The sequence below is a fragment of the Podarcis raffonei genome, chromosome 11, assembly GCF_027172205.1.
Source record: "Podarcis raffonei isolate rPodRaf1 chromosome 11, rPodRaf1.pri, whole genome shotgun sequence".
Classification (NCBI taxonomy): Eukaryota; Metazoa; Chordata; class Lepidosauria; order Squamata; family Lacertidae; genus Podarcis; species Podarcis raffonei.
In genome coordinates, this window is record NC_070612.1 from 60,603,378 (window position 1) to 60,675,466 (window position 72,089).

A 72,089-nucleotide genomic window follows, 5' to 3' on the forward strand; every position below is an offset into this window, starting at 1 on the left:
ACAAATATATGTTATCGTGGGGCAGGGGGACTGTGACTCTTAAAAAAAAAATCCTAATTCCAATTTCAACATGAAATATCCTATACAACGCCCCCCCTTAAACCCACAATGTAAATGATTACCTGGTTCCTTAGAAAAAAGCAATTTATGGGTGTAAGAGAAAATAAATGTGATGCCAGAATTGTTTTACACAATTGGCAAGTGAGATACAAAAGGAGTCTCCTGATCAGTGGGGCTGTACAGCAGGCTTCCTTTGGCTTCCTGGGCAACCCAATGGACATGAGGAATGGAGACAAGGGGCAACACATGGCAGTGATGAATTATGAAGCTGCTGAGAGGACAATTGGGCTGCTGATGAGCAGTGAGCAGTTATTTGAACTTGCTGACAACTGGCATTAATGTAATGGCAGGAATGATCCTACACTGGAGGTGCAGAGGCACCTGTTCCCCAGCAATCCTCTCATCACTAGGCCCCTGCTTTTTCAGACCATGCTGGGCAGCTTCTTTAAATGTTTGGGCCATTGCTTTTTTACTTAGGGCCAGCTGTGAATTTAGAATAGATGAACGAAGGATATAGAGCTCGGTGTACATAGGACTCAGCTACATTAGTCAAAAAAACAACATTTTGAATTCATTATAAACATGCAAGACCAGATCGCACCAGAGATTTAAAAAAATTCAATATGATTTTTACATAGCATTTTTTCTTTTGTTATAATGATTTAATTTCTGACTTATTTATAGCGGGTTTTTCCCTGTGTGTAGATCCACCCATAGGGACTTCACAGCTCTAAAGCTGGCAAACTGTAATGATCTCTGGCAGGCGAACAAGCCCCAATAAGAAGTAATGACTCTCCGGCAGTTTTATGTATGCTTCTTTTATGTACGGCTTCTCACCTGCTCGCATTTACAATAGTTGGTCCATCTGAATCTTCGCCCTCCCACAGCAGGAAGGACGCCAAACTCCTGCCTTTCCCCTCTTGCCCTTCCATTGCCATCTGATCTTATCCAGTCGCGTAGAATGTGGACTGAGAGCCTGGCCTGCCCCATCTCCACCTCCACTCAACACAAACTCAGACCTCTGCTTATCCGCTGATTGCCTAGCAATGCTCTGGCTGCCTTCCAACTCTTCCTCTCCTTGAGTCGAACTGCCCTTTCTCTCTTTTTTTAAAAAGATATTTATTGAGATTTTCCACCTTAATACATTAAAAAATCAAAAAAGAAAAAACAAAAAAGTTAAAAACACATAAAGTTTACAATCCGTATTTTCAATAACATATTTCCCTGACTTCCCCACACCTCCCCTTCTTATATTCCAATTCAAATTGTTAGTTCAACAAGTTCTTATCCCCAATTTTTGACCTTTTTATATTTAATTCATTTTAGAAAAACCAATTTTAACTTATAAACATCAATATTTGTACATCAGTGCTCATTCTTAAAACTTTTTTCTATAGTCGACCCAAATTCCCTTCCACGAATTCCCCAATTTTCATACTAATAACAAAACAAAATAAAAAAACAGATTATAATTGTACACCCTTTGGATTCCCAGACCCCACCCCACCCCTTTCCCGGTTTCGATCCCCAACAAATGTCCATCAGTCCCCGAACTGCCCTTTCTCGACTCTGTCAACCAGCTTTCATCTGCAGAGTAGGTCCCTTATTCACTTAGTTCAATCTCTGTGTCTAACTTTCCCCCTGTGCTCTGGGGGGCCACATTCCTGACACAAACTGTCTAGTGTGAAACCATATGAAAAATATCTGGTCTCTTCACATGAATTCTCTACATTAGGACCAAAAAGAAGTTCTACCTTGTTCAGACGATGAGCTTTGATTAGAAAATAAAATCCATGAACACTTGACTCAACCTGGTCATAGTTGCTTCTGCATTAGGCCTCTTAATAACAGTTAAGCATTGCTGTTCCACGCAAAAAAATCAAATACCGGTAGCTATAGTTGCACAGGACTTGCTAACATAAGCAACATTTTCCCCTTTAAAAACAATAATGCCTGTGTACATGGTAAAGGGGGGGGGTACCTGCTGAAATAACAAGTATGGCTAGTGTACAAGTCCCCGTTACGGAAGGGGGTGTGGAAGGGTAGAGTGAGGAAGAAAAAAATAATTTTGCCATTTCTATCATCTCTGCCACTCCTATTCCCACACCGCTAACATACCACTGAAGTAAGGGAGGAGGGTGTTTGGGTCACCGGGGTAGGGATGGCACAGGAGATGGGCGAAAGAAAAACTAGTCATTATTCTTCTGCTTGGAATTATTTGCTGCTGTTGTTATACAATATCCAACTTTGTTGTTGTTTAGTCGTTTAGTCGTGTCCGACTCTTCGTGACCCCATGGACCAGAGCACGCCAGGCACTCCTGTCTTCCACTGCCTCCCGCAGTTTGGTCAAACTCATGCTGGTAGCTTCAAGAACACTATCCAACCATCTTGTCCTCTGTCGTCCCCTTCTCCTTGTGCCCTCCATCTTTCCCAGCATCAGGGTCTTTTCCAGGGAGTCTTCTCTTCTCATGAGCTGGCCAAAGTATTGGAGTCTCAGCTTCAGGATCTGTCCTTCCAGAGAGCACTCAGGGCTGATTTCCTTCAGAATGGATAGGTTTGATCTTCTTGCAGTCCATGGGACTCTCAAGAGTCTCCTCCAGCACCAGAATTCAAAAGCATCAATTCTTCGGCACAAGGATACATACTGAGTCAGGTTCACTGGTCTATCTAGCTCAGTATTTTCTACAGAAATTGGCAGTGGCTCTCCAAGATTTCAGATGGAGGCAGTCTTTTCCAACCTTACCTGGAGATGCTGTGTATTGAACCTGGGACCATTTGCATGGAAAGCAGATGCTCTATCATGGAGCTCTTGCCCTTTGCCAAGTGGACAGAGGTGGTGGTGGGCAGTTCCAAATGTCTGTCACTTCCTATAGAAAATTAAAACCATTTGCAAGGAGTGGGTTGTTGGCCGGTTTCCAAGGAGACTGAAATCACTGACCCCAATTCAGAGAGACTTTACACATGTGCAATAGACTGTGCATGTGGGAGATTTTGTTTTCTTTGGCTGAACAGCAGCTGCCTTGCATGGCATGCCAAGCTGCTTTTAATGAGATGCTGTTGCTTTACAGGGATAAACAAAAGTTTCATTGTAAATATTGGCTTCCACTTTGTGTTTATCTGGAATTAAGCCACTGTATATAGCTACTCCTTATATATAACAATTCTAATAACTAGAAATGCATGAGCTCCCACCTGCTCACTCTAGACTCGGCTTAGAAAATAAGCCAAATTGCACTTTTTAAAGTTCAGCGAATATTTGTAGCCAATGTGATATCTGGAAGTCACCGACATAATTGCCCAGTGTCCCCCAAACCCTTCCCTTTCAACTAGTGCTATACCAAAATTTTGTATTGCCAAGTTTTCTCTCAGCTTCTTTGCTAAAAATTCAGCAACTAATATAAAAAGTAATGGATACAATGAACAGCATTGTTTTGTTCCCATGTTTAAATTAATGACACATATGTCTATATTATTGAATCATACGTGTGCTGTTCTTGATGCATAAATTGTTTTTAATATTGGTGAGAATTTAGTGCCAAAATAAAGATAAGGTTGAATTTAATAACAATTGCGCTATCAAAAGCTTTCTATAAGCCTTCAGTACCAGTTATAAGAAAGAAAGAAAGAAAGAAAGAAAGAAGAAAGAAAGAAAGAAAGAAAGAAAGAAAGAAAGAAAGAAAGAAAGAAAGAAATTCAGGACAAAATTTGATCAGTCTGTACATGAACAATATAAAATAGAGGATCTGCTTTGGTCCAATATATTCAAACATACAGCTTGAACCTCAACCTATTGTTATAGGTATTCCCTTGATGGCTTCCAGAATTCAGATTTTCAGAAACCCAATACAATTTGTTTATATACTATTATGGACATCCATGGAAAAAGGTGAATATTTATTTATATATACAGTGGTACCTCTGGTTACGTATTTAATTCGTTCCGGAGGTCCGTTCTTAACCTGAAACTGTTCTTAACCTGAAGCACCACTTTAGCTAATGGGGCCTCCTGCTGCTGCTGCGCCACCAGAGCATGATTTCTGTTCTCATCCTGAAGCAATGTTCTTAACCTGAGGTAATATTTCTGGGTTAGCGGAGTCTGTAACCTGAAGCGTATGCAACCTGAAGTGTATGTAACCCGAGGTACCGCTATATACCACCCTTCATTATAAGATCTCAGGGTGGTTCACAGAAAACAAGTAAATAAGTAAAGCAAAACAGCAAAACAATAGTCCTCTTCCTCCAGGCACATTTAAAAGGCTGTAGAATATTAATCAGCCCAAGGCCTGGTTGAAGAGGAACTTTTTTGCCTGGTGCCTAAAAATATAAAATGAAGACACCAGGCGAACCTCCCTGAAGAGAGAATTCTGCAAACGGGGAGCCACAACAGATATCAAGCAATGGAATAGTGTTACTTTGTCATTTTCTAGCAAAATATAAGCAATTTAAATGATGCTTCTCCTGGAAAACACATCCTTTTAATAACTTTTAATAACAAAGCAGACAAGTATTCATCGGTGCAAACAGTTTCAGAGTACATGGTTGGCATTACTAGATATATTTAGTTTGATCTTTTTTATTTTCCCTCCAGATACACCATGGCTATATTTGTATTCTCTATCAATGCTGCCATTTTTTCCTGTGTTGTGTTATTTTTGTGTTTGTAACTCTTCCCATGGGATTTTTTCAGATCAGGAAGTGTAGGCATCTGAGGAGCGTGCAGAGTGCTGGAGTAATGTTGACTGAAACAAACAAAGCCAACCACCGCAGTTGCTTACTTCACAACAGTATAAACGCCACCCTGACTGAAATTCTTAAGAAATTCTGAGGACAAGGCAGAAAAATAAATTCCTCCCAAGAGCTGGAGAACAGATTTCAGCACACCTGTACTTTCAACCAGAGTCCCCATGCTGCAGCAACATCGGTGAGGATTCTCTAGACACAGCAAGAGGGAGCAAGGGTGATCCTATCTTTTTCTCCTTCTCATCTTTCCCCTGCCTGATGTGCTTAATACAATGGACAAGAGAGGAAAGGCCTACAGGTGAAACTTGGAAAATTAGAACATCGTGGAAAAATTCATTTATTTCAGTAATTCAACTTAAAAGGTGAAACTAATATATGAGATAGACTCATGACATGCAAAGCGAGATATGTCAAGCCTATATTTGTTATAATTGTGATGATTATGGGGTAGAACTGATAAAAACCCCAAATTAACAATCTCAGAAAATTGGAATATTAAATGTAATCAGAAAAACAAGGATTGCAAATAGAGCAATATTGGACCTCTGAGAATAATTTTCCATGATATTCTAATTTTCCAAGTTTCACCTGTAGTTTTCCAAATGCCAGTGGAATTTTTCTGTCAGTGCAGCTATTTTGACCCTATTTAAGGGTAGTGTAAGATGTACTCTTTGGACAGAGGATGGTGACCAAAGTATTAGGCATGAGAAAAGCCCCAAATGCTCCAGAGCCTGGGCTTTAGAGCTGTTTTGCAAGACTGGAATAGAACTATGCCAGACTCTGGGGAACCGTAATAAATGTAAAACATGGACTGGACTCCTCAACATTGCAGGTGGCTACTATTATACTGCGGCAGCCAGTTTCCCCCCTCCAGAATGCCCCAGAGCGGTGTATCCTAAAGGGAAATGGCAGCTACCAGGAAGCTACAGGTGAGAGGATATCGTTTGTTATCTGTTTGAAAAGTTGGGTTTTTTAGTGAAAAAAATGATTTTTCTTCTGAAAAAGTAACAGCTACTGAAATATCTGAAGACTCCACTCACACTGAAATAGTCTCTCAAACTCACCCCTGTAAGGTAAAGGTAAAGGTACCCCTGCCCGTACGGGCCAGTCTTGACAGACTCTAGGGTTGTGCACCCATCTCACTCAAGAGGCCGGGGGCCAGCGCTGTCCGGAGACACTTCCGGGTCACGTGGCCAGCGTGACGAAGCTGCTCTGGCGAGCCAGAGCCGCACATGGAAACACACCCCTGTAAAGGGGGCCACAAATTTGCCAGGCACTTTCAGATCACACCTAGAAGTCAAACTTCCTCTCATTTATTTTTGCACGTTTTCAAATCGTAAGACGCACATTTTCCAATGAAAGTTGCATGGTATTTTCAGAACCATTGGGCTTGTCATAAAGGAATAGTCTAGGTATGTTTGCATAAGAAGAAAGAACACAAAGAAACTGTGGCGTGATGCCAGGAAAAGAAGCTGCTTCTTCTTTGCTCTTCATCCTTTCTTTTGCAAAGCTAAAGCTGTGATCCTACTGATAAGTGGATGGAAACTTCACTGAGCTGGTGATGATTGAAGCGTTCTGTGAATCTGCAGCCTTTTGAACAAAGAACAATTCTGCAGGCACCTTGAAGGCAGAGTCCAGAGCCTTTGCAGTACACAAAGTGGAAACTAGCAGAACAACAAAACAAACCTAAAAAAATCTAGACAAATTCAGTCCTAGACAGGAGCTGTTTCTTTTTTGAAAAAGAAGAAGTCCTGAGGCAGTATGCTTTAAGAGTGTGAGATGTCATTCTTTGGTGGTACCAAGAAGCATCTATTAATCCCCGGAGGATGGTGTTTTTGTGCAAGTGAATGTATCAAAAAGCAAAAGCAGAGAATCAGGCAGGCAGTGACTGAGTGACTAATGATGCAAAACAACTCTCAAAAATAAAATGATATGGGGGGAAGAAGTCATTTTTTTTTTCTGACCAGGAGATTAAAATGTATTTAGTGGTAGACAGCAAAGGCAAAACGATCAAATGAAATCATTTGGGTAAGTGATTTGGATCCTTTATTTGGTAGAAAGCAAATATTTTCTAAGCATAGGCCCATGGCTTGCTCTGCAACCACTTTTTTTGGCTCTCCCATCCTTTATATATACAGTGGTACCTCAGGTTAAGAGCTTAATTCATTCCGGAGGTCCGTTCTTAACCTGAAACTGTTCTTAACCTGAGGTACCACTTTAGCAAATGGGTTCTCCCGCTGCCACCGCGCCAATGCCGCGTGATTTCTGTTCTCATTCTGAAGCACAGTTCTTAACCCAAGGTACTATTTCTGGGTTAGTGGAGTCTGTACCCTGAAGCATCTGTAACCTGAAGGGTCTGTAACCCGAGGTACCACTGTACTGGAGAGGCAGGTTAACACCCCCCTGGTGGCCAATTCCTGCTCATGATTCCATGATTAGGCAAGAGGGCAGGATCATTACCTAGGCAGCAAGCTCAGCCCTGTGACTTCCTTTGCTTCCTGGAAAACAGTTTCTTGGACTTCCCACATTGGATCCCTGCGTGCAGGGGAATGCCAGCCCACAATGGCACCCACCAGAGAGGGTGTGTGGCCTTTCTAAAAATAGAGATTCTTACTTATTTTGTTCACTTGCCTCTTTTCTTATGCTTATTCATTTAATTATTTGGTGGTCGGAAGCTGTTTTCAAAGGCCAGTTGTGGAGGAAGTACAGTGGTACCTCGGGTTAAGTGCCGTATTTTTTCGCCCTATAGGATGCACCGGCCCATAGGACGCACCTAGTTTTTTTGGGGGGGAAATAAAGAAAAAAAATTATTCCCCCCCCAGCCGCGGCTTCAGTGCGCCCCACGCTCCAGGCAGCAGACTGCTATCCGCAGCCTAGGGAGCCCTGCGGGAACTCCCCCGGGCTCCCCAGGCTTGCAGATAGCTTCCTGAAGCCTGGAGAGCGAGAGGGGTCGGTGCGCACCGCCCCCTCTCGCTCTCCAAGCTTCAGCGAAAGCCTGCATTCGCCCCATAGGATGCACACAGATTTCCCCTTCATTTTTGGAGGGGGAAAACTGCGTCTTATAGGGCGAAAATACGGTACTTAATTTGTTCCGGAGGTCCGTTCCTAACCTGAAACTGTTCTTAACCTGAAGCACCACTTTAGCTAATGGGGCCTCCTGCTGCTGCCGCACCGCTGGAGCACAATTTCTGTTCTCACTCTGAAGCAAAGTTCTTAACCTGAAGCACTATTTCTGGGTTAGCAGAGTCTGTAAGCTGAAGCGTATGTAACCTGAAGCATATGTAACCTGAGGACAAACTGTAGTGACAGGCTGAAGTTCCTTCTACCAACATAAAATAATTAATAAACTAGATAACTCCATTTTGCAATCACTGCAAGGAGGCTGAAAACACAGGTTTTCCTGTGTTGACTGATCCTCACCTAACTAGTCCTTTAAAAGGGGGTTGCCATCCTTTTGCAGCCAACAGGGCCCAATTCGAATTTTGAGAAAGGGCTGTGAGTGCCAGACACAAAATTGCTACAGTTGCTGTGTAGTGTAACACAAAATGTCAGACATGGGGGTGTAACATAACAGGATATGGCTACCATGGGGATAAGGAATAACACAAAATGGCTGCCACACCCAAAACAGAAGGAAAAGAGACCAGACCAAAACAATGGTGCGGGCCATAGCTTGTCAACCTTCCCCTTTTTTTGCGGGAAATTCCCTTATTCCAGCGCTGTTTCCCGCTGCTTCCCGCTGCTATCCCGGATTGTTAGATATCCCATAGACTGTCCCCAGGACAGGTGAGGCTGCTGATCCCTTATTTTCGAGGCTGCTGATCCCTTATTTTCAAATCTGAAAGCTGACAGCTGTGGTGCACGCATGGTCCCAAACTAGTTGTCCCATTGGGGGAAAGGAACCTATATCAGCCACTCTCTCACACTCTTTACACCTATCCTCTCTTCAGAACATATGGGTGAGGGCAGTGGCGTAGCGTGGGTTGTCAGCACCCGGGGCAAGGCAAGTAATTTGCACCCCCTAACCCGTGGATTTTAGTAGGGGCAGAGAGCTGCGAGCGCGAGCGCGCCCCCCCCCAGATGTTGCGCCCGGTGCAGCCGGCCCCCCCTGCACCCCCCACGCTACGCCACTGGGTGAGGTGGCTCCAGTCCTGTCATTTAGTGAAAAGTGGACATGATTAAAGTGGGATGATATCATCATCATCATGCTCTTCCTCAATATAATTAAAAGCATTCTAAAAAGAGTTTAAAGTAATGACATGCTCAACCAATGATTTCAGAGCTGCCACGAACAGTGTATTTGAGTGAACAGGGATGTTTTAAAGTTCCCTGAATGCTAATAATGTGGGAAACAGATGCAGGAGGGGAATTCCACAATTGTGGAACCCCCACAGAGAAGGCCCTGCTATGGGTCAGTCAACTGGGCAACTACCAGTCACAGCACCAGCACGGCCTCTGCTGCTGTTCATAGGGTCTGAGAAAATGAAAAAAAATATGCTGAGAGAAATATTTCAGTAACCAATAACAGTGGGGTTATGCAACCATTTACATTACTGTATGGTTATCAGATAGTATCTCAAATACCAGACCCTCCCAGTGTCCCTATTTTTCAGGGACGTCCCTGATTTAGAGAAGCCATCCCAGCTTCTGAGTTGATCCTGGAATGTCTCACTTTTCCTTAGGACACCCCTAGTTTCATTGGAGAATTGTTGGAGGGTATGGAATTATCTGACCCCTGAGCCGTCTGAAGGCAATGCTGTATAGGGAAGGTTTTTTAAATGTTTGATGTTTTATGATGTTTTTATCTATTTTGGAAGCTACCTAGAGTGGCTGGAGCAACCCAATAAGATGTGTGGGGAATAAATAGTAAAATTATAATTATGGAATGGGACATCCCTATTTTCATTGGAGAAATGTTGGAGGGTATGAAATACAATAACTTCTTCTCTTGAAACTGTAAAGACTATAAAGTCTTCAGGCAAGAGTTTAACCTAACATACCATGGGGGTTTTTTTGGTATTGCCTAGACAACTAATTAGTGTACAAAAGGAAAATCTTATTCTTCTATGTGGTCTTGGCCTTTACATTTACAACATGTAAAGCACAGTTGGTTCCCAAATGAAATATAAAATGAGAAGAACTTGAATGGATTATTGAAGAATTCCACCATGACAAGCTAAAATGTGGAAGGGTCCTACTGGTAAATAATATACAGTAGTTGGCAGACACAGAACATGGGGAATTAGAATTTTGAAGAAATCAATCAGACCAGTGAAGGGGATAAAAACCAATGTGAAACAAGGAAAATCTAATTAGATTTTAAAATCATGACAAACTTTAAAAAATAAGCTGTGTGAGCATCGGAGCGTGGCTGGTAAAGAATGTCCAGGAGTCCAGGGGGAAAAAGAGACAACCTCATTTAGAATTTGGCAGGAAGATGACCTCTGGCTGTGAACAGCCAGGGCTAGTTCCAATGAAAAGAGCAATGGTCAGCCAAACTGTTCAAACTGAGTGGCACAGAGAAGGAAAAGCATTATCAGGTTCACAAAATGGCCTTAGGGAGAAAACTGGGCAAAGTACCTTATTGGAAATCATTCTGTGCCAGCTGTAGCCTGGAATAGCAAGGAAGGGTTGTGCACTTGTGAACATTGTTGTTGGGATGACAAGTAGACATTTGAGCAGCATCTAAGACAATACCACACCTAAACCCATCTGAAGACACTTGCTGGTTGAAGCCAATGAGCAGAATTGTCAGGTAACAATCCTTGCGTTCCATCATACCTCTCCTCCCTTTCGACTGTTGCCCATAGACTGGCCTTCACCAAAGCGAGGTTTAACGTTTTTCCCTCTAATGTCCTGAGACATAGGTTCTCAAAGGGCCAAGCCCCCGCCGTGTGCGAATGTGATAAGGTGACGCCGGAGTCGCTCCAGCACATTATGTTCACTTGCCCCTTGTTTAATGTGCCACGGGCAAATTTGTTGGGATCGATCATACAGAAACTAGAGGGTACCCCACCAAAATTCCACCTTGCCCAAATCTTGCAGGACAAGGATACCCACACAACCCCGAAGGTGGCTAGGTTCCTAGTTGCTGTCCTTTCCCAAAAGCGACGCCAAGGAGCTCTACAAGCTAATTAAGGCGTAGCATGCCTTTCCATTTTATAGTATTTTATTGTTATAGTGGTGTTTTAGCGATCGTTTTTTTTCTCCTTACGGCACAAACTGTTATTTATGTGTTGTTTTTACCTGTATGGGCCTATGGCCGTAATAAATGATATTCTATTCTAATCCTTGGAGGACTCTACTTTTGACTGAGGTGTAGAATGCAGGCTGGCCAGCTTTTATGCCCGGAGAGCAGACCAGAGTGAAGACTGCAGTCTCCAGGTCCATTCCCAAGGACCCCCCAGGTCCCCCCAGATTGGCTGGAATTCAAAATGGATCCACTGGGAACCCGTGATGCTCTGCGGTGGACAGGGGAGCAGCCAACAGCTACAGACAACATGGCAAGGCTCCCTGCAAGAGTATTTTGTTAACACCCCACGGAGAAGGCTTTCTGCACGAGAACAAACACTCTCTCTACACACAAGCATCCTTCATTGTAAGATTGGTCCCCTTAGTAGACAGAAACAAGAATTCCCTGTTCAAGTGGGGTTCAATATAGTCCCTTTGTGGTCAAATGCACCCAAGTTACTACCAGTATCGATGTCCATTTTTAAGAAACATATCATTCATATATATATATATATATATATATATATATATATATATATATATGCGCAGATCCTCTAGTCCAGATTGTGAGTGGTTTCACACCAGCTTGATTTCAGTAATGCTACAGCCTCTGATGTTTCCAAGCCATTCAATGGGCCTGTGAATACCCAACTTAAATGAGTGGTGGTTGTGCCAGTGTTTGTATGTGAGAGAGTTGCGTTCTGCAACCAGTATAAGGTGTGCTGTATTTGAGTCAATCTCTGAAAAAGTGCTCCTAGATACAGTACATGCAGTGACCTTGGTGAAAATGAGTTATTTACACTATGTGCTATACAATATATATTTACATCAGTATAATGTATCAGCAAAACAGTAACTTTCAAACTGGTTACAACCAAGGTTATTGGAAATGCACAGCAGCTGTTGTAACCTCAAAGTCTTGAACATATTTTTCTTTATGTACACATTACGGGCTAATTGTCCTCCAAATTCCATTTTCATAAACAAATGCATTATTGAGTTTTATGGGAGCACATAAACAAGCATACAACAAATCCAGGCTCTTTTTATGTTCTATTCATGCTATTTCCAAAATTGGAGAAGCCACATTAAAAAGAAGAAGCCATAACAGAATTTACTACAGAAGAAGAACATGCATATGTCAAAACTTTAACAGCTTCAACAAACCTTTATAAACAGTAGCCTCATAAAAGAAATACTTACATTGCTTTAATTATGGCCATCCAGGCAAACACTTAACTATTGTATGACAGAATGTGCATGTCACATGGGCATGATGTTTACAAAGCCAGTGAATAACTGAGGGCATTTTCTGACATCCTTCAGACTCAGTTTGGAGGCTTCTCCTGAACTGCTGTTCCTATGTTAGCTTGAACAAAATGTTTCCTCCAGTGCCTGCTTAGTATACCAGGTGATGAATAGCAATTACTGGACTTCCGACGAGGCAAGATGGCGAGCGCCACGGCCACACCGATCTCCTAGGAACCGCCAGCACCAACCAAGCTGCTTGGCTGGTCCCTGCGCCACCATCACCGCCACCACCATGATCAATGGGGAGCCCAGGGAGCCCAAAACAACAAGCAAAGAGGCTGTATGGAGCCCCCCCAACGGTCTCGATCCCACCAGGACCAAGAGTGCCCCAATGAAGTTCTAAGGCCTGGAGGCCTCCAAAGCTAAACAAATAACAAAGCATGGTTGCAAAGGGTTCCTGTGAAGCCATTGGCAAATGCTTGATTTCAATTTGGGGATCTTTGAATTCATCTAGTCCAACCCTCTGCTCAATGAAGGATGCAATTACAGCATCCCTGAAATACACACACACACACACACACACACACACACACGCATACTTTTATTTGTATGTTGCCTTTCCATAATTCAAACCATGCTCAAGGCAGCTTAAAAGATGGAAAAAATGCACAATTACAAATATAACGAAAGTAGTCATACAATAAATAAAACACCAAAAAGGGCACAACCAAATGGAAAAATTTCCACATAAATAGTAAAATCTAAAATCATGATACAAAATATTATCAGCAACAGCAACAACCTTCCCAACAACCCTCCATAAACAATACTCCAGCCCAATAGTCTGCTTAGCAGCCTTCAGCTTTTATAGCTGGAGCCAATCATGTTCCCTCTCTTCCAGGCCAGGTGGAAAAAGACCTGCAAGGCAGGGAGTGGGTCTTCCAGGTCTCACAGCCAAGATAATCATTCAGCACCCGTTTAAACCCTTTCAGAAAAGGAGAAGCCCCCCCCCCACTATCCAAGGCAGTCGGTTCCACTGTTGAACAGCTCTTACCATCAATAAGTAAGCCAAAATCTGTTTCTTTATCATTTCCAACAATAGGTTATAGTCCTGTCCTCTTCAGTTGCTTCAAGTATTTCTAGCCAATCCAGGAGTTCTATGTTATGCTATATGAGTCACAGCAGTATGGAGATGACAACCCTGGGGTGCTGTTTCAAGCAAGCTCTATGTAGTGAATATAATACAGAGACACCCACCCACCCCCAATAGAATTTCTATGCTGAAAAAAGCATCAAAACATCTGGAGATAAGTGTGCTTGCTTGCCTACCCATCATTTAAATTAACTGCATTTAAAATTCCAGCCAATTGTTACAGGGTGAAATATTCTAGTGGATTTGATAGCTGACTGGGAATAGATACTAGCAGTGACATTTATGAGGAGTCATACTTATTATTTGTTCCATCAAGAAGTCAAACATACAGCAACACCAATTCTGTCTGGAAAGCAGGATATTTCATTCCAAGTGCAAATTAGATCTACAAGAGTTTAGAAAAGCCTGTCTATTATCCCACCACAGGACACAAGTAAGACTCATTGAGCAAAAGCTTTTGAAGCCAGTGGGAATTAACTTGTGCTTGGTGGGGGACAATCTATCCTTGATGAGCCAGTCTCTCTTCCTCGTTTTTCTTTATGAGTCCAAGCCCATCTTTTATTATGGTAACCACACAATAGTCCAAACAGAGATTAGAGTTTTAGTGCACTCAGAACTGTAGGAAATTGGGAATGTGTATTACAAACCTCTGTCAAGTTTAGATGTTGAATCCCTGAGTGCATGAGAGTACATCAACAATCAAGGGACCGTGAGGCCAAAAAGCTTTATTTTCCTCCTCTAGGCCCCAACTCCATAGTATGTTGGTGAACAATTGGGGAGGCAGAGTGAAAAATTCTTTGCTGAGAGAGAGTACATTTAATAGCTGTTCATACATATGCATTAAATGAGAGTACAGTTTGCGTACACAGATAGTTGAACGGTCCACTTCTACAGTTATTTATATGCATTGTTCAACAAGAGTACAGTCTATGTTCACACATCAACAAGTGTACACTGTTTCACACAAACATTTGGACCTTTTTTTAAAAAAAAGGCAATCATTAGCATTTCTAAGCTGTGCGCATAATGCCATGCACCTGAAGTTCATCAAGGTGGGTACTAGTCTAAGTTCCATCAGAAGAGAGTTCCATAGGTTTGGGCCCCAAACACTGAATGTATGTGTAGAGATCGCTTGTACCTGTGTTCAGCGTGTGAAAAAAGCGAGCAATGAAGATGGAATATATCCAAGGCATATTTGTCAGAATCTTGGCCTTTAGAATCCTAATTTAAAAGCCAGCCTGAAGGATGTTGATGAATCTGAAAAACATTAGCTTAGCAAATTTCCCAGCACCTTGCTGGAGATGTCTGAATTTTTTTAAAACTGTTGTTAATGCTGTAATTTATTTTGCTGTATCCACTGTTGGACCCTTAGGTGAAGGTTGGGAAATAAATCTAATAACGAAAACACCCTAAACTTAGATTTAGAAAGGAAGTATTTGAAGAGAGGTGAGATGCCTGTCAGGGAACTGCCATCGCAGCCAGGAGTGGAGGAAGGGCTCCCAAGCGATGCCGGAGAAGGTCCCAGCAGGAAAAGAGGGGACTCAGAGAGCGGGGAAGGAAATCAGCGTTACACCAGGGAGAAAGGCGGGCAGAGGCGGGCTTCGGAGAGATGGCTCCAGGACTCTTCGCCAGAGACCAGCGGGGAGAGCACAGGTCCTCCACTGCCCACACCCACCCTGCGCAGAAGACTTCCGCGCAGGGAGGCTAGGCGGAGACTATCCATCAAGGAACTTTTATGTTGGAAGAAGTTCAGGAAACACCCACTGACGGATTCTGCCAGTGACTGAGACAGACGCGGATTCAGGACTGTCCAGCCAAGGGAAGGTTTATCCAGGCAATCTCGCCGAGAGTGGCGGCAACTTACGCACGAGCAACCCCCCAATTCCCATTACAATGCCCTTTAAAATTGACAAGAATGCCCTGAATATGTTAGGTCTGTATTAGTCCTTGCCTGGCACTTCAAATCAGGTTTGATATATGGAGAAAGACTGGCAGCTTTCAGGTTTGCTTTTCATCTCAGCTCTGGCTAGTGAAACATCGGCAGGATATTCACAAGCTTTTCCAAGACAGTCTGCCTTCCAGGGGCTTGTTCAGCAGAGTTCAAATCTCTGGCAAACAACTTGCTATGTCTCTGGTGCACCTAATGCAAAATACATTGGGGTGATTTTATATTTTTTTACATTGTAGCTGTGAGAGTGATGGGCCCAGTGGCACCACAGACTTTTAAATATTCATCCGTTCTCGTAAATATTAAATATGGAAAACAGAAAAGCAGGCCTCAATGTGCAGCTAGAGAAGAACAAAAGTAGATGTAAAGAGAAATAAATTAAGTACACGGCCAAGATGACTGACAAAGGTATTAAGACATGGTGAAAAGCTAGGGTGAGAATCCAAAAATGAAGACAACTCATCTTTCAAAAATATGTCTATTGAATAAGCCACAAAAGGGGCAGTTCAGGAAATCCATAGAAGACTATGAAAAAAACATACTGGGGATGGAATCAAAGAAAAACTCTGAGAGGGATTGAATTCTGGGATTTCCCAGATGTTTGTAGTGTTGTTTTTGGCACAGTTCTTTGCTCATTCTTCTAATGAAGTAATGCTTTAAACACCAGGCTATTTGACTGGGAAAGAGATCAATATTATTATTTTTCTTAACCAATCAAATACCAATACTAATCAGGATCAGCCCCCAAAACTGGTTACTTCTTGAAATGACACCCACCTAATACAGGCAATCTGGGCTGTACCCGCAGGTCCCCCTGCATCAGGAACAGCACACACAGCTTCTGACAGATGGGGATCAGAATCAGATGTGCATCCACAGCCAAATGCAATCTAGTGGAAGCTATTCTATTAGCTTTGCATGGTGCAGATGGAGATGCACCTTCCATCTGTCTTGCAATGTGGAACACACATCCCAATGATCAACCTGGGAGCATTGCATGTGGTCCTTTCCTGAACCTTGTTTCCTAAGTCCACCTCTGGACTGAAATCATAGAACAGAAGCAGCAGTGCCTGTATACTTTTAGAAAACAGAAATCCACCCCTTTCCTGGGTATCTTAAAACATTTATCTATCAAGAACCAGAATGTAATTTGCTTTCAATTAGTGTGGCTTCAGTTGTTTTTGTTCCAGGAAAAATACACCAGTTCACATCACCTAATAAACTTAACTGGGGCATCAGTACACTGGGGGAAAAAGTGGAAGAGACTTGTCCAAATGTAGAAGGCCATCTGGTCTGCTAACTTTTCATATGGAGAGGTCCCTGTCTAATCACTCTCAAGTGAGTTAGCTTTTGCCATCTTGCCACTGAATTGTTATCTAGACAGCTAGAGGAAAGAAAATATGTCTGGCACATTCAAGAATTGGCAAAACTGAGGCATTCATTATTTCTCTTCATGTTTAGATCTCATCCAAATGAGCCTTGTTTGACTTTCCCTAGAGCTAATTTTCCTTAATCCAAGTGGAAAATATATCAGAACATATGGGAAAAGCACATTGCTTCCATGGTAAAGTAGAGTTCATTATATTTTGTAATGAGGCCAAAAAAACAAACAAGGAATACTTTGCCCAAAATGAACTTGTCAGAGTGTGTGGAGAGAATGGAAGTTCAATAGAAATCACTGCTATAATAAATGAACAATATTGTGTGTCGCTCCATCAAACCCCTAATAAACTTGATTGTTTGAACAGGCAAAAGGACTCGTATATTTCTTTGGTAGTGGCAGTACCAGTACCCATTGGGCTAGGCCACAAATGCAACATTTGCTCAGACTTCAAAGGTCTACATGATATCAGTGGGTTTGGGAAGAACTGAAATAGTACATATTTCATAAACTGGCAGGCCCCTGTCAAGTTCCTCTCCCACCTTCATAATCTCTCTTATTAAAGCCTGTGGCCCTCCAGAATACAGTGGTACCTCAGGTTACATACACTTCAGGTTACATATGCTTCAGGTTACAGACTCCACTAACCCAGAAATAGTACCTTGGGTTAAGAACTTTGCTTCAGGATGAGAACAGAAATCGTGCTCTGACGGCGTGGCGGCAGCAGGAGGCCCCATTAGCTAAAGTGGTGCTTCAGGTTAAGAACAGTTTCAGGTTAAGTACGGACCTCTGGAACGAATTAAGTACTTAACCCGAGGTGCCACTGTATGGGGGTATATGCACAGGGAACAAATTCTAAGCACTCCCTATACCTGTTCTGGGGGTTCCCCTGATCATCTAAAGCAGATTTCGGGTAGGACAGGAAGGAGAGGTAAATGTCCCACTGTGGGAACATACTTGGTTCCATGCACATGTCAAGTGTTCCATCAGAGCAAGGACTCTCCCAATCCTGCAGTGGAGGGAGGGAAGCCCATGGCACAGAAGGCCTTGTGCAGACTTCCATTGGTGGGACTCATTAGTAGAATCCCACTGTCAGGGATTGGGCAAATGAGGAGGGGGAAGAGGAAGGGAGTATGGATCCAGGATCGTGGTGGTTTGAGATGGGACACACCCCGGAAGAAGAAAGGAGCTGGGAAATAATGGGTGATGAAGAACAGGAGCGAGATGGCAGGTGCACCAGCCCTGAACAGAGACAGGAGTCAGATGTGGTAGGAACAGCACAGCAGCCAAGTGACATGATGTCTCTGGAGAGTATGCTAGAACCCCCTCCTTCTCCTAGAACCAGGCGTGCCCTTCATGTCTCGGAACAGAAAGCCAAACAGAGACAGAGGGAATTCCTTAGCAGCCACCATAGACAGCGGGAGACATCTGAGGGCTAGGAAGTATCTGATTGCACTAGGCTACTAGCCAGTGAGCTGCTGATGCCACAATCCTGACACCCACCTATTGTTTATTTTCAAAAATTTCTTTATCACCAACATCCAGAACAATCATCATGGTGGTGAACACCCTAAAATTATATCCATAAAACAAATATGGATGGATTTTATTAGAGAGCCAGTGTGGTGTAGTGGTTAAGAGCGGTAGTCACGTAATCTGGGGAACTGGGTTCGCATCTCCGCTCCTCCACATGCAGCTGCTGGCTGACCTTGGGCCAGTCACACTTCTCTGAAGTCTCTCAGCCCCACTCACCTCACAGAGTGTTTGTTGTGGGGGAGGAAGGGAAAGGAGATTGTTAGCCGCTTTGAGACTCCTTAGGGTAGTGATAAAGCGGGATATCAAATCCAAACTCTTCTTCTTCTAGGGGCTCCACTACCTGGGAAATAAACAAGATGAGCTTGAGCTCTTGGTACAGCAAACTAAATATGACATAATAGGCATCACTGAAACCTGGTGGGATAAGTCCCACGATTGGAATGTAATAATGGAGGGATACAATCTATTTCAGAGAAACAGACCAGACAAGAAAGGAGGAGGAGTGGCGTTATATGTCAGGGATGTGTATACCTGTGAAGAGATCCAAGATTTAGAACCTCAAAGCCAAAGTGAGAGCATTTGGGTCAAAATTAAGGGAGAGAAGAATAACAGTGACCTCATTGTGGGAGTTTACTATAGATCCCCAAGCCAAACGGAGGACATAGATGATGCCTTCCTGGAACAGATGGCCAAGCATGCAAAAGGAAGGGAGATAGTAGTAATGGGGGACTTCAATTACCCGGATATTTGTTGGATGTCAAACTCAGCCAAGAGCATAAGGTCAAACAGATTCCTCACTGGCCTTGCAGACAACTTCATTGTCCAGAAAGTGGGAGAAGCAACAAGAGGAACAGCCATTTTAGATCTGGTCCTAACCAATGTTGATGACCTGGTTAGTGGGATAGAAGTGGAAGGATCATTAGGCGCGAGTGATCATGCTCTTCTGAAGTTTACTATACAGCAGAAAGGAGCAGCCAAGCATACTAGGACTCAATTTCTCGACTTTAAGAAAGCCGACTTCATAAAACTTAGGGAAGTGCTGGGTGAGATCCCATGGACAGTAATACTAAAAGGAAAGGGAGTTCATGATGGCTGGGAGTTTGTTAAGAGGGAGATAGTAAAAGCACAACTTCAGGCAATACCAATGAGACGGAAACATGGAAGGTGCCTAAAGAAGCCAGGGTGGCTATCTAAAAAACTTTGAACTGAGTTAAGATTAAAAAAGCATGTGTACAAAAAATGGAAAAGGGGGGAAACCACCAAAGAGGAATTCAAACAAATAGCCAGCACGTGTAGACACAAAGTCAGAAAAGCTAAAGCACAGAATGAACTCAGGCTTGCTAGAGAGGTTAAAAGCAACAAAAAAGGCTTTTATGGGTATGTTCGTAGCAAAAGGAAGAACAAAGAAACAGTGGGGTCACTCAGAGGAGAAGATGGTGAAATGCAAACAGGGGACACAGAAAGGGCTGAACTCCTCAATGCCTTCTTTGCCTCAGTCTTCTCCGATAAAGAAAACAATGCCCGACCTGAAGAATTTGGAGCAAATGATTCAGCAGAGGAAACACGGCCCAGAATAACTAAGGAGATAGTACAAGAATACTTGGCTAGTCTAGATGTATTCAAGTCTCCAGGGCCAGATGAACTGCATCCAAGAGTATTAAAAGAACTGGCAGATGTGATCTCAGAACCACTGGCAGTCATCTTTGAGAATTCCTGGAGAACAGACGAAGTCCCGGCAGACTGGAGGAGGGCAAATGTTGTCCCTATTTTCAAAAAGGGGAAAAGAGAGGACCCAAATAATTACCGCCCAGTCAGTCTGACATCAATACCAGGGAAGATTCTGGAGCAGATCATTAAGCAAACAGTCTGTGAGCACCTAGAAAGGAATGCTGTGATCACCAATAGTCAGCATGGATTTCTGAAAAATAAGTCATGTCAGACTAACCTGATCTCGTTTTTTGACAGAATTACAAGCCTGGTAGATGAAGGGAACGCAGTGGATGTAGCCTACCTTGATTTCAGCAAGGCATTTGACAAGGTGCCCCATGATATTCTTGTAAAGAAGCTGGTAAAATGCGGTCTTGACTATGCTACCACTCAGTGGATTTGTAACTGGCTGACTGACCGAACCCAAAGGGTGCTCATCAATGGTTCCTCTTCATCCTGGAGAAGAGTGACTAGTGGGGTGCCACAGGGTTCTGTCTTGGGCCCGGTCTTATTCAATATCTTTATCAATGACTTGGATGATGGACTCAAGGGCATCCTGATCAAATTTGCAGATGACACCAAACTGGGAGGGGTGGCTAACACCCCAGAGGACAGGATCACACTTCAAAACGACCTTGACAAATTAGAGAACTGGGCCAAAACAAACAAGATGAATTTTAACAGGGAGAAATGTAAAGTATTGCACTTGGGCAAAAAAAATGAGAGGCACAAATACAAGATGGGTGACACCTGGCTTGAGAGCACTACATGTGAAAAGGATCTAGGAGTCTTGGTTGACCACAAACTTGACATGAGCCAACAGTGTGACGCGGCAGCTAAAAAAGCCAATGCAATTCTGGGCTGCATCAATAGGAGTATAGCATCTAGATCAAGGGAAGTAATAGTGCCACTGTATTCTGCTCTGGTCAGACCTCACCTGGAGTACTGTGTCCAGTTCTGGGCACCACAGTTCAAGAAGGACACTGACAAATTGGAACGTGTCCAGAGGAGGGCAACCAAAATGGTCAAAGGCCTGGAAACGATGCCTTATGAGGAACGGCTAAGGGAGCTGGGCATGTTTAGCCTGGAGAAGAGGAGGTTAAGGGGTGATATGATAGCCATGTTCAAATATATAAAAGGATGTCACATAGAGGAGGGAGAAAGGTTGTTTTCTGCTGCTCCAGAGAAGCGGACACGGAGCAATGGATCCAAACTACAAGAAAGAAGATTCCACCTAAACATTAGGAAGAACTTCCTGTCAGTAAGAGCTGTTTGACAGTGGAATTTGCTGCCAAGGAGTGTGGTGGAGTCTCCTTCTTTGGAGGTCTTTAAGCAGAGGCTTGACAACCATATGTCAGGAGTGCCCTGATGGTGTTTCCTGCTTGGCAGGGGGTTGGACTCGATGGCCCTTGTGGTCTCTTCCAACTCTATGATTCTATGATTCTATGAGTCTATGACCTCCCTCCTATAATTAGAGCCCAAGTGCTGGGTAGTATTCAACCAAATGCCAACACTTTAAAATCTACTAAAATATCCAAAGGAGAGAGACTGTTACCCATTAACTCATTCTGACCTTGAGACCATATATAAACATTTCCTCTTTCATGTGAAATATATAAACATTTCCTCTTTAATGGGAATTTAAATCAGAAGTTAGCTGTATCAATCCTGTGTGTCACATTTAATTTACCTTGGGCCAAATTTGAGAAGAGTAGCAAAGGGGCCTGTGCCACTGCATTAAAATTAATGGGGAGGGGGGATGGTTACATTTTTAAAGAAGAAAAATCTTTAAAATTATGCTATAGTGACTGGATGGTTTCAGGGTCTTCAAAATGGCTAGACAGATGTTCAAAGCACAGTTGAATACATATAGGCAGAGACCACATAATTTTGAGAAGATGATTCTGTTTCTCTTTATTAAGTACCCATTATGATTGCTTTTTATTTGCGACTGTTTATATGCAGCAATATTTTTTTCCTATAATGTCCCTAAATTTTAAATATACTGTGCGTATGCACTGTTTTCCATTATGAAAATAGCAAACACCAGTTCCATGGCAATGAAGTCATGTTGTTAACCCTAAAAATTCCTTTGACAAATTTTGAGGATTTTGACAAGTTTTTGGGGTTCCTCCCCCCTTTTGCAAATTTGTATGTGAGGGGAGAATTTGATCCTTTTACATGGATTTGAATGTCTTGTGATATTTTATGCATTGTGACTGGCTGCTATTTTTATTGATTATAGTTTAGTAGTTCTTTATTGTAATTGTTAAGTGTAAACTGTTTATTATTTCATGATATTAAATTTTACTGTTTACTTTTATATTCTAATGGATTATTGAATATTGCTTTATTTAATATAAGTTGTTTATTTTAAAGTTATTGCGACTTTTTGTGTTGGATCAGATTGTTATTAGGTGTCTATCTTTGCTGTCTATTTTGTTATTTGTTCAGCATGTAAGCTGCCTTGTGCATAGTAATATAGAAAGGTATTATAAAAATTAAAAGTGAAATGAAATCTTGAGATTTTTCTTAATAACATGACATACTTTCATCTTATTGATCTATTGCCATTTCAAGCTAAGTTTGAACATCAGATATTTCAAGCCAAATGGAAATATCACCCAATCTGTGTTGCACTCCTGGGGACCTTTTCTTGAGTATGCACTCATCTGTAAGATTTCAGCTTGTGTCTTTCATGCTATCCTAAAGGACTGGCAGTGACAGGATGCGGGGAAGCCTTAGGTAGGAGAGAAACTAAACTACAGTCAGTGAGCCCATGAAACTGCTTGAGAATTTCTCCTTCCCACTGGAGAAATTCTGTGAAATGGTCCACCCAGTTTTCTGCTTGCAAATAGGGTGAATAATTTTGTCATTTGTACACAGATCTATGCTGACTGTATCAGATAGGTATTACAGATATGTAAAGGAAAAGGTATTACAGGTATGATACATATAGGTATGATTGCCTCCAGATATTGCTGGAGAAGTACAACTCCCATCATGCTTGGCCAATGCTGGCTGGGACAAGTGGCAGTTTAAGTCCGGTATCATGTGGGGAGTTAGTTTCCCCACTCCTGATATAAGCTCAGGACTCAAAGCCCTCTCCTGACACAGGAAGGAACAGGAACTTTCAGGCCTGAAAGCACAAGAAATCAGCTTATCTTCCTAGACATTTGCCACATTCACTCCTTGAAGGTGAGAGCAAGCCTGGTATGTTAAAGTTGTAAATCCAATGCACATAAAATGCTGTGTTTGAATGCATTGCATTTGGAATGCTGTAAAGAGAAGTTTACCTTAAGCCAGGCTTCCTCAACCTCAGCCCTCCAGATGTTTTGAGACTACAATTCCCATCATCCCTGACCACTGGTCCTGCTAGCTAGGGTTCATGGGAGTTGCGTGGTTAGTCCCCTCCCCCCAAGTGAAATGAAGACACAGGACACATTATTTAAGGTTAATGGGCATAAAAAGGCCACAACTTTATTGATTACAGGAATTGGAAGGTATTGGCCTTAGGCATTGGCTCCTATCGACTACCCGGCATGGGGACCGGGAAGGGTTATCCACCAGCCGTGGGAGTCCTGTTGAAGTACGCCAACTAGGATCCCATGGGTGTCACCACTCGGGGGCGTGCCGGAGACCCTCACCTCCCTAGGTTTCGGACAGGGCAACACCCCCCGGAGTCCTCTACCGGACTACCCTTTTCATTGGGAGAAGGTGATGGCGCTTCCTTCCCCCTTCATTTGCATAACAATTAACCCCTGCCAATGCCTAACCGCCAATACCGAAGAAGTTGTGACGTTTGCTACGAGGTAGGCGAAAAAACCAAAAGGCTGGAAGTGCGCCAAGTTGGAAAAATTCCTACCAGGCCCCTTGCGGCGACCAACCGGAGTCCACAGCAAGGTCAATGCTAGCTAAGCCTAAAGGGTGGGTGGGATGGGAAAACCGGGCAGCTGGAAGAGGCAAAGAGGGCGGTCCCCGGGCATGCCGGCCTTAAATGGGTTAGGCCACGCCTCCCCTGCCCGCCGATTGGTGGGCCGGGTCGCAGACATGCCCAGGGATTCCCTCTTCTCGCAGGGGCTAAAACCAGCCCCCGCATGTGTGGGAGGGGGGCCCACAACTCCCCCTCCTCTCGAGTTCGGAAGTGGCTTTGTAGGCCAAAAACATCTGGAGGGCCGAGGTTGAGGAAGCCTGCCTTAAGTGAATTCCTGAAAATATCCCACAAGGCAGCGGAGGTTTAGGATCAGAGTTTTTCTTCTAAAGTGGCTACAAATGTTGACAAGCCCCACCTGCTCCTCACTTCCTTCTACAGCACGTGCAGAAACCACCATCTTGACCCTCAAGCACTCTTTTGATCTCATCCGTTCAATCTGCCAGAGCCTGTCTTCACAGGTGGGATAAGTCCCTAACTTACCTAGGGATTGAGACCTATCGGCCCCCCTCACCTGTTTTACCCAACCAGTTGAAGCTGTTTCCCGGGTGTGGCCACCTTTGCATGTCGACAGTTTCTAGGAGCCACAGGTGAGAGCTGAGTGCAGGGTGGGGACCAAGGGCGAACAAACTACCCCAGAAGGAGCAGATGCCCCCCAACAGAGGTAGTACCCCTCCCCTAGCACCCCATATACCCCAGGAAGATAATGGTGGGGCCATATTTTTAATAAGTGTTTTAAAGTCTTTGATCAATTAAACAGTTTGATTAATTACCTCAGTGTTATAGCCCTGCTTGCTCAAATTGTTTTCCAAAACCCATCTATTTTGCTGTTCTGATTTATTTCAGGCATACCCAACTTTGATCACTACACGAAGGCCATGACCAACGAATTCCAGAGGGAAAAACTGAAGCTCTTATAATCTCTGCTAGATCATGTGTTTATTTCTTTGTACAAAACATCTGGCATTTTAGAACAAACTGGCCAGAATTACAAACAAAAATCTAACAATAAAATGACAGCTCCAGCAGGTTAGCAGCATTAAAGCGAGGAATGACCTGGGGTGATCCACAACATCAAGCTTGCTTATTAGTACAGCTGGTCACAAAGAACAGTCAAAGTCCTGTATTCAGCTAGTCTGTTTGTTTGTGTTATCAGTAGGTGCCCTGATACACCAAGAAGCCATCTTCAATCGCAATTTTTGGCATATGTTTGCTGATAGTTGTGTCACAACTAAAACAAAAGCTGAAAGGGGTTGTACATGGATAAAGAGTGTGCATTTTTCCAGAGTAATTAGAGCATGGCAACGTGCACTGTGCAGCAATTGTCTTCACATGTGTCCAGGATTATGTCTATAACATTTCTAGTAGGCTGGCGTTGTTTCACATATCTAGGGGATATTTCAAATATGCCACCAATGAACTGGCTCTCTTTAAAAGTATTTCGCTATTGGCAGAAAGTTTGTTGGACTACATGAGCCACTAGCCTGAGAAGATGAAGAAGCAAGGCTAGACTTTTAATACTTTGCCATCATCCCTAATTCCCTGTTACGTGAATGTTCACCACGACTCTGTTGGAAGCTGTATAATATTTCTGTACTATCTCAATCCTGTATTTTTGCTTATACAAACTAGCATTCCAGTCCAGGTCATTTTAACCAGCTGGGAAGTATAAGAACTGAAAAGCACAACCATATTGACTTAATTACTATTATTGATTGAAGTTAAGGAAGGTTAATAAAAAGATTGGTACATTATACTGTACCATTTTAAAACATTTTACTTAGCAAACGGGGGGAGCCATAGTGTAGTAATTAATTCTTCTTTGAAGTCCATAGTGAGCTTTATTCCAAACTGCAATAATGTCTGTATTGGATTCTTTAGACAGTCTCTGTGTGTCTTATTTAAGGTTATGCGAGCAGCAGAGCCAGGGATCCAAGTTTTGTTTAGTCTTTTTTCATGAAAGCTGGGATGAAAGGAAACAGTAAGTAATGCTGTTGACATGCATGTACTTCAGTTCTTTGTGGATTCTCATGTAAAGATCTCTTATCCACTTTTGGATTTTTGGAGACAAATTAAGTTCATTTACAGATTTTCCAATTACATCGACCTTCATTCAGGCAGAATGTGGCCAACAAATTCTTTGGAAAAACCAACACATTTTGGTAGGTAACTAATCAGCTGAACATTAGCTGCTTTTCCAAAATCCTACCGAAAAGACCTTTGCAGGCTCAGACCTCTATCTATGTACATAAAGTTGCGTGTGTAGGTCCCCAGGCCACCCCTCAAATAACTTCACACATAACTCGTAATTTTAGTTTTGCTTTTTGGGCACTATTTTGGCCACAATTTTATTAAAATACAAAATCAGTGAGTGGTTGTTTAGACATTGGTTATGACTATCTGTCCCCCCGCCTGGGACAGAACTGACATCCCGAGGTCCGATCGGTAGCCAGTAGAAGGGAAAGTCAAACTTGGGGGTCATTTGAGCTAAGTGTCGGACCCACGCCGCTCACCCCAGCAGCTCCCCGAAAGCTTGCCGGCCCTGGTCCCATGACAGGGATTGGACGAAATCGTGGCAAGCCCCAGGATTCCTTTAATGGAATTCCCTTCAGCGCAATAGGAGGGGCAGGTACAGCCTATCCTGACCCCTCCACCACCAGCATATTATAACCAATGCCTAACCACAACCTTACAAGTTGTGATGAATTGCTGAGTAGTAGGCAAAAACCAAATGGCACAGCCAATCACCAAATGGCAAAATTCCTACTAGGCCCCTGCTCCAAAGCAGGCGACCCCATGACAGGCAAAGCAAGATCAACCGGAAAAGAGGGCGGGCAGGCAGGTGATCCGATGCACTCTGCAAAGAGAAAGAGAAACCAGAGTGCACCAATATTTAAAGACTATGGTCCCATGCACCCAATTTGCAACATACAATTTGCCCCAGCAACCCGGTTATCCAGTCACAATGCCAGGCAACAACTATTAACCTGCCTGGCAACAAGAGGCCTGGCCCGGTGGCCCACACCGCAACACATGCTCTCATTTATTGGAGAACACGCTTTCTTTATATCTTAGCACTGGATGCCTGTTTCTGTGTTGTATGTGGGAGACAAAGACAGGGCCTTTTTCATGGTAGCATCTAAACTGTAGAATTGACTTTCTTGGAAAGTTCCAAGAGCAAAGAGGAAATGAAGACAACTTCGGGAATCCACTGACTAACAGTTTTATTGTGAGGATCACTTTTTGTTTGATCCTAAACATTGCTGATTAGCTGCTGAAGTACTAATGTGGGGTTAGGACTGTTCACAGAGTCTCTCAATTTTACAGCTACCTTTTCTGTATGACTGCTCTCCGTAAATCTTGCACAAGTTAACAAAGTTTACTTGGTGGTCTTGCCAGTTCCTGCCCAACTTACAGAAAGCTCTCTCTCGAGTTTATTTCTATGTCCTATTCCTATGGTTTATGGACCTTTTCTGATTCTTTCACAAATTGTCTTCCTCTCCTTTCCAGCTCCGGCTTAAACCTCCTCTTTTGCTTATTACATTGTTCTTTTTATGTGGATGTTAAGTGAAAAAGGAATTCTGCATATGTATCCAGCAAAGACAGAACTTCCCTGTTGCAACTTAGCATCTCTGCACATCTTGCAAAGTTCACTATTGGAGACTTCAAGCTTTATTAAGTTCATTCATATGGAGGCCATGATGCTAAATACATCTTATTTACTGCTATGCCTATTAGACTTGGTAACAATCACTTCATAGAGGAAAGCCATGTATGAAGCTAATATTCTTGGGAATGTTTGTTACCAAGGTAACAAATAAAAATTCTAGCTATCAGGGAGTACTTTGCTTTCAATGAAGAACGGAATCCTTTTCAATTATTGGGTAGGACAGAAAAGTAGTAAACAAGGTTATAAATCTCTGAAATTCATATCATGGTAATAGTGCATTAAGCAGGCAACTGGTATCCCCTCTACACAGCGAAATAGAAGTAGGATAACTTCCTGCTTTACCATTGTGTAACAATTATTAACACAACAGGAGAAGGAAATGGGCTTCTTGATACAACTTCCTTTGCTAATTGCAAATTTACTAGATTGGCTGAGGCACACAGATCTCCTATCGTGCTCAAAATTGACATTAAAGTGCTAATAATTGACAAATGATAATTGATGAAAAGAAAGACTCTCAAAGGGTTATTTCTGTTATGTGAAGTTTTATTTATTTTCCGTTTAGGTAATAGCATTGAGTCAAAAGGGAGAAGTCTGATCACATTTAAATGAAGTTTTATATCCAGTTATTATAAATATTGAGCATCAACTGAGCTAGTCCCCAATGTATTAGTCCATGTGTGAACAAACTCATACATGTATTAAAATATGTTACACCACTTCCCAACTTTTAGAAGCAATGCAGCATGCATGGTTTAGACAAACCATGAAAACAAGGCATGATATTTCTTTTTAAAAGATTAAAACAGAGCAAATAAAAAATAGAACAAATATTAAAAAAAGGTAAAGGTACCCCTGCCCATACGGACCAGTCGTGTCCGACTCTAGGGTTGTGCGCCCATCTCACTTAAGAGGCCGGGGGCCAGCGCTGTCCGGAGACACTTCCGGGTCACGTGGCCAGCGTGACAAAGCTGCTCTGGCGAGCCAGCACCAGCGCAGCACACGGAAACGCCGTTTACCTTCCCGCTATAAAGCGGTACCTATTTATCTACTTGCACTTAGGGGTGCTTTCGAAGTGCTTTCGAAGTGCTAGGTGGGCAGGAGCTGGGACTGAAAGACGGGAGCTCACCCTGCCGCGGGGATTCGAACCGCCGACCATGCGATCGGCAAGTCCTAGGCACTGAGGTTTTACCCACAGCGCCACCCGCGTCCCCTAGAACAAATATTATATAGATTAAATAGAACAAAGTATATAGATTCAAAAAGAATCTGAAGAAGAGAACCTTTAGATCCAACCCAATAAACCTACCAGTTTCATACACAAACCAACATTTTCATCAGATGCATTAAAATAGCAGACTTAATAAAAAGCTATTTAAAACCTTGGTGAGCAATGACATGGATGACCCCAGTGAAGTCAGCCTCAAGGGGGCAAAAGGGAATGGATCCTTTCAGGGGTAGGACAAAGGCAACACCTTATTTCCCTTGGGTGCTATTCAACCAAGTTTTACTCACAATAAAGGTAAAGGTAAAGGGACCGCTGACCATTAGGTCCAGTCACGACCAACTCTGGGGTTGCGGCGCATATCTCGCTTTATTGGCCGAGGGAGCCAGCGTACAGCTTCCGGGTCATGTGGCCAGCAGGACTAAGCGGCTTCTGGCGAACCAGAGCAGTGCACGGAAACGCCATTTACCTCCCTGCTGGAGTGGTACCTATTTATCTACTTGCACTTTGACGTGCTTTCAAACTGCTACGTTGGCAGGAGCAGGGACTGAGCAATAAGAGCTCACCTTGTTGCAGGGATTCGAACCGCCGACCTTCCGATTGGCAAGTCCTAGACTCTGTGGTTTAACCCACAGTGCCACCCACGTCCCCTTTACTCACAGTAGTCCCATTGAAATTAAATTTGGTCCATCAATTTCTATGGGCCTACTCTGAGTAAACCTTAGTTGACTACCACACATTGTACTTACTGTTACAAAGGCTGGGTGCCTCCCCCTCTCAAGGGACCGTACAAGAGCCCACAGAGTTCCAGGCACTCACCTAGTAGAGAATTGAGACATGGCGAAGATTGCTATAGCTTTAAGAAATATGGTTTATTCACCTTCAGTTTGCATGGAGGGAATTCAGATATTACAGCATGGTCATTTGAAGAGAACCCCATTTGAAGAGGACCACAGCACTGCAGCCCAAGGCATCTCTCCAAGCCAGCTCTGCAGCCAGCCTCCCCAAACATAGACCCCAGACCTTCTTCTTCCTCCTTCTAGCAGCCCTTGCTGAAAACTCTATTTTCTTGTCAACTCACCACCAGTTATCCAGGCAAACTTCCAAATGCACTCTCTGTTCACACCTCGGGGGGGGGGGAGGGTATTCCACTTGCCAATGGCCCTCAATGGCCCTGTATTTTTCCTTAAAGGCCTGAGCTTAGCCAACTAGGCTAGCCCAGGAATTCTTCTGCAGCTTGTATTTCTCCCTTCACATCCCAAATCATAAAATTCCTAGCATTTATTAATTTCTAGGGTTTTGGGGGCAGCCTATAACACCATTAAAAAATATACTTGATACTTTTATTTCCTTTATTATTGCAATTGAAGGATGGGCTGTTCAACCACATGTGGGAGTTTGGCAGTCAATACAGCCTGAACACGCCCATTCTTCCTGTAGATGAGATTCCTTTTGGAGACCTGGCCTTAATTATTTTGGGACTACTTCTGAGAGAAACGCATGCCAGGGAAGTGTAATCCGAAACAGTTTGAATACCACCTCCCTGAAACGTTAAATTTTGCATTGAGGTGGCGCTGTGGGTTAAACCACAGAGCCTAGGACTTGCTGATCAGAAGGTCGGCGGTTCGAATCCCCGCAACGGGGTGAGCTCCCGTTGCTCGGTCCTTGCTCCTGCCAACCTAGCAGTTCGAAAGCACGTCAAAGTGCAAGTAGATAAATAGGTACCACTCTGGTGGGAAGGTAAACGGTGTTTCCGTGTGCTGCTTTGGTTCGCCAGAAGCGGCTTAGTCATGCTGGCCACATGACCCGGAAGCTGTACGCCGGCTCCCTCGGCCAATAAAGCGAGATGAGCGCCGCAACCCCAGAGTCGGCCACGACTGGACCTAATGGTCAGGGGTCCCTTCACCTTTTTTACACATTGCTAGTCAGATCCTGACTGAATTTCTAATAGATGTCACAGCAGTGACCTTCCTTGGTTGGGCAAATTCAAGGTCTGACATTACCTCTACTTCTGCCTATGTCAGGGGTTGGAAACCTATGGCCCTCTAGGTTCGGCTGGACTGCAACGGCCGCCATGATCCCTGACCACTGGCTATGCTGGTAGGGATGACTGGAGCTGGAATCCAACAATGTCTAGAATGCCCCAGGTTGGCCATTCCTGGCCTGTATGTTGACTACACTGAAGTGCCTCAACACTTGCTTCCAGTCCTGATAGTATAGGCACACTACTGATTTATACTCATCGTGCAGCAAAAATTAACTGCTGTGAAAAAATGTACAATGCATAAACTTTAAGATCTGGCATGTGCGAATATACATATGGAAAGGAAGGAAGAAACGAAGTGATTTAATCAGATAGCTTGGCCTTAACAGAGATATCATGTGGCAGTTCTGGGGGCGGGGGGGGGGAAGCGACGTGCTTATTTACAGTGAAAGGCATAAGAAAAGTTTGTGTTTGGGGAGCACATGCTTTTCTGCAGCAAGTAATCAGAACTCCCAAATAAGCCATAGTATTTCATAGAAATTGTTTTTTCCCCCTCACTTTTTTTGGGTAGTATGTTCAAATACTCCCCTCCCACATTCTTTCTTCTTCTCTCTCTTTCTCTCCCCTCTTTCTTTCTTTCTTTCTTTCTTGTTTTAAACCATCAACCCAATTTGTTTTCCATGAAATTACTCTCTAGGCTCTTCAAATATATTTCTTTCAGAGCTGTTCTCTTGGAGCAGTAATTTAGTTCTGAAAGCAGCATTCATCTGATTTTTTTTCCACTGCAATCATTGTTCCAGATGAGTGTATTCCCAAGGACAAATTTAAAAGTACTAATGCAGCTTTACCTGTCTGAAGTGGCCTCCTCTGTTGTCAATACCTTGTCGAGCATGAAGGCCCGGGCTCTAGTGTTTTTCAGTAAGTACTACTAGGTTTTTTATTTTGCTCTCATAAGAGCACTGCACTTGTGTCTCCCGATAGTATCATGCAAGAGAGGTTTTCCAGAAAGAAAAAAGAGAGAGGATGAACTAAATTATTCCAATTTGGGGTCACTAAATAGCAGTGCACTCTGCCATGCTTTTGGCTTTACAAATGGATCATTCTCAGCATCTTCTGAATGTGTTCCATAATCATTTCAGCAAAATCAATGGGTGGAGTAGAAGAAGCTGGTAGAACTTGCACCAGTTTAAATTAAGCCAGAATAAGTTACTCCTGTTCCAAATTCTGTTCAGGAGGAAAGCTACCACTGGCTGAGCCAGCCTAAGCCAGCAGAGAGTAAACAAGCCGTTCAAATAGAGGTTGACTTATTGCCAGTGCAAATTCCACCAGGTTGCCAGGCTATGTGATGGAGCTGTAAGAAGTTTAAGTCTGTCCTTACCCAGCTCCTCCAATACCCCTTTTGGGGTTCCATAGGTTTTTGTTCTACCAGCTGAGTTTGCATAACCCTGCTCAGCCGATTGAGGGACTTATGCTGGCATATGCCCTGCTGAGCTGGGTTGAGGGAGCTGTGCCAGTATAATCCTGAGCTCAGCCAGAACAGCCCATTCCATACTTGCTCATCCCAGTAGATCTTGGGTTTGGATGGCTCTCCACAAACTGCATGGTCCATTTTATCATATGCATGAATTGCTATTCTGACCTAAACATACATTTGGGAGGGGGGTGGGGACCATGGGGTAGAGGATTACAAACATCAAAGGCAGACGGAAGTGGAATACAGTAGAGACAGTACATACATGGTGAGCTTTTTTGGAAATTTCAGTAAAGTCAGATAGGCTTAGTTTGCACATTTCAAATGGTATCATTGAAGAGACCCAAGTACCAAATAAAGAAATCTAGATCTAAGATCTAATTACCAGCAATTTATTGGAAAGTCAGCTTTTAATGCACTATAAATAAATAAATAAATAAATAAATAAATAAATAAATAATAATTGGTGAATTTGGAAAAGGAATGGATGTTTACTGTATGAACATTACTCCCCAGAACCTTGGATTATTTATTTGTACACAAACTATATTCTTACAATGTTTTCTTGGAACATTCATGGAGATGAAAGGAGTTAGTTAGTGTTAAAACTGATGTGCATAAATTTGTAATGAAAGGGTGATATTTAATGTATTGATCTGAGTAGCAGTCTGTTAGGACTAGTAGGAAAATTTGGGAGCAATCCTAATCCCTGATCTGCATTGCTGAAGGGGGTTAAGATTAAGTCAGGGGTCAGCAAACTTTTTTAGCAGGGGGCCAATCCACTGTCCCTCAGACCTTGAGGGGGGCTGGACTATATTTTTTGGGGGGGATGAACGAATTCCTATGCCCCACAAATAACCCAGAGATGCATCTTAAATAAAAGCACACAGTCTACTCATGTAAAAACACCAGGCAGGCCCCACAAATAACCCAGAGATGCATTTTAAATAAAAGGACACATTCTACTCATGTAAAAAGACACTGATTCCCAGACCATTCACAGGCCAGATTAAGAAGGCGATTGGGTTGGATCCGGCCCCCGGGCCTTAGTTTGCCTACCCATGGATTAGGTGGAAGTGTCTCTCTAGCTGGCTCTGCCCACACTGTGCCTATCCAAAGCACAATCAGTCAGGAAGCTACTATGTTGCAGGGCAAAGGCAGAGTAGAGGCAGTAATAGATCCAACGGATACCAGGCTAGCCCATTGCTGGCACAGCAAAAAAGGGAAAGGGAAACTAATGACCACATCTCGGCCTCTCCATTCTGCCTTGTTACACCTTGCCGGGAGATAGGATTGTTGCCAACTGGACCATTTGCGTGAAGCATTAGGGACTTGGGCACAGCTGAGAAAAGTTCCCAGAATCTCCCTCTGTCCTCAGTTCTTTACAGGTAAACTCAGAAAATGCACCACCCCATTTCCACTTTTCTTCCTTCACATTGTTTCAATTTTGTTTAAAGTTTTGAAAGATTGTCCAATTGTCTTTCTCCCTTCCCCATTTCTCTCTCTCCCCCTCCTTTCCCACCCTTAGTCTCTAGCCTTCCCATAATCCCTTCCCCACCCTCTCTTCTCCTTTGCTCTAATTCCTCTTTTCTTTCTCTTTTTATTTTTGAACATGTGTAATTTTGGGATGTTTTGGCTTGGGCTGGATTTTTCAAAGATTCCTTTTTCCTTTACAGAAACCTCTGAATCTTTTTAATTAAAAGAAAGAAAGAAAAGAGAAAAGTTCCCAGAAGACAAAGAAAGGTTCTAAAGTGTTGTTTAGGTTTGAAGTTAAATAGTTAATTGAGGGCAAAGGCAGATCTTTTCTTAGGTATCTGATTTATAACACCTGACTTCCTTTTGTCTTTCACCATGGTAATGCATGTGTTACTTAAGAAAGGCAGGTGATGTATCTAGCTGAAAATATTCATCATGATTATGTCTGTTTACCATTTCACAAATAACGACAAGTTATGACCTGGTATTGTATGATCGAGCCTTCTATAGATGCATGCCCTCCTTCATCCTTCCTTCCTGTCTCCAGGCCCTTCTGGAGCTATGTTTACTTCCTGGTTTGTGGCAAACTATAGCTTGGATGCAACGGCAAACTATGGTTTTTGCAGGTACTCCAAACAAGGATTGTAAATAGAGCTGATTTAGAGCAAACATAATTCACTGTTTTGGATGATGGCTGGTGCAAATTGTGGTTTACAGTAAACCAGAAAGCAACCAATTAGAGTTCATGAGAGGAGGAAGGAGCATGTGAACACTAGGATAATTCCCATTCTACCATATCATGGGTTGACATCAACCGTAGCCAGAATTATACACTCACGTTTGCCTGAAATGTGTGGTAATTTTTGATGTCTTTTAAATAAAGTATTGCAATGGTTTTGATCAAACTATATTATTCTATCATAAAATCTAACTGAAAATATTTGGGATGGGGTGGGGTGACAGTTACGCATCTCTGTAAAATACAGGAATGCAAGATTTGTGCCCAGGTGTGTGTGTGTGTGTCCCATAACCTATAATTCTATGGATTAATATTATATTAAAATATTTTCTTTCTTTAAAAAAATATTCTAAATTATCCTTGCCCGGATAGGCTTAGATGACATTGTCTTGAACAAAAAGAAATAATTGTTTTACAATTTAGGCATTTGAAATTAACTCCATTCTTTTCTTGTCTTTTTAAAATTTCTTTACTGTACTAGGAAAGAACAAACAACAGTCATTTTCTTGATCATCACCAGCTCAGTATAAGATTCAGCTTCACTAAGTCTTCTTCTTCATTAATTAAATACAATTCAAACTTATGGTGTTTAATTCTTCGGAAAGATGCTTTGTATTTTCTTTCACAATATGATAGCATGCACGATTATCTTCCAGTAGCTCAAACTTACATATTGTGATTACCTTATTTAATGAGTTAAAATATTCAGATCAATTCAATAATAACCACTAATCAAGATCAAGAGTTGGTTTAAGGTTTTAGAGGCATTTGACAAGCGTAATTTTTGAGTCCCCATTAAATTATATTATCTATATCAGATCCTTCTGGAAATCTGTTGAACAAGAGACTTGGAAAACTTTACACTACCAGCAATGAATGTAAGATCCCACATGATAGAATCTACAGCTTTGATACCAGTGATCAACTCTTTCTTTTTCAATTGCTAGTTTAAAACTACTTTTACTACTATCTGCCATATGGCTGAAAAGGTAGAGGTGATATCAAACAGAAAATACAGTTCTATAAATCCTTTTAATTTGTGGGTAACCTGCTTACATAATATGTCCATGAAAAGTTGTATGAGGTTTTCTGACGTTATGGAAGTTGGAGAACTGCTCTTGCCAGGATTGTGGATATATGAATTTGGGGTGCAGAAATGGATGTAGATGTAACAAATGGAATTTATTTAAAATATTGATGAAATACTCTCTTCTGTCCATGATTTGTTCATATACTTAACCATATAATCATTGACTTAAACATTCCTCATCTTGAGATGAAAATGCTTACACCATTATTTATAAACTTAAAATATTAGCAAATGATGGTAGAATTATTGATACTCTGTGGCTCCTCCATCATATAGGTAAAAGGTAAAGGACCCCAGGATGGTTAAGTCCACTCAAAGGGGACAATGGTGTGCGGCACTCTGATCAGAAGGTCGGTGGTTCGAATCTGTGCGATGGGATGAGCTCCCATTACTCTGCCCTTCATCATATAATAAAGCATAACTGACATGAGTGGGTATCTGAAAATAAAGAAAAGAGCTTGTGAATAGTTAGGACCTCTTAACTCATCTGCTTTATTTGGGAAACACAGTAAATACATCAATCAAGGCATTTCAAGTTTGCAGAGGTAGATGGAATGCATGGCTATGAGATTCCATGTGTGAAACTTAGTGGGATTTTCTTCCCCGTGTAAACTCCCTGAAATCAACAGCTTCTGAAACAGAATCTAATTGCTCTGATTATGTAAACAGCTACGTTGGAATGTATGAAAGGAAATCAGCCCTGAGTGCTCATTGGAAGGACAGATCGTGAAGTTGAGGCTCAAATACTTTGGCCACCTCGGGCACAAGGAAAAGGGGACGAGATGGTTGGACAGTGTTCTCAAAGCTACCAGCATGAGTTTGACCAAACTGCGAGAGGCAGTGGAAGACAGGAGTGCCTGGCGTGCTCTGGTCCATGGGGTCACGAAGAGTCGGACACTACTAAACGACTAAACAACAACAAAATGTGCATTGATTATAGAGGCAAAATATAGATCAAACCAATTTCTGAGCTAGTTCTCTGTTAAGTAATTTTGAGTGATCCTTCCCCACATGTGAAGTCAGTGTGTGAGGGAGGAGCAGAATGGTGTCTACTAGTTAAAGGTAGCCCTGACTGTTAGGTCCAGTCATGGACGACTCTGGGGTTGTGCGCTCATCTTGCTCTATAGGCTGGGGGAGCCGGCGTTTGTCCGCAGACGGTTTTTCTGGGTCATGTGGCCAGCACGACTAAGCCACTTCTGGTGAACCAGAGCAGCGCATGGAAACACTGTTTACTTTCCTGCCAGTGCGGTACCTATTTATCTCCTTGCACTTTGACGTGCTTTTGAACTGCTAGGTGGACAGGAGCTGGGACCGAGCAACGGAAGCTCACCCCTGCAAAGAAGGACTAGCTGGCGCTGGCTAGCATGCACATTGTTAGTGTGAAGAGGACCTGCAAATCAGCAGTGGTGACTGGTGCCCATTGGGATTGGTAGGGTGGATTGCAGAGACATTAAAGGTAGATGAAGCCAGAGCCAATGACAAGGCAGTGCCAACAGATAGTCATTTTGTCCCCTCGTGAGTTCTACAAAGCCAACACTGAGACTAAGGAGGAGAAAGCTTATGGCCAGTGCCACCTCCTAGACTGGTTGTATGCAAGAAGGTAGGCTGGTGTGGGCTGATCACATGCTGAGGCTTTTGGGGACAGAGCCCTCTGCCCATATCCACTGCTACGGATGTATAGATGTTCATGTACATCCCACCTCTCCATCTGAACACATTGTGGCACTTACCGGTACCTGCTTAGGCCTAAAGGCTGTCACCCTAAACCTACTTACTTGGGAATAAGGCCCAGTGAATTTAATAGGACTTGCTTCTGAGTAGACATGGTTAGGATTACATTATTAGCCACTCAAAGATGCTCTAGAACTAGAACCTACAAGTACGCTGACTTCCAGCTGGAAAAGCAAAGAGCTCTTTTTGTATGTATATATGGTCTCTTGTCTCTGTGTAATTCTTTTGCCACCAACTTGAGCTCAAAGTGTAACATGGGGAATTTCCTTGACTGTATATGCCCTGTTAGTATTTTATTTTAACAAGGACAGCCATGTCCTCCTTATGCTCAAATCCGTGAGCCTCACTGCTGCACTGAGCCAGGTAAAATGCTATTCCAACAGGAGCTTGATATTTCTGCTCAGTGGGTTTCGATTCCCTATTGTAAGGCTGCTTGCTAATTTCCTGGCTACCTGTGTCTGACATCTATAATCCAACATCACAGACAAAACAAGAGAAAAAAGGCTTTTTAAAAATGCCTCGAACAAAAACCAGGAGACAAATGCGGAAGCAGCCATGGAAGCATCAGTTTCACGATAATGGAAGAATCTCTTACAATGTGTAATTTTTAGCTGAAGGAGCAAAGCTTGATGTTAGATATTTAACAGCTATAGATAAAATACTAAGTGCTGAAATCAGAGGTTATCAATTCTCATCATATGATGTTTGGAAGCAGAATACACCCCAGTATATAAATAGCATGGCGCTTCTCCCCTCACTTGGTGCAAAGGGGGCCATTTTGTCCCACTTTTGAGGCTGGGGCAGAGCTTTGGGACTATGGCTACAGGGCAGGGCAAGGCCCACAGGAATGCCTATTTCAGGTACACTGTTTGCTTCACACTCACCTGTGCCTTTTGTGTGGAAAAGGCCACATTGGCCATCACAGGTCACTGCACAGCAATAATAATGATGCAGCAGCAATAATAATGTCTACTGGTCTAGGCATCAGGAATGAAGCACCAGCACAGCAGCTTTTCGCCTGACGTCATAGCGAGGACTTTCTACTTGGCTATTTATGGTGGCAGGTAGGCAGAGGAAACGCCGAGCAGCTGAAAGGCAGGAAGAGCTCTGAAGGTCCCACCATGGAAAATTTCCATACCCGTCAACTTGAGTGGGACAACCTGATTAGGTGTCCTATTTTGGCTCTTGTGAGAGCACGACCCTGAAAGACACGCAGCCCAGTTTTCCTCTGTGGTATGTTGGAGCCTTCTCCCCACACAAACCCTAGTTGTGGGATCCCAGTCTGGACTGGAACCACAGCATGGAGCAAAGGGACCCCCACAGGCACACCAGGTTCCCAGTTTGGAGTGGACTTCCCATACTGACTATTTCTGAGAGAAAAATCCTGCACACAAGGGCAAGGATCGTAGTTAACATGCAGTTTTGCCCTGAGGGAGTGAGCATGGGGCCATGCAAGCAGCATTTTCTTACAAGTGTTGTAATAAGTAATGGAGAGCCCAAGTTCTGCACTGTCTCTGTTAGCCTATTGAAGCTGTGTACAAGACTGTCCCACACCAAGAGTGCAGTTCAATGCATAGAAGTAAATATGTGTAGGATCAGCTTGGAATCTTTTTAATTATTTTATTTGTGGAGTATTCTATTTGCATACCCTCCAACATTTCCTCGATGAAAGTAGGGATGCCCTGAGCTCCCGTTGCTTGGTCTCTGCTTCTGCCAACCTAGCAGTTTGAAAGCACGTCAAAGTGCAAGTAGATAAATAGGTACCGCTCCAGCAGGAAGGTAAACGGCGTTTCCGTGCGCTGCTCTGGTTCACCAAAAGTGGCTTAGTCATGCTGGTCGCATGACCTGGAAACTGTACGCTGGCTTCCTCGGCCAGTAAAGTGAGACGAGCGCCGCAACCCCAGAGTCATCCGCGACTGGACCTAACAGTCAGGGGTCCCTTTACCCTTTATTCAATAATAATAATAATAATAATAATAATAATAATAATAATAATAATGTTATTATTTATACTCCACCTATCTGACTGGGTTGCCCCAGCCATTCTGGGCAGCTTCCAACACACATATAAAAACATAATAAAATGGTTTTTTTAAAAAAAACTTCCTTATACAGGGCTGTCTTCAGATGTCTTCTAAAGCTACTTATCTCCTTGGCTTGGGGATCACATAACTCAGGCATAGGCAAACTCGGCCCTCCAGATGTTTTGAGACTACAGTTCCCATCATCCCTGACCACTGGTGATGATGGGAGTTGTAGTCCCAAAAACATCTGGAGGGCTGAATTTGCCTATGCCTGACATAACTCCATACCCTACAACATTTCTCTGATGAAAATAGGGGTGCCCTAAGGAAATGTGGAACATTCCAGGATGAAATCAGAAACCTGGACAGCTTCTGTAAATCCAGGACTGTCCCTGGAAAACAGGGACTTGTGGAAGGTCTGTTAGTCACATCTCACACCAAGCCTTCACGCTGCTTTAACTGAAAAAGGAGATGAAAACCCAGAAGTGCACAACTTATAGCTTTGGCAAGGACATGAAGGGCTGAAATGGATTTTCTTGTTCACAGGCTATGAATGGTGCTGGCACATGCAGACATTTGTTCAGAGACTACAGACATAACTTTCTTCTTGGTTGCGATCCTGTACTGACTGACAGGATAAGCCCTGTTAAATAGGGTTGCCATACGTCCGGAATTTCCGGGACGCATTTGGAATACTACTGTCTCTAGCAGTGTCCGGGCAGAAATCTGTCCAGGTTTTCACTGTTTGGAATATGGCAACCCTACGTTAAACTCAGCGGGACTTACTTCCACATAACAGTGTAAACGATGGGACTACCTGCATGCCTCACAAGCTTCCTTTAGTGCATGTCAAGCTACTTCCTCTATCTAAACTTGGCTATGCAGAGCTGGGGGGGGCAGGGAGGAGGAGAGCACAGCTGGTCCTGATCAAAGCTGGCCAAAGAGCCTTCACACTTACATCAGTGAGGCAAAGGGCCCCAGAGCACACAGTCTTGGCTTAAAACAGACCCACATTTTTGCAAAATTACTCGCAGCTCTATCAAGTTACAAGTAATTTTTCACTGGGAATGGGATCCAAAACACATACAATGCTTGTTGTAATTTTTAATGGAAGGGGGAAGAAGAGATAATTCTGTTTCCATTAGCAAACAAAATGGGGAGGGGGGGTCTAGAAGCACACAACTTGTCCTTCATAGACTGCAACTGGCCTCCCTCATGAAGAAGTGATACTGATACCCTGTTAAAAGAAAGGCGGTCAGGTTGAAAAATCTCAGATTTGGAATGGTTGGGGTTTTTTTTTATAAAAAAAATCAAGCCTCACAGCAATGGAAATTTATTGCACATACTTGGAGAAGCAGTTTCCATTTTTTAACTGCTCTAGTGGGTAAACATAAGAAATTGATTCCATCCCATTTATTAATATCTGGTCCCCTGGACAGAAAAGAAACCCAACTGATCAACTTGAGTGAGGTGGGGAGTAGTTTTGTGGGTAAAAGGTTGAAGGGAAAATAAAGTTAACTCACCCACAAAACTGGAGCCAAATCAACACTTCAACCATAGCCAAGCCAACATCAAATAACCAATGGCTTAGGATATTTCAGAAGCTTTCGCTGAGACACTGGCTGTGTGCACACTGCACATTTAAAGCACACTTCACCCTCCAAATCCTCAGAACTGTGGTGCTGGGAATTGTAGCTTGGGAGTAAACTACCATTCTCAGAATTCTTGGTTGTGTGAGCATTAAATGTATGACATGTGTGCAGCCATCTACAGCTTTAAATCTTGACCAACATAGTGAGTGACCCTTATATCACAGTTGGCCAGTGACAATGCACTCTGTATGGGAATGTGTGTATATGTATGTATTTCATTGATATAGAGTGTGTATATGTATGTATTTCATTGATATACCACCATTATCTTCCAAGGAGCTCAAGGTGGTGTACACCCTCCCCAGTTCATCCTCACAACAACCTTGTGAGGTAGGTTAGGCTAAGACGTGGTGACGCCCAAGGTCACCCAGTGAGCTTCATGGCTGAGCGGGAATTCAACCCTGCTCTCCCAGGTCCTAGACCAAGAACTTCTCCTGCAACTTCTAAAGCTATCAGGAGCCCATTCTGCAGTAACCTAGAGCAGGCTTTCAGTGTGGCTGTGAAGCAGCATTCCGGCTAAGATACAACAGAGGCCCACTACTTACATGTTCCAGACACAACTGAAGACAAATCTCTGCCATACATATTTTAGCTGTTTTTATTGTATTTTGTACATCACCTTGAGATATCTACATAGAAAATGAGTGATGATGATGGTGATAGATCCTGATTGTCAAAAGCAGCCTCCACCCCCCAATTTATGCAAACTACAGAATTCCCACCTCCATAACCTAATTAGGAAATTTTTATTTTTATTTTTTAGGCGGGACAAAGGAAAGCAACTGTTCTGTATAAACACCCAAATATATTAATGCTTCTACTGCTTCTAAGATGAGCATAGATGTAAGTAAGTCTATTTTATACACTACTGTGCAGGTTAGAGGTAACAAATCAGTTGCCAACAATAGTCAAGTAAATATGGCAAATGCTACTACCTAACCCCAAAACTCTAAGGCCGGCTTCCTCAACCTCGGCCCTCCAGATGTTTTTGGCCTACAACTCCCATGATCCCTAGCTAGCAGGACCAGTGGTCAGGGATGATGGGAACTGTAGTCTCAAAACATCTGGAGGGCCGAGGTTGAGGAAGCCTGCGCTAAGGTCCACTTCCCAGATCCTTTTTTGGATGGGGGAGTAATGCAGCCTTTCTTCCAATTGTTTACAATCTGTTTGCAACTCATCCAAAATTATTTTTGTGCTGAGTTTCTAGGCACAGGTCTGCACTTAAAAGTGTTGTGTCCGAGTGCTCTCTCCTTCCGCCCCTGCCCCCACTTTCCCCATGAAAACCTGCTCTTTTCTGCTGATTCGGAGCAAACAGAAAACCTGAACTGACATTTGTTTAGCATTAAAGAGTGGATTCTCACAGTGAAAACCCCAGAGGGAGGGAGCACTTGGACATGGTGCTTTAAAGTGCAGACCTATGCCAGGGCAAAAAGTAAGTTGGCTGTGCCCTCAAACTGCCTTTTTTGTAGTCCCAAACCTGGAGACTCAAGTTTGTAAAACCCTGATCTAGAACACCCCTCATCCTACCCCCCAGCCCATCCTAACCCCCTCCCCCAGAAAACCTCTTATTTTTTCTGGCCTGGTTCTCCAAGTCATACTAGGCAACTGTATCTATTTATTTACATATTTGTAATAGGTATGTATCATTAAACAACACCAAATATTATTACAGTAGTGTGCCTCAGCAATAAAGCGCAAGAAATAAAAGCAAAACAAAACAGTTTTCCAAAGAGGACTCCTATACTGTCAGTAAATCAACTCATTCATCTGTAGAAACACAGTAGTTTTTAGTACCTGGCAAAAGATATGCAATGTCAGAACCTGTCTAACTTCAACAGAGTTTTCCACAAGGCAGGTGCTTCTGAAAGACCAGGTCTGAGCTTCCATGGAACAAACCTTTAATGCACACAGAACCACAAGGAGGGTCTCTGTGGAGAACCTTTGGCCATCCAGAAGTTGCTGAACTACAATTCCCATGAGACCCAGCAGGCATGACCAGTGGCCTGGGATGATGGGCATTGTAGTTCAGCAACATGTAGAGGACAAAGGTTCCCACACCTGCCATAGATGGATCCAGGGCTGTCTTATCTCCACCACTGGAACAGCTCATTTTGACCCTGTTCTGTGGGTGGAAGGGGTAGCTCTTGGTGTAGGGATGCTGGCATCATGGTACCACTGGAGGATGGCAGAGATTCAGGGGAAGAGATCTCTGCCATCTCTGCCCAATCAACCACACACTCCCCTGGAGGGAGCTAAGGTTACATGCATTATTCCACCAGTGAGAAGGCGTTTCATTTGGGCCCAGAAGCCACATCTGCCTAGGAAAGACACCGCTCTTTTATTTCCCTTTGCAGTTTCATGGCTTGATTTTGCCATGGTAGCTTCAGTTATGTGTGCAAAGGAAATTTAGTTTATCACCACATACAACGGCTGCCAAGTCACAAGGCAAGCCAGTAAAAAGCCCCTAAGGAATGGTGAAAAATATATTAGTTTGCCTGCATGAATGTACAACAAGCACATATGTTCCTACATTTCTCGACATTAACCAGATGAGCACTAAAATTGATTTCCTTCTGCTGATATTGTAGTAGCTTTAGAATTTCCTTTTTTCCACCTTGATGTTTGTTTTCTGGAACTCATGTGCAGTTATCTTAAAGGGATGTGTGCAATGAGGTAGAAAAGGAATAATTGGATAAAAATGGTTATGCGTGGTTGTGGTTGTGGGAGCAGGAGAGGAAAAACACGTTAGTTGCCACTGATTGGCACCAGTAACAAATTTTTATTCATAACAAGAATCTCTATTAAACACAGATGCTTATTGGCTGAATTCCTTTAATGCAGGTGGGGGCAAAAACAGTTGATTATAAAAGCACAGCAGCTCACAACCATATTTTTAGTGGCTTGCTTTGTGTTATATTTACAGGTATGCAAGATATAGGCCAATATCCAACATTAGTCATACTCTGAGTAGACCCATTGAAATAAGTGGTAGTCTAGTTATTTCAGTAGATCTACTTTATAACACTGAAATCACTAGACTACCACTTATTTCAATGGGTCTACTCAGAGTATGACTAATGTTGGATATTGGCCTATATCTTGCATACCTGTAAGTGTGCTTTCACTAGTGATTTCAGTAGGTCTACTTTATAACTTAAGGGACATGGGTGGCACTGTGGGTTAACCCACAGAGCCTAGGGCTTGCCGATCAGAAGGCTGGCGGTTTGAATCACTGCGACAGGGTGAGCTCCCGTTGCTCAGTCCCAGCTCCTGCCAACCCAGCAGTTTGAAAGCACAAAGTACAAGTAGATAAATAGGTACCACTCTGGCGGGAAGGCAAACAGCATTTCCGTGTGCTGCTCTGGTTCGCCAGAAGCGGCTTCGTCCTGCTGGCCACATGACCCGGAAGCTGTACGCCGGCTCCCTCAGCCAGTAAAGCAAGATGAGCGCCGCAACCCCAGAGTCGTCCGCGACTGGAGGTAATGGGGGGGTCCCTTTACCTTTACTTTATAACTTAGATGGACCTTAGTTGGACACATAAAGTCAGAAACATGTAAAATAAACCCTCATTTTCAAAGCAGGAAAGTTTGTTAATATCAGCCAAGCTGCAAATGGATAACAACAAACTGCCTGTTTGCAGAACAAATCTCTTTCAAAAGGAGATACTAAGGAGGAAATTATCAGCCTTCTCAAAAGACTACCACAAAAGCAAACACAGAAAATTCTGACATGTTAGGACTGTAGGACTTGTTATAACAATTAGAAGTTTTCCCTAGACACTCCATTTTCACACATTGCTTCCTGGACAGGAAGAGATTTCAGTTTCTAAAATTCTACGTATTTGCAAAAATTGTTAAACTTTTATGTGGGGGATAAAGATAAGGGGAAGGAGGAAGAGAGAGACTCTTGCACAGACTGGTTCAAATATCAGAATATTGTTTCTGTACGGTCTCTGGGGCATACTAGGCTGCTCCATGTTGCAAGAGCTGTAATTTCATATCGCTTCAGAAGATCTCCTGCTTTTGCAAGAATCATCCCTCCTAGGTCTCTCTGCAGAGCATAACCTACCTGCTTTGTACAAAAGAATACTGCTCTCTAGTGGAATATGGGTAAAAATTCTATGACCTCACTTCTTACCTTGCATTTCTTGGCTACCGACAGATAAAACAGTGTTTGATTTGGTTCTGAATTATCAACTGATAACATAGGAGCGGGGGGGGGGCAACTCATTTACTTTTAATATAGGCATGCCTGGCAGAAAGCTAAGCATTGTCGCCTATCAATTGCTGCAGAACAAACTGCTATTAAAGAAGCAGTTGAAGAAGCCACTTTAAAAGTTGGCAACTCAGTTTTGAAATAACAGCTACAATTTTAGGGACACTTTCCTGGAACAAATCCTTCTCCTCGAATCAAAGGCTTGTTGTTTTTAGCCACATTACAGCTCCTCGTAAAACCAAAATCAGTTGGTTCTTCTTTATCCCTTCCTCTAAACACAGTGTCAAGGAGAAAGAGTCTGGAACTAATAGCAATTTAATTTGCCCAGGAACTCATAATAATTTAACTTGCATAAGGTTAATTTGAGAGTGATTAATAGCAGCATTTATAGAGCTGGAAATTTTTAATAACATTTCACTCAGGAATTTATGGAGCTAATACGTCATAGTCAGAGTGCATTTTGGTTTTGCAGTCACTACTTGTTTTGCAGTGGCAAAAAAAAAAAGGAAAGAAGAAAGAAAGAAAAAGAAAGACAAATGGCTTAATAAATTGCTCAGTCCAACAGCAGATGTGTTGCCAAATCAAATGTGGCATATTTTGTTTTCCACCCTCTGGGCTTGCTGCAGATCTGCCATAGATTGGGCTGGACAGGATGGGGATCATGACTCCTTTGAAAGCCTTATTCACTATCACAACTTGCAGTAAGCCTGTGGGCCAGCAAATCTGCTCCCTGGACATGTTTCAAGCGAGCATATATAGCAGGACTGAAATGAGCATGGACTGGAATGTGCTGCATTCAAAACAGACATTCCCTGCTTTGAGGTATTACAGTGTTTAAACCAGGAGTCAGCTGTTCTCAGAAGATTTATTTTTCAATATGCGCTTATCCTAAGGCAGTTGGTTGAAACTCGTGTATGTGTGTGTGTTTTAAAAAATCTTTATTCTGTGTCCAGAGAATGTCGAGCTCTTGTTTTGTTTTGTTTTTTGTTTCAGGGAGGCAAGGACAGTCATGCTAGATTAGCTTTTCTGGAAATCACTTGGCTAAAATACCATGCAGAGAATTTTAATATTATGCTGCAAGTGGAATCACTCGGAAAAAATACATTTTAAAAAAGCAGCCCTCCGCAATGCCTTCATGCCAGCCATACAAGAAGGAAGCTGTAAGATGAAAACAGATCCCAGAGGATATTTTCAATCTATTCCTGTACTTTTGCAATCTATTCCTGCACTATTTTGGCACTAAATAGGCCTGTAAAGTCGCTGCTACCATGGGATTGGACTCCCAAGTCTTCTTCCTCTAACCTATCAAAGGAGGCTAGAAGACCTTTAAGACAGTTCAAGTGTTGTGATTTTTAATAACTTCCTTTGCTTCTGATCAGATTTCAGTCTGGCCTTTTGACAGGGTGGATGATAGGTAGATGCCTCCCATCTGTGTACTCACAGCAAAATAAACTTTCACAAGTTTGCACAAGTTGTTGTATTTATTCTTTTATATTTATTAGCCATCCCCCCCAAAAAAAGAATGAAATTCAGACTTACAAAAATGAACATTAAAAACAACCAACCGTAAACCAACTTATCACACACAGAGTGATGCGTGTCGAACTATTTATTCCTACATTGTCATTATGACGATGTAGGAAGACACGTTGGCTTGGATACCAAGTTGTGTCTCCATGCAGACCTGCAGAGGGAAGGGAAAGTAGGGAGGCAAGAAGGTCCCATTCTGGGAACATGAACTCTGTTACAATCCAAGTCACTGTGTGTCAAAGGGCAGTTTGTTTTGCAAGCAATTATTTGTGCTTCAGTGGCTCAAGCATAATGAACCTACCTGGGAACTCTCTTCCTAAGTATTCGGAATGACTGCAGCAACTAGATTTAGCCAGATGCAAAAGAGGACAGGGATGCTCAAAGTATAGTTGTGCTGAAGATAGAATTTCAGTAGGTGTAGCTTTCATGAAAAGCTATACCTGCTGAACTTCCCTACTTAGCAAACCTACTACAGGTACAGGCACCCTGTTTTCCTTCATGTCTGGCTGCCCTAGTTGCACCTTGACTTGGCCTTCCAGAGTTCTGTGGACCAAAATGGCTGCAAAGTCACTGTGCAAGGTGTTGGAAGGCTACCCAGCCTGAGGACCACCTTCCCTTCTGAGAGCCCCATGAGATTGACAGGCAGGGCCAGAGGCAAAAGTGGGTGGGACAATTAATGTCATTTTCACCTTTGTACAGTAGGGACGCGGGTGGCGCTGTGGTCTAAACCACTGAGCCTCTTGGGCTTGCCGATCAGAAGGTCATGAGCTCCCATTGCTCGGTCTCAGCTTCTGTCAACCTAGCAGTTCGAAAGCACGCCAAAAAGTGCAAGTAGATAAATAGGTACCACTATGGCAGGGAGGTAAACACCGTTTCCATGCGCTGCTCTGGTTTCGGTGTTCCGTTGCACCACAAACGGCTTACTCATGCTGGCCACATGACCCAAAAAACTGTCTGCGGATAAACGCTGGCTCCCTCAGCCTGTAAAGCGGGATGAGCGCCGCAACCCCAGAGTCGTCCGCGACTGGACTTAACTGTCAGGGATCCTTTACCTTTACCTTTTTTTACAGTAGGGTAGCTTCTGCGCACACTCACACACCCCTTTTTGCCATCCATCCAGGCAGCAAGAGTCGTCATCAGAGCTCAAGGATACCTCCCAGCCAGGCCAAACACTTCAGCGGGATTTGAAGCAAGGCCAGAGACGGGTGTGGTTGTGGAGGGGATATGTCTGGGGAGAGTCCCAAGGGCCAGAGAGAGAGAGGCAGAGGGCTGCATTTGGCTACTGGACCTGACCTATAAGAACACATATTCCTTGTATGCTGTAGCTGAGCCACAATGGGAACTTGGGAAACATAGCTAAACCTGTGATAGGACAAGAGCCAAGACTGACTGGCTGCTGGGGTCATGCTGTCTCTTGTAATGTATCTCTCTCTCTCTCTCTCTCTCTCTCTCTCTCTCTCTCTCTCTCTCTCTGTGTGTGTGTGTGTGTGTGTGTTACAGTGGACGCTTGGGTTGCGAACATGATCCGTGCGGGATGCACATGCGTGGGTTGCGATTTGGTGCTTCTGCGCATGCACAAAGTGTGATTTAGCGCTTCTGTGCATGCGCAACTGCTGAAACCCAGCAGTAACCCATTCTGGTACTTCTGGGTTTCAGCGGTCCATAACCCAAAAAACCCCACAACCCAAAGCATCTGTAACCTGAGGTATGGCTGTATTTATACCCCGCCCATCTGGCTGAGTTTCCCCAGCCACTCTGGGGGGCTCCCAATCAAGTATTAAAAACAAAACAGCATTAAATATTAAAAGCTTCCCTAAACAGGGCTGCCTTCAGATGTCTTTTAAAAATAGGATAGTTGCTTATTTCCTTGACATCTGATGGGAGGGCGTTCCACAGGGCGGGCGCCACTACCGAGAAGGCCCTCTGCCTGGTTTCCTGTAACCTCACTTCTCGCAATGAGGGAACCACCAGAAGGCCCTTGGAGCTGGACCTCAGTGTCCGGGCTGAACGATGGGGGTGGAGATGCTCCTTCTGGTATACTGGACTGAGGCCATTCAGGGCTTTAAAGGTCAGCACCAACACTTTGAATTGGCTTGGTCATCTGTGCTCCAGAAACAGGACATGGGGTCCCAGGAATGTCATGTTAGTGTGAGGGTTAATCCAGACTTGGAATACATGGTTGATAATTGTATATTTCATGGTCTGCAATTTTTAACTCCAGCCAGGTCATGTTCTCTCCAAGTGATCTTCTGATGATTCTCAGATACCATTTGGTTTTTTGATGGTTGGGATGTGACCTAGCCTACAATATATTTTTACCACTCTGTGTGATTAGCTACATGATTATGATTGGCAATATGTTCTTTTGTTTCGTTTTCTTCATTTAGTGGATTTTAGTGTCTGAATTCGATTCTGTTACTTGGAGAGTTTTAATCCGTTTAATCAAATATCACCTGGCCATCATAAAAGTGCATGCATAAAATAGCATGTGACAATTATTTTATTTAAATTTATTTTAAAGTATGTTAATTCTGCTCTTTCATTTTACTTTCAAAAGTGGCTTATAAAATAAAGGATAAAAGGAATAATATACTGTAAGTTAAAGTCCCGTATGTCAGCTATGAACTCTTCTGCAAATAAATTATTTCCTCCCTAAAGTACATTGTTTGCTTGTTTATACTGAATAGTTTTAATAATAAGCAGAAGAATACAAAGATTAAATTGAAATAAAACAAAACAAAACAAATACCCAAAGATGAGCAAGCCGATATCTTTTGCAAAAAAAATGACATTTAGTTATTTTATTTATTTATTTTATTAACATTTATAATTGCTCCTTTACATGGTCCCAGAGCAGGAACATACAGTATGAAAACAATAATTACATGGCATATAACAACAATACACACATTACAATCACTTTAATGCATACATTTTGGGCTATATAATAAGAACCTCTTCAGAATTTCAGCTTTTGTTTTGGGCTTTTGGGAGAATGGGGATGATTTTGGGGCAGGAGAAGCAGATTAAAAACATTAGTAAACTTTAAAATGTTGGAAGGAAAAACAATCAAATACCCACAACTTGCATTTATTTCAGCTGAAGTTGAAAGAATTTATTTCAAAAAGTAAGCACATTCCAAATTCCCACAGACCAACAAGTCTGCTTCATATAAGAAAGATATATAGACATTCTCATTAGTTCATAGTACATACATAAAGGTTAATGTCCATAATAAAAAGAATTTCATTATATGCTGACCTGCCCACACCTCCTTAAAATTTACACTATCACAGAGCTGGGTTAGGCTTCTGTGCTTCTAATTGTGATAGATGTTTATTCTAGACTGTGCTTAAAAGCACCGGCAACTTGCCTCATGAACCTGTGCTTCTTTCTGTTGCTGTATTGTTTTGATTTATACAAGAATGAGAAATCTCTTAAGATTCCAATTAAATCTGTTAAGCTGAGAATTAAATCTACCCTATCTAGTCAGGTAAGCCCCAGTGTGCATGCTCTTATTATACATGAGGAGAGCCCCCACCCTCAAAGTACCGTATTTTTCGCTCTATTGGACGCACCGGACCATAGGACGCACCGGACCATAGGAGGGGGAGAACAGGAAAAAAAAAATTCTTGTTCTCCCTCTCTAAGTCAAGGTGCGTTCTGTGCGTTCAAGGTGCGTTCACCCAAAGCCTCCGGAGCCCAGTGGGAGTTCCCAATGGGCTCTGGAGGCTTTGGGTTCCTTTTGACCTGCTGTTTGGGGCTGGCGGGGGGGGGAGTGCTGCTTTCCCCCACCGCCAGCCCCAAAGATAAGGTCAGGGAACAGCGGGAAGGCGGCGCTCCGCCTCCCCGCTGTCCCCCCCAGCTTGTGGGGCTGGTGGTGGGGAGAAGCGCTGCTTTCCCCACTGCCAGCCTCCAAACCAGGTCGGGTTTGGAGGCTGCTATCTGCAAGCCTGCTATCCTCAAGGCTTGCAGATATCTGCCCGAAGCCCGGGATGCGCTGCTCAGCGCGCCCCAGGCTTCGGGATGCAGGCTGCTATCCGCAAGCCTTGGGAGCCCGGTGGGCACTCCCAAGGCTTGCGGATAGCTTCCTGAAGCCTGGATCGACCCCTCACTGACCCCTCTCGCTCTCCAGGCTTCAGCGAAAGCCTGCATTCACTCCATAGGACGCACACACATTTCCCCTTCATTTTTGGAGGGGGAAAAGTGCATCCTATAAAGCGAAAAATAGGGTATCTTCTGAGTTGGGGGCAATTCCATATTTATGTGAATTCCTCTGTCACCACCACCGCCCTTGTATATATACTGCATTGCCTTGTAAAAACTGCTCTTAGCAAAGTTCCCCTCAGCTAATATTGGTCTTGAAAATGGCTCTTCTTAACCCAATTTACATTTCACTTCTTCCATTGCTTACTAGACCATATTGACATTTTCCAAATGGCCCATTAATGATATTTAATTATGACTAATGTGTGTAAAACCTACCAAAGACATATTGGCAAAATAATTCTTATTCTAGGAACAAAGAGTTGTTAACCACTTACAAAGCTTAACCATGTTAAAATGGGGAAACCACATGGAGAAAAGAAGATGCAAAACAGAAAGAGAGAAAATAAAATAAGCCTTTTTAATAATGCCAAGATTTCTGGGTATTAGACATTTGGCCTTTTCAGTTTCTGAAAGTGAGTTTCCTAATATCAAAAGCGGCTGAACAATCAATGGCAAGGATAATGGGAGAATTCTAAATCTTAAAAGAAACCTTTCACTCCCCAGAATTGGACAACAAAGGGCTTATTTAATGGAGGCTCAGACTAGATCATGTTATCTTTCTTGATCTCTGCATGGAAAGTCCGGTGCTGAAATAAATCTACTCTGGAAATCTCCTCTCAATCCATAACATGAGCTCTATATTTATGCCTTTAAGTGCATGGGCTGTTTTTAGTATGTGTATACACACACACACACACACACACACACAAATATATACAAATATTTATATTTGCCAGGAATGAGGCCCTAATTTTGGGAGCCTTGCAACAATTGGAAGCTGTTTTGAGTGGCCACTGGCACTTCCCAGACACTTTAATGATTGTTTTGTACCATTTTAATGATGTTGTGTTTATCGCTGTTCACTGCCCTGATATTGCAGTATCTTAATACCTAAATAAATAAATAAATAAATAAATAGAGAGTTGAGACACATTTATGTGACATATATTGCTGCCTGGCTCTCTGAACCAAGGCACATTAGTCACAATTTCAGAACATTTTCGTTGGTGGCTCAGTGAGAAGGGGTTAATTCATCCCCTCTGGGGTGGTGGAATGATATACAGTATAACTCTCTCACACACACACTCCACAAACCGCTTCCTTAGCACTGTGGTCCCAGTTCAATTCTGGATCCTCATACATCTGACGTTGAAGAGAAAAAATTAGAAAGGTGAGGAGATCTGGTCATCATTCTTCCACATCTCATCTAGGATGATAACCGGCCCTTGGCAATTGACAAAATAACCACTGAAGTACAAAGAAAGCCTCAAAATGGAACTAGTGAAATGGTTTTTGTTTGGTTTTAGTTCCATGCTTCTGATTGTTCACCTGAAAATGTTCTAGTTTTATCACCAGTGGTCTAAACCACTGAGCCTAGGGCTTGCCAATTGGAAGGTCGGCGGTTCAAATCCCCACGACGGGGTGAGCTCCCGTTGCTCGGTTCCAGCTCCTGCCCACCTAGCAGTTCGAAAGCACTTCAAAGTGCAAGTAGACAAATAGGTACTGTTCTGGCAGGAAGGTAAATGGTGCTTCTGTGTGCTGCTCTGGTTTCGCCAGTAGTGGCTTAGTCATACTGGCCACATGACTTGAGAAAACTGTGCGAAAAACGTCGGCTCCCTCGGCCAATAAAGCGAGATGAGCGCCACAACCCCAGAGTCGTTCGCGACTGGACTTAATGGACTTTTTACCATCCTTTTTACCATCCTCTCTGACCTAAAATGTGAAGTGTGCATAATCCAACATATATTCCAAATAAGATGAGAGGTTTTTTGGGGGGGGGCTCTCTTGACAGGCTTGAGCAGCTTTTGAACAGCAGGTTTTTCAAGCCTCCCAATCACATGCAAGGTAATAGCAGAGTAAAACTGCTGCTGCTGATTGTTGAGATGCAGAGCTGGTCTTGAATATTTAAGCAATAATTGACAGTACATTCAAAGCAATGAATGGGTCCCTTGTTGAGGCCACACATTGGTATGTTTACTGAGAAGCCGAGTTGATGATAGGCATTATATTGCAGGCATGAAGGAAATGAAAGCACCTGAAAAATCGTTCATCTTAATGGAATTGTCAGCATTGAAAGAAACACTATTGGGAGGGGAAAGGGGGGGGGAGCTTACCAGCTTCGAGATCTGCAAGGAGATAAGTGAAGTCACATGACAGCCCACTACACCCCCCGCTCCCTGTTTTTTCGCCTGCTGCAATGTTGCTCAGCTTTGCCATTCGTAGATGTATAGTAACTCTAGGGATGAGAAACTTTTTCTTGCTTACCTTTCGCGTGGACAGGCGGAGTCCCCAGATCCCGTGCGGTCCCCCCATCATGTGGAATAACGACTCAAGACAACGTGCTATGGGATTAAATTGGCCACAACTTTATTAAATTTCAAATGTGGGTAGACCTTGGCTCAGGCATTGGGCGTTCTCCCTCCCCAGTCCCCAGCCGGGGACCTAGGGAGCATCAGGGTTATCCAGTGTGTGTGGGGGGGATGGGCCGGCTCTGGAGAACATATGTTCAAGCAGAGGTAGCCACCCCCGTTACGCCACCGCCGCAGGGGAGAGCAATGACGACCTTTCGGTGTACGGGCAAAGCCTCCCTTCAGAAACCCCTTTAACGGGGAACCCTGGTATCGCCACCGCAAAGAGGAAGATGGACTAAAGGATTCCGCCCAAGGCCTGATACCGCCAAAGTTGTGACGTTTTGCTACGGGAAAGGCGAAACCTGCCAATGCAGGGAAATTCCTTTCCGGCCCTTTAACAGCGACCTTAACGTAGCAGCGCCCGCATACCTGTGAAGAAAAGTTAACCTGCAAAACCTGTAAAGAAAAGTTAACCTGCAAAATAAGACATTAACTGAGGGTGGGTAGGGTGGGAGAAGCTCTGGAGCCAAGTGAGGATTCCCAGGTAAGATCCTCCCTCTATTGTGTGGGCAGGTAATCCCTCCCCTACCTGGCCTGGTCTCCTTGGCAACGCTTCCCCCAGGTGGGATTGGACAACTGACTGAGGTAGGCGGAGACCTTGAGGTATCCCACCTGAGGGAAGGCAAAGCCAAGCCTATGCTGTTGGTGCCGCTCCAGATCTAGGGGCTGCACACATCCACGCAAAGGGCGTCCCCCGTTTTAAGCGGGGAACGGTCACTGTTGCGATAGGCAGTCCCAACAGTGCTGGGATCTGCATCTGGTGGCCATCTACCAACTGCTGTTTTAATTCCCATAATGTAGCACTACTCAAGGGCATTGTGGGTAATTGAAAGGATAGGTGGTTTCTAGACACAGCTGCCTGGCCCAGAGGCCCTGGTCAGAGGAAGTAGTGGGCCTTCTCAGGTGCTGAGGTCCCAGCATCTGCCCAAGTTTGATGGATAATGGCATCATCCTTCGGACCCTGTTAGAGACCCAGAATATTGCTGTGCTGAAATATGTTCCCTACAGGAAGAGATGAAGCATTTGGTCCTTTTATAATATGATGTAGAAATTGACCTCAAGCAGGCAGCTTTGTGTTGGCAATAGTGTTCCTATGGTAACATGTCACTTGGTTTGAGCAGTCTTTCTCAGCCTTGGGTCCCTTGACTAAAACTCCCATCATCCCTAGCTAGCAGGGCCAGTAGTCAAAGATGACCCTGGTCCAGTCATGATCTCTTTAACTTAATCAATCTCACAGGCGTGATGTGAAGATGAAATGGGGAAGGGGGAATCAAGTATGCCGCCTTGACCTCCTTGAAGGAAAGGTGAGATATAGTCACATTCCTCACTTGAAATAATGTGAGTGAATGAATCTATGCTGAATGTTATATTATACCTTTCCTCCAGTTCTCTTGGGGTTGTGCAGCAAGCTGAAAAACATGAACTTTATTTCCCAGTATGTGAGCTAACATCCAATGCCCGAGCCTTTTCAGACAATGAGGAACTAAATGAGGTCAAACTCTCAAGTAACATTGCAAAGCCAGGGGCTAAGCTCCAGGTCTGGTAATAATCTCTCTTGGACTTGATGGCACATTTTATATGTATTGAAGAAAATCCCCTCTGGAGTTTCTTCTTGCTGCTCCAAGTCAACATCTCTTTGTGGTGTCACCTAGATTAGTCCCTGTCCACAGTCGCCTAAACTGTGTCATCCCCACCCTGAAGAATCACATTTCTTCTGAACAGTGGTTTGGTTCATGTATATATAAGAAGTCAAAGTGTGTGTGTGCGCGCGCACACGCATGTATTTAATGGGGAGGGTAGGAAATCTCCACATGAGGAACTATTAGTATGAAGGCAAAGTTGATACAGAGAAATAATCAAAGCTGTTTCAGAGATTCCAAAATGGTTGTTGCTTTCTCAATGGATTCAGATTATGTTAATGTTTCTTCACATGAACACAACTGTGTGGAGACTGAGGTGGTGGATTGGTTTGGAACTGACTTTCATATGTGAACATGTCCATGTAACGTGATAATTATACAAAATTTCCCCCATTCATGTAGGCAATAAGAACTGGGTGTTCCTTTGTGATGCCTGCGTTCAGGAAACCTCCAGATGTATCAAACTGGCATTGACTTCAAACATGTTTTGAACTGAAGAAGTATGAGAGGGGAGAAATATAAACTCTCCCTTTCCACCACACAGCCTCTAGTCTGTTAGACAACAAGCATTCTCTATGAAAGTTTGGTCATACAGAGCAGGTGTTGCAAACCTTGGGCCTTATAGATATTGCTGAATTACAGCTCAGCCCCAGAAAACATGGCCAGTGGCCAGGGATGATGGGCATTGTAGTTGCATAACATTCAGAGGGTGAAAGGTTCTCCAAACGTGACTTAGAAACCTGATTTGCTCCTCTCAAAAAAGCATGGTATAATTGTCCCAGTATGTTCAGCCATCCCATCTGCCTAGGAGGCTTAATTTACACTGGAGCTAAACTGCAGAGGAGAGGAGTGGTGATTATACCTATTTTTACTTTATTTATTAGATTTACATACCACCCTTCATCATAAGATCTTAGGGCAGTTCACAGAATGAAATACAAGATGAAAACAAGTACCTCCCTCCCCTCCATCATGCTGTTAAAGGTACAGGTAAAGGGACCCCTGACCATTAGGTCCAGTCGTGGCCGACTCTGGGGTTGCAGCGCTCATCTCACTTTATTGGCCGAGGGAGCCGGGATACAGCTTCCGGGTCATGTGGCCAGCATGACTAAGCCGCTTCTGGCGAACCAGAGCAGCGCACAGAAACGCCGTTTACCTTCCCGCCAGAAGGTTTACCTATTTATCTACTTGCACTTTGACGTGCTTTCGAACTGCTAGGTTGGCAGGAGCAGGGACCGAGCACCGGGAGCTCACCCCGTCGCAGGGATTCGAACTGCCGACCTTCTGATCAGCAAGTCCTAGGCTCTGTGGTTTAAACCACAACGCCACCCGCATCCCTTAACATCATGCTGTTACAGTGCTGCTGTTACATGGACTGTAAACCTCCCTGACTTGATAGTAGAGGGAAGAGAAAAAATGTTCCCTCAATATAGCCCTGTTACCCAAATGTCAGTAAGCCAAAGCATTTGTTTATCTGATGACTGTCTTCTCCTTAAGATTAAAAATATTTTCTTCTGAAGAATAAAGACATGCCAAATCCCTTAAAATTTTAATTGATATTCTAAATCAGATCTCATAAACTAAACCTGGAGTTTGGGTTTTTAAGTTATTCATAATTTTATATATATATATACACACACACACACACACACACACACACACACATGCATACATACTGTGTATATCTTCATTAACAAAACAAATATAGATTGCATTAAGACAAGTTTCCTATTTCAAAATGAGACTTTCAAGGCCATGCCATTAGCTGATTGAAATTTCTGTGCGAAACAATTCTACTGGATTCATGACCTGATTCAATTAGCTAATTACCAATTCAGAGTGAATGATGTTTACCATTTACCTTTGAAAGTAAGTTCCAGTTTCATAGGAATTCCTGCTGTTTTGTCAAAGGGAAACATGTGAATTAGCTTAGCATGGTGTTTCCTTTGTACTGATTATTCTTCTCAGAACACTCTTTGGAATGTAGGGCCAGTTCAAGTATTATACCCACCTGCTGAAAGCTACTAAATGTATTCCTGTGTTGTGGTGTCCTTTGTGGGACTGCAGTGTTTGAAGCCCAGTTGCTGTGTGGGTGGAAGATGGCCCTATGTCCTACTTTACAGGGGTCACTTCTCTGTTCGAAAGACTGTCACAGGACAGTCCTCTGTTTGAAGGTTTACAGCCTCTTTTTGTAAAGCTGCCCAAGACTGGTTTAAAGATAAGGAACCATAAAAGGGAAGAGAGGAGACCACAAAGTTGCCTATAAATTTCCAGGAGTGGGTGTGGCATTGCTGTGAAGCTTCCCTCCTTACTGGGATGGTGAGGGGGCAGGGCGGTGGTGAGGTTGGGGCTGCACATGAAAAATTACAAGCTCGCTGCCACCCTCTGGCTGGTAGGTGGCAGTGATGCCAGTGCCGGGAGCAAGGCCGGCCCACCTGTGAGAGAAGATGAGGCGACAGTCTTGGGTGGCAGGAGCCACAGAGGCAGCAGATCCTGCCTCCAAGGAATGTGCCACCCATTGCTGCAGTGATAGAAGCAGCACACTCACCCCTCTGCCACCTCTACAGCGGCCTCTGTTGGTCTCCTCCCAGCCTTGTTCCCATGTAGCTCCTCACTTGCCCCTTCTTCCCTGATGGGAGGGAGAGTGCCTCAGGTGCCAAAATGTATTGGTCCAGCCTTGGTCAGGAGGACAGCTCTACAGCATCATGCTGCCCACTGCTAACAACAGCACCCAGACAGTGGACTGAGTAGACATGTGTGTCATGCAGTCGCTATCTTTCTGACCGTGGCAAGATGTATTCTAAGATTCTAATAATCATTTTTAAATTTGCATCAATACTTACGTTTACCCTAGTTTTTAGTGTTTCTTTTTTATTTTTTTTGAAGCAATGCATAAATCACCTCTCTACATAGGTGGCCCTGATCATCCCATAAATACCCCAATATTTATGTTAAGTTGAATTTTAATGTTATGGCGTCTCGTGGAGCTAAATGGAAATCACAGAATCAGTTCTCTTTATACAAAGTTACAGGCATACGGTGTATGTTACAGGGAAGTAACTTAAGGGCCGAGCTACAAATTACTTTCATGTCCCCCACTAGTTTATTTTTCTACTGAAAAAGGAAATTAAGGTGTTGCAACCAGGCACAGAGTGATAGCAGGATGCGGCTTTTTAATATTTTCTGTTTCTGAGCAGACTGGAAAGGGTGGTTTTGAGCACAGAAAGGAGGAGGGCTGGAATGGGCTAAGCCCTCCTTTCCCTCCTGATTCTCTGAGAGGGAGAATTCAAACATACATATATACATCATTTATTTGTATGCCGCCTTTCCATAGTTCAAACCATGCTCAAGGCAGCTTACAACATGAAAAAATACATTTACAACACAACAAACATAGCCATAAAATTCAGTAGATTTCAAGAGAAAAAGAATCCAGTGGAGAGAAGGAAAGTGCAATGACATATAATGTGTACTTCATCTTCAGCCCATAATGAATTTTATTTTGAGGAACAGGAATTGCTTTATGACAAAAGAAATGAACTTTCACTTTAGGTTGACCCAATCACTTTGCATGTTGTGCATCGCTGTGAGAGATTGGGCCACCGCCAGGGCTTTTTCTGTGATGGCACTCACCAATAGAGAGTACCGTCACCTTTTTTTTGTCACCCATGACACTTGTTTTGTGCTGGCACATGTGGCACTTTTATCAAGATATGAGTACCAGCACCTCATTTTTTACCAGAAGGAAAAAGAAAAAGAAAACCCACTATTTATTTAATGGCTAAATAGAAAGCAAAGCAAAATATGACATTATAGAAAGAGGCTTTTAAGAAGTAAGGAGCCTAATCATTTTTTGATGAATCTTTTGGGAAGCAAATGGATTATTTCAGCGGACATATATCTAGATGGGCATATAAATCCTTCAGGATGATGCTTTGGTTCAGACCCGTGTATGTGGGAAAGAACTGTGCACATAAAGAGAGTTTGTTGGCTTAGTTTGCCACAACTATTCACATGGCTAGAGAGACAGTCCACCATTTACTATTAGAAGAGTGTCTCGCACTTGTCCAAAACTTGTGCGGTGTAGTGGTTAAGAGCGGTAGTCACCTAATCTGGGGAACCGGGTTCGTGTCTCCGCTCCTCCACATGCAGCTGCTGGGTGACCTTGGGCCAGTCACAATTCTTTGAAGTCTCTCAGCCCCACTTACCTCACAGAGTGTTTGTTGTGGGGGAGGAAGGGAAAGGAGATTGTTAGCCGCTTTGAGACTCCTGAAGGGGAGTGAAAGGCGGGATATCAAATCCAAACTCTTCTTCTTCTTCTTCTTCTTAACAAAGGCCCATCGATGCACTATGGTTATCATGCAGAGACTGCTTGAAAGGATGCCCGATATGTGTGTGATGACATCATAACCAACCTATTATTATAATAAAATGTAGTTTAATTCATCAAAGGTTATTGTGTGGAGATGCTACATTTCAGCATTTTACTTGGTGCAGAAGTACTAGTGACTGACTGGTTGTGGATGCCATTTTTTCTGGGTTCCCTCTATATTAAGCATAATATGTAAACCAGACCTAAGAGTCACATGTTACCAAATTGTACTCCCTGTCCCTGAAGCCCCAAAGATCACACAGTGACCCTCAAACCTGCCAAATGACTTTTAAATTGACAGCAGCTCCTTGACTCTCTTCAACATAGCTTTCAGTATGGAGCAAATTCTATTAGTCCACATACATTTCTCTTACGGAAATTGGCAACGGTGCCATGTGAGATTAGTTCCATTGTTCATTTATAATACATTAAAACCTTTTCAGCTCTATTGACGTTGGAGAGCAGTGAATCAAAGGTACCACAGCGCCACAAATAAGGCTGCCAGAACCATTCCATTCAAACTGCCTTTTTTCATTTCCTTTATAACCATGTAAATAATTAGTTGAGGATTAAAGTTTTCATGCTTAATCTCAGTCCAAAAAATTATTATTATTTCTTTAAAAGTTAGTAAATTAATTCCAGGTGCCTATTGCTTTGCTTTTCTGCTATAGCCGAGTCAAATAGGCAAATGTTTTGAGGGTTTGGTTGTATCTTCAGTTAGGAACCATTTCACTCCCCCATTTGTGGTCTTATTATTGAATTCTTAAGGAAGACATAGAAGGCCAGCTGATGAAATCACTGAGGTTTTGTCTGTTTTTACTTTGTTCTGATCCACCATGAAAGTATAAAAGAGTTTTATTTAAGTTTCCCCCCTGCCTGCTTTCTTATATTGGAAAATCTCATTACACATGGATGGGTGTGATGTCTGAAGAAATAGGAAAACTGAAGTATTTTGAGAAGCAAGAGAGTGATGAATCAAAACAAGGCATATTTTTACCTACTTTACTCTTTGTCCTACAAAGAGTTACAAACCACTTCTGATCTAAAATTTTCCAGGCTTAAAGAATTTCCGATCAGATGAACTTTTCTAAACTTCCTGATCAAGTGATGATGTTGATTCCATGACTTCAGCAGGCACTGTAGGGCCCAAAATATTACACAAATGCTCTCATGCATAGCTGAATTCATCAAGCTAATTCATTCAAATCCTAGCAAGCTCTCTCTGTGTGTGTGCAACAACAATAGGAATTGCCTTCATTATTTAATTCAGTTTGTTGTTGGACTAGATGATGTTTCCAACTCTAGAATTCCATGATTTCACTGCCCTTCCTGCACGTTCCCACAGTTCCCACACTCTACCAACCTCATACAATGCATACACAATTGAAGTGACTGAAGAAAAAGTTTACAGTTGTTCTGGAATATTCTTTGAGTTTTAATGGTCCTCTAAGGAAGGGAGCTTCACAACTTTATATGTAAATAACCACCAAGAATACCTCTATATGTGCCCTTGTTATTCTAGTATACGGATGGCACATTCAAAATAGTGTATTCATCACCACCTAACGGCGTGGAGGAAATAAAGTAGTCTCTGCAGTATTTAGGGTCAAAACCACTACGCATCCCAAGGAGGGTGGGATATGAATCCAAATAACTTTGGAGCTAAATAAGCCATTAAAACCCCTTACTTAACACATTTTATTCTGGAATAGAATAAATAATAATAATAATAATAATAATAATAATAATAATAATTCTGTTATGAACAAAGCACACACAAAGTAGCTTGCAAAGATTAAAATAAAGAATGAAAAAAATGAAGTGAAGAACAGTACAAAATACTTAACACAACAATAGAAGCAGAACATTTAAAAACAACAGATTTAGGACAGACTGACGTGGAAACAGACTGGCAGAGCAAAACCCATGCACACTAAAACAAAAAGGTCTTCAACAAGTACCTAAGAGCTAAAAGAGAAAGGGCCAGGAGAAGGCATTCCATAACTTGGGTGCCATCACTAAAAAGGCACTGGTAACATTAAGGGCATTGGGAAGGAAATAAAGAATGTCTCACTCACTTGGTCACTGCAGCTATCTAGTATGCTATTTGAGGCTAAAAAGCAAAAGGAGTCCACTCAGGCTAGTGAAAATGACCCCTTTTAAAATTTTGTATCTCTTTGCCAGCTGAGAGGTGCACTAGGCATCTGCAGTGAGGCAAACCAAGCATTTGCACTGAGTGAGTGCCAGCCATCATTGTAATCCCTCCCCATTGCCTCTGAGTGATGTTATGTCAGGGGAAATGGAGAGAGATTAAGACGGGCTCATCACCTTGATCATTCCGCAAGGAATTGGCAAGGGCTTTTGTTTGTTTGTTTGGATGCCAGCCTCACCAATATAGGAAACTGTCTGCAGAGGTGGGCTCTGCTGAATTCTCTGGATCCTGGCATTTGCTCAATGATGCTGTTTTGCCAGTTAACTCTGCAGGTTCTTTAAAGGGCCTTTGGTAGTCAATGTATGAGGAGGAAAGACGTTTTTACTTGAACGGAATAGGAAAACCTCCTTAAACTGCAACAACCCTGCCCCCCTCAAACAGAAACCTTCTTACAGAGCAATAAAAACCTTCTTACGCCAAGAAATAACCCCAAAGGAACAATTCCCCCACCAGACCTTCACCCACAAACAGGTCCACATCCAGCCGAAGGAAGCCTCAACAGCATTTGGTCCATCATCCTCATCCTACTTGACTACGTCACCCTGAACCATTTGCACCTGCCTCAACCAGGTGGGTCTGGGTTGCCAATTAGGGTTCCTAATCTGGGCAATCAAGCCCCACCTGGGCCACCCTCAAGGGCTGCAAGGACGCACAAGAAGGGTTGGTTACGTAAGGCCAAACCTACACCTCGATTTTTCTTGCATGTTTTCCGCTACAGATGCAGCATATCGAGACAATGTCTGCCTGGAACTCAATTAATCTGATAAGGTGAGACATGGTGGGGGGTTTGGGGGGGGTTAGACTTTGCATTACAGAAACACCATCTTATAATATTCTATGTGCTAGAATATTTCCATCTATTGTGCTAATGATGCCATCCCATTGGCTACAGAAAGCATGCATTAATATGCTTCCTGTCCAGGTAGGCTGCTGAAAGTTGAAACACCTTTGTCTTGCACAGCAAGGCTGGTCTTCTAGCCAATGTGGGATAGCCAATGTGCTGCGTCTAAATGATGCAGCTCCCATCAGCCCCAGTCAGTGTGGCCATTGGTCAGGAATGGTTGGAATTGCAGTTCAGCAACATCTGGGAAGCACAATGTTGGTAATTCCTGTTCTGAGTTCTCTTGGACTGAACTTCCAAGTCAGTCAAACCCTCCTAATGTGGATCAAGGTTGGGTCAATCATCTCCCCTCTGGTAGGGGAAGACTTGCGGGTGGTGTTGCTGCTGGGTGCTGTCCAGTTGGTTCTGACCCATACAAAGTCCATCTCAGCAGCAGCGCCCCACTTATGGAATCCTTTCCCTGGTGAGATGTGTCTCTATCCCTCATTATTAGCATTCAGGAAGAATTTTGAAGCATCCTCATTCACCTAGGCGTTTGATGCCTGAAATATACTGTTCCTGGCAACCTTGAAATTAGTAGCTGTGAGGATATGTAACATTAAAAAATGTCTTTAATTACACTTTTTCCTGTTCCGTTGTTTGCTCTTTTGGAAGGAAGGGATAATCATAATGGAATAATAATGGAAATAAATGCATGGCTTGCAAAACAAGAACATCCATCATAGTTCCATGGAAAAGCTTAAAATGTCAATCTTACACATTTATTTTATAATAAAAAGACTACAAAGTTGTCTATCTGACAAACCCAAACCATTGGTGATTTCTGAATCAGAATGTGATAAATATTGTGATTGCGCTGTTAGTACTAAAAACTATTATGCTTTGGAGTGTTCAAATAAGTAATATTCCGTACAACAACCCCGTATTATTGCCCCCATGTAACAGATTGGGAGTTGAGATTGTGACGATTAAGGCCACCTAGCGTTTTAATGCTAGAGGTGAGATGTAATTGGTCACTTTCTCTTTAAAGCTCAGCTTCTTATCTACAACACCTCACCAGTCTGCCATGTTCTTGACATCTTTTAATTATTCAGAATTGCTGTCTCTTTCTTAGCAGGTTTCATACAGTACAAGTCTATGCAACCAGGACTCTCAGCCCCTCTCCCTTTTCTAATTACCCGAGCCTTTCAGATGCCTCTGACTTTTTAACATGAAGGGCTCTACATGGGTTCGAAAGAGGTTGCTCAACATATGAGTCTTTTTTGCCCAAGAATGAAGTGAATCACCAGAGCTATGTATCAAAGTTGAAATTGTCTTGACGGAGCACATCCAAGACCAGGAAATATTTGTCATGCTAGTCTTTTAAATATGCCTCTGTGCGAACTATTAAAAACAGTCTTAGAAAAAGCCTTCCAACAGCAGCTCTTTGGCATCAGCTATACAGAGCTGAGGAGGTCCTCTGCATCGCAGAAAAAGTAATCATATTCTCTGTGGGTCAGTCAGCATGTTTCGTTTGCAGACCTCCAACTGGGGTAAAACACTGTCACTTTAGATAACTATTTCTCAAGCTAAAATATGTGGTGGGCTGGGAGGAACTGAGTGTCTGTGAATTCCAAATTTCTGCCTACTGTTCACAAATTAAATACAAATGTGAGCAGCAGGAGATTGACTTTTAGAACAGACAAGTGTTGCCACACATTTAAAAGATGGCTCCTCTTCAATATTTTCTTGGCTTTCTCTGCTTTCTGCATACAATATAGGCTGTTAGGCCCACATTTGCTGTAATCCACTGGTCTCATTAATGCCAGGTCAAAGAGCCGCTTGTGTCAAATTCAGCGCTGTGTGTGCTGGCGAATTAAAAACTTTCCAGAATTCCATTATACAGGAAAGCTTGGGGATGGTGCAACTTGCTCCCTGAGCAAAGGCTGAACAGGTGGCACTGCCACCTACCTGGGGGCAGTTAGTGGTGCTGTAGCAGCAGCAGAAGAAGAATAATAATAAAAAGGATGGCTGTACTGCGGGATAGGTGTGGATGCTAGACCTCAAGCCTGTTATGTCACAGGTAATATTATGCAGTATCGATGTCATAGCTATCCTATTGGTATAAATGATGACAATCCTAATTTATAGCAGAAACTCATATAATCAATAGGGTTAAAGATTCAGTCTCTGGGTAGGCTTGTCTAAACAGGAATATCTTTAGCAGGAGCCAAAAAGAGTACAGTGAAGGTGTCTGCTTAATTTCAATAGGCAGGGAGTTCCAAAGTGTAGGTGCTGCCACACTAAATGATCAAGTTCTTACAAATGCAGAATGCATATTTTGCCACACCTATAGTGCTGCCAATTCCGCCAACTGAAGTGGTCAAGTGGGCACAATATTTACTGTTCACCAGGAAGTTGGAATACAAAGAAGTTTGGAGGAGGAAAATGCAACAGCACAACCCAAAGTGAGAGTATAGGATGTTTGGGTGTGTACACGTTCACATTTACTCCAGCTCCTGTCAGAGCCATAACTAGGTGTCAGGGAACTGCCATCTGAGACGCAGGAGGTGAAAGGGCTCACGGAGGGTGAGAGAGACCATTCAGCTGGGGAGGGAACCAGCAGGGGGAGAAGTGGAGTTCCAAGGGAAAGTGAGTCGGAGGGAGGGCTCAGAGACACTTCAAGCGAGAACAGTGGGGAGGTTTCAGGACCTCCTGTAGGGACACCCACTCCTCGCCGGAAACTGTCACGCCGAGAGTCCAGAAGACGCGTTTCCGTTAAGGAGCTTTTATGCTGGAAGAAGTTCCGTAAACGCCCACTGTCCAATTCAACGAGTGACTGATGGAGTCATGCTTAAGCAGCTCCGTCACAGACAGAGGTTTGTGGACTTAGCCAAACTCTGAGGGACTAGGATTTTACGCACAAGCAGCTCACCATCCCATCACAGCAATCGGACAGTCCCTGAAAGCAGCTTGTGCAGAGAGGCATCATGAGCAACCCAGCCGGAGCCGTGGGAGCAGGAGGAGCTGGAGAGGGTCCAAGCCTGGAAGAAAGGTACAGGGTGTTGGAAGTCCAGCTAGCGCTGCAAACGGCGAGGCTAGAGGAAAGGAGGGCGCAGGATGCAGAAAAGGCAAAAGGAGCTACACTAGCAAGAAAGATGCCAGGATTGGTGCAGAAGTTTGGGGGGGACCCCAGGAACTACCAAGCCTTTAGGACAGAGATGCAGTATGCTCTCGAACTGCAGTTTAACGACTTTCCCGACGAGGCATCGCGAGTGGCGTTTGTGATTGGCCATCTCGAAGGGGGGGCGAGAGACTGGGTTAGACCCCTGATGGCAGGGAATAGTGAAATGCTGAAGGACACGAGGAAGTTTTTTCGCGCCATGGATTTGATGTTTTCCAGCGAGATTGAACAGGGACTGGTGCGCAGACAATTGATGGCTTGCAAACAGGGTAGCCGATCGGTTCGTGAGTATTGGACTGAGTTTACAATGTTGATACATAAATTGGGGTGGGACCTATCGGCGGAACCCATTCACATGCTCTTTGAAGAGGGGCTTTCTTCGGAGGTGAAAGACGAACTTTCCCGGGCGCCCAGGGCGGAGTCTATGGACCAGCTGACCAAATCAGCGCTGACCATTGGAGCGCGCCAGGAGGCAAGAGCCTTGGAGAAGTGGGAGGGGAAAGGAGAGCGTTGGAGGGATTTCCGCATTCCAGAGATTCCAGAGCCAAGTTTCCCGCCAGGAGAGCCGATGGAAGTTGGAACAGCGCGCGCGCGCGCAGTTTCAAATCCCAGTGAAGGGAGGAAGAAGGAGGGAAAGAGCGCCAAGAAATGTTATCTCTGCCAGCAGCCAGGTCACTTTGCCAGAGTCTGCCCGCAAAGAAAGGAATGGCAAGGGATGGCGGGAGCTGTTGGGGGGAAGGAGGAGGGAGTCCAGGAGCCAGTAAAAGCCAACGCCTGGCTGCCACCGTCAGGGCACTGCAGCCAGGCCAAGGAGCAGTAAAAGTGCCCACTCCGGAACCTCCAAGACCAGCCCTAGTAATAGAGGTGTTGCTAGAGCTGGCAAACGGATACCCACTAAAGACAAAGGCGCTGTTGGACTCAGGCAGCTCCTGTAATTTTATGAGTAAGGAGTTTGCAGCTGAACACCAGATACAGATACTCCCTTTAAGCAACCCCCTGCAGGTGACCACGATCGATGGGAGGGAGCTGTTGGGAGGAGAAGTTAGCCTACAGACCGTCCCAATGGTTATGAGGGTGGCCAGGCACACTGAAAGGATAGCGTTCAATGTGGCCACCCTGGGAGGGGCTCCCGTCATTTTGGGAATGAGCTGGCTAGCGTTGCATGACCCGCTAGTGGGCTGGCATCAGAGAGTGGTCTCCTTTGGGTCAGCACATTGCCTGGAACACTGCAGAGAAGGAAAGGTGCCAGAAGGGGCAAAGGCCTTTCTAGCAGGGACGGAAGTGGCGGACAAAGGGAAGGTGCCCAAACAATACGCTGACCTGAGCAAGGTCTTCAGCGAAAGGGAAGCAGATAAACTACCACCGCATAGAGACTTTGACTGCCAAATTAACCTGGTCCCTGGGGCCCAGCTCCCCGTGGGCAAGCTGTACGCCATGTCAGACAGGGAAATGCAGGAGTTAAGGGAGTTTATTGATAAAAACCTGAAGAGAGGCTTCATCAGAGAGTCCAGAGCGGTGGGGGGGAGCCCAGTGTTTTTTGTGGACAAAAAAACCACGGATAAACCCAGGCTTGTAGTGGACTACCGGCGGCTAAATGCCGTGTCAGAACCAGTGACTTTCCCCATGCCCAGGATTGATGACATTTTGACCAGGGTGAGGAAGGGAAAGATATTCACGAAACTGGACCTGAGAGGGGCATACAACCTGATACGAATAAGGAAAGGGGATGAATGGAAAACCACCATGTTCACCCCTTTGGGGGCCTTTGAATATTTAGTTATGCCATTCGGATTGCAATCAGGCTCCGCCTGTTTTCAATCGCTCATGAACCATGTCCTGGGACCTTTGCTCTACAAGAATTGCGTGGCCTTCCTCGATGACGTGCTGATATATTCAGAGAATGTGTCCACCGGGATGAGCCCCTTTTTGGCTAATTATGGGTGCCACCCCAGGGCGTTTCCAGGGGGAGGAGGGGAGAGATGGAGTGTCCCGGCCGCTGAACATTTTGTAGAAGAAATGGAAGCGATCCATCGTCAACTCCAACTCAACTTAGAAAGGGCCAAAGAAGAATATAAGAGGCAGGCAGACAAGAGCAGAAGGGAAGGTGAAACCATTAGGGTGGGGAGTCAGGTCTGGCTATCAACCCAAGGGTTGCCGTTCAAGGGGGGTTGCAAGAAATTGAGACCCAAAAGATTGGGACCATTTGAGGTCATCCAACAGGTCAACCCAGTGGCTTTCAGACTCCGGTTACCGAACCACATGAAACTGCACCCAGTATTCCACAGGTCATTACTGTCACCATATAGGGGGGAAGGTGAAGGGGTATCCACACGGGGGCCAGCCATAGAAGAAAGGGAAGGCAGCAACCATGTGGCGGAAATCATCGACTCCAGGTGGAAGGGTAATCAGGTGGAGTATTTGGTCGCGTGGGAAGGGGAACCGGAGTCGGAAAACACCTGGGTGACGGCAGAGGAGGTCCGTGACGAGATCTTGATCGAAACGTTCCACCAAAGGTTCCCCAGGAAACCTCAGCCAGTAGCGAGGTTCCGGAGGGAGTACTTTGGCACCACCGACGATGAGGAGGAACTGGAAGGATTCAGGGAATCGGAGTTGGAAGAAGGAACAGACTCCGATGAGGAGGAGTACTTGGAAACCGGAAACAGCAACAGGTGGAGGGAAGTGTTCGAAACCTCGGAAGGTGAGGGAGGTTCCTTCAGGGGTTTTGCTCCCTCGCCTCCCGCAGAGGAGGGGAGGGAAGGGGGTGAAGGGGGCCCTGGAGGGGAGGTGGATGTCAGGGAACTGCCATCTGAGACGCAGGAGGTGAAAGGGCTCACGGAGGGTGAGAGAGACCATTCAGCTGGGGAGGGAACCAGCAGGGGGAGAAGTGGAGTTCCAAGGGAAAGTGAGTCGGAGGGAGGGCTCAGAGACACTTCAAGCGAGAACAGTGGGGAGGTTTCAGGACCTCCTGTAGGGACACCCACTCCTCGCCGGAAACTGTCACGCCGAGAGTCCAGAAGACGCGTTTCCGTTAAGGAGCTTTTATGCTGGAAGAAGTTCCATAAACGCCCACTGTCCGATTCAACGAGTGACTGATGGAGTCATGCTTAAGCAGCTCCGTCACAGACAGAGGTTTGTGGACTTAGCCAAACTCTGAGGGACTAGGATTTTACGCACAAGCAGCTCACCATCCCATCACACTAGGCGATCTTGCGCCCCTGGCAGAACCATCCAGATTGCGCCCACTAGCCACAGAAAAATCAGCTCTTCTTTCTGCCTCTCCTCCAACCCGCCCCGCTTCCACCCATTCAATTCATCCTCTATTTAAAACCATTTCTTATGAGGCAATAATCGATATTTATGGACACATTTTTAGCCAATTTTGCAGCCCCCCATCACCTGCGCCCCTGGCGGGGGCCCACCTCCCCACCCCCTGGCTCCTATGCACTCTCACTGCTGGTGTTTGAAGCTGAGTAAGCATGACATTAGTCAAACTCCATCTGTATCCTGTGGCTGCTTGAGAAATGTGGCTATTTGATGCCTTTTCCCTTGAACCAGCTTCCATCTGATTTGAAAACATAAGCCATGGTTAAGCTGAGATGCATATGTTTCAAAAAGCTGTTGCGCATGCGCAGACGACAGCTGCACTGAATTGCATGGGGGGGGGGGGGTTGCAGATCCAGGAAAACAAATTGGGAAATGGTGTGTACAGCTGAATAAAAATGCAGCTGGGAAAAGCAATCTCTCTGCCTTTCCAGCAACAAATGTGCACCGAAGACTTTGTATCCAGTTTCAAAAGGTGCCTTTGCATTTTGCCAAGTTTCTGATGTGATTAGACTTCTTTCGAGAACAAGGTCCAAGGCATCATCTGAAGCTACATCAGTAAACTTATTCTTAGCGATGTTATGAACAACTGCTAGAAATAAAAGATATTAAAAAATGCTAATGATTATCAGGGCTGGCAAATTTCGGAGTGGCTGCACAGCTTACTGCCATCCCAAAGCATGCCTGTGATTTCTTCATCCTCATTTGTAAAAGTTAAAGTACTAATACAGATGCCATTCCTAATAAAGATGTCATTCATTATGAGGAATATCAGTTCTAGAGTGTTATGAATCAGTGGAAATGCCAACACAAATTGAGTTAGGATGAATGTATATCTCCTTGGTCTCCAAATTCTTGATGAATATTTCAGACCATTGGCTGGCATCTTCCTGGTTTGCCCACATTATTTCACATAATATGCTAGATTTTAAAGCTTATGGCCAAACTCTCTCATTCCTCATAGGGCTTGATTCCCAGGAAGCATATATAGAATTTGCCTGTATACCCATCTGTATGTCAGAGGTTTCAGATGATCCCTCATATATTCACTTGAGGGCAGTGGTGGCTGGTGCCCAGTGGGACTGGCAGCATGGAAGACAGGGAGATCCAGAGCAGGTGCAGACAGAACCAAAGACAGATAAAACAAACTAATCCAAAGTTATCCTTATCCTCTTCCCTGATGAGTTCTGCAAAGGCAGCAGTGAGACTAAAAAGGATGAAGCTAACAGACAGGGCTGCACTCTGGACTGCTTGGAAGAAGGAAGGAAGGCAGGCAATGGTTGCTGACTGGGGTTCATGGGCAGTTGCCCATTCCCCCACCAGACTAGCTCCACTGCTATTTTTTTGGGGGGGGGGTCACAAGTTTGCAAGGCTATGCCACCAGCCAATACACTTGGCAGCCACGACCCTTTTCCATTGCTGCATGTGAGAAAGGTTTCAATGTGCATACTGATTTACACAGGTGAATTTCCCCTACAAAAACAGAGATTCTGGCCCAACCAGGAACTTCCATTGAATGGAAGAACTCTATCAGTGATATATGATATATGTTTTCATCTATTAGTTTATACCTCTGAAGTCTCAACTATGCTTGAAAAAAGCTATTCTCCAGCAATAACAATGATTTTTTTAGAGGAGCTTTGACGCTTTCAGTTCCCTTTGCATGACATAGTGAATCACTTGGGAACAATATCTTGAGATGGGCAGTTCTCAGGAGTTATAAAGCCAGTGTGTTTATGTGAGGTTTTAGACCATGTATATATTTTGATGGGCCATGCTGTTGTGGGAAGAAACTGCATCACCTTCTCTGCCCATGTAGTGTTTACGCATTACCGAAGCAACATGGAATTGCACCATGGGGAACCAGCTCCCACACTACAGAGGTAACATTCGAATCAGCTATAATTTGCAAGGGAGGTGGGCAAACTAAGGCATGATTCTCAATGGAAAACCAAAAGATTTTTCAAAATAATCAAAAGATTATTTTCACAGCAGGGAATCCCTAAACTTTACAAGCAGTGATCCATTTTCTCTGTCCAGTTCAGGTTATTTCCCGCTTTTCCCCCTAAACCTTTTCCCACCAACTTCCCAAACCAATGCTGCATAACAGGGTCACCAGTGTGGCACCTGTGTGGGCCAGGATCCCCGCCAAGATCTTCTATGGTGTCTGTGAAATGTCTTGGTGCAGATCCTCTCAGAAATCCACAAAGCACTAAAGAAGGCAGCCCTGTTCAGGGAAGTTTTTAATATGTGACATTTTAGTGTATTTTTCATCTTTGTTGGAAGCCGCCCAGAGTGGCTGGGGAAACCCAGCCAGATGGGCGGGGTACAAATAATAAATGATGATGATGATGATGATGATGATGATGATGATGATGATGATTGCTTGCTCTTTCTGCTCTGTTTTTATTGGCTCAGTGCATCCCACATAGAACACACCACCTTAAATATGCCCATATTTCACTGGATGCCAGGATCGGATCTCCTCTCTCCCTTTCCTTATGAACAAAGGAGAGCTGCAAAGAGCTGTTTTCTGTGAGCTAGTGCAGTGGTGTCTGATGTTAAGTGCTTTTCTCATGTATGGGAAGAGGGGGCTTTGATTATCACACATTTTGCTGCCTGCTAATTTAGCCATTTTGAGTTATGCCACACAATCAAAGCAGCCATTTTATGCTCAGAGCCCATAGCACTTTCACAAAAATTCACTGGCCAAACAAAGATGGCAACCCCTGTTACATAATGCCTCCTTCTAGTTTTGCATGAAGCTCCTGATTTGCCCACACTGCAGCTGTGGTTTGCCTGTTCTTCAGATCTCTGCTGCTGCTTTGAACAATTAATAGTAGGAGAATATTCTTTCCTTAAGACACCTGAATGTCAAGGTTCGTGGGTGCCCGTCATCTTTCCATCGGTCCTTTAATATCCCTGTCCTTTTTCAAATATTGATTCACCCTATTCTCAAATCATTGACATTGGGACAGTGTGCTTTGAGCACAGCAATTTTAAATGAACCACCTCCGCATGTAACTACAAGCAAAATTTAGCCCATTTTAAATGAAATCAGTAGGTAGTGAGTTCTGGGATAAGAATGTACGGTACATCCATGGGGCCCAACACA